This window comes from Ischnura elegans, chromosome 1 (assembly GCF_921293095.1).
Source record: "Ischnura elegans chromosome 1, ioIscEleg1.1, whole genome shotgun sequence".
Classification (NCBI taxonomy): domain Eukaryota; kingdom Metazoa; phylum Arthropoda; class Insecta; order Odonata; family Coenagrionidae; genus Ischnura; species Ischnura elegans.
The window spans coordinates 59117153-59189241 of NC_060246.1; the positions used below are offsets into that span (position 1 = coordinate 59117153).

A 72089-nucleotide genomic window follows, 5' to 3' on the forward strand; every position below is an offset into this window, starting at 1 on the left:
TAAGTCTTACATATTCTTATAGGATTCTATAAGTCTTATAGAAATTCTTATAGGATTCTATAATTCTTACAGATTTCTTATAGGATTCTATAAGTCTTATAGAAATTCTTATAGGATTCTATAAGTCTTACAAAAATTCTTATAAGAAATCTGCATTTCTTATACCATTCTACAATAATGCTGCGTGGGTCGCATACCTTTTAGGTTTTCATCCAGCAGTAGGCATGGGCGGTACTTGAAAAAGTACCGGTATTTTTGTGATGAGCATTAAAAAGCAATAATAGTACTCTCCTGGTAGTACCGGCGAAAAAATACCGGTATACCGGTACTTTCATAATTGATAAAATATGTCTATAAGTTGAGATTTAACACTTGTATTGCCCTAATTATCCGGTATTTCGGCAAATTAGCGTAACATACAGCAAGAATACCCTTTAAAAAATCATTAACTGGATTTTTTTACGAAAATTTATCGGAAAAATACATGGAGGATAGATTCTCCAATAGTGAAAACGGTGATAGTGATGAAGTTTTTAAAGGCAATGATTTTGGTGAATACCATAAAATTTTGGCGTTTTCCTGGCATATTTGAAGTGTAAAGTTCTCTCGGGAACTCTATCAGATGACTTGTTTTCCTAAAGCCAACGGTTTTTTTCGGACTCGAGGCCAACATTAGAACGTCTTCTGCCGAGAACTTATAATGAAAAGTCTTCTTATTCACAGAGCTTTCAGTCTGAGATTACCTAGAAAAGGCCCCTCTGATGTTAAGACATTTAATTTTATGATTTTACACAACAAGAATCGGTGTTAGTTATGGCTAAAATACTGCGATCGAATAAAATTTGACGTGTAGGTCGCTGTTCCATTTATTTCAAATAAAGAAATGCATGTGTGGAGTTCGATATAACTTTGACTTTTCTTGCCTTATTTGAGTAAATAAATATCTTCTACATCAATAATGATAACACTTGTCTCGAACTCACAGTTTTCTAAAAGTACCATTAAACGACGATAAAACAAGAAATAAGCTAAGGAAGGAGGACACATCTTAATAATTAAGGAGCAAAATTAATTTGGTATTCTTTTGGTGGTGCACTTGATTGGTTGTATGTAAAATAACGAGAAACGGATGAACATTTTTAATACATTAAAAAAGTTGATGACTATTGTAAACAAGCTTAGCGTATATCATGATAGTATCACTATTTTTCAGTCTCTTCCTACGTCGATTAACTGTATCAGCGCTTATACCATCAGTTTAAATTAAAATATACAGATGGTCAGGGGCGCCGACTTATAAAAAATATTGGGGGGGCCCATATCGGAGGTCTTGCCCCGGGAAGAGGTGTGTCGCAGCACCGAAACACTACCATGATTCACACCACTTGATTCAGTTAACCTGCTTAACCTTATAATTATTTGTTTCAACACACATTGTTGAATTTATTTTAAAAGGCAACTATCGTCAAATATGAGAAATAAAAATAACAAATATATTTATGTGATTTCACAAAGCATAACATAACTTAATTATTTTCTTGAATTATTGAGGGGGCTCCGCCCCCCCCAAACGAATCTTTGAGGGGGCTCGGGCCCCCTCAGGCCCCATGGAGTCGGCGCCACTGCAGATGGTATTTTTTTTAGTGAGCTTAAATACAAGTTGTGCACTTATTGTATAAGTCTGCATCTACATTTTCTTGTCCCTTCTTATGATTTCTTGAGAAATATCCTTGACATTAATTAAATAAACACTTCTTGCTCAAAGTCATTGTGAATTGGTGTTTATTTCTTGGTAATGGCCGTCTTCGCTTGATATATTATCAACACTCAATTATTTAAGTAGCTGGGTAGGTAGTTCATTAATAACACATAAGATGGCAGCACCCTCGAAGTACCGGTATTTCTAGTACCGATACTCCGGTAGTACCGCTAAAAAAATACTGGCCGGCACTACCGAAGTAGAAAAAAAATAGTACTCGGTACTACCGAATACCGGTATTTTTTGCCCATGCCTATCCAGCAGGCATGTCACCATAACTTATGTTGGCAATTGATAATTATTTAAGGAATTCTACATGAGATAATTTTTGGAAATTATGTATAACTCTTTTTTTAAGTAATGTTCTGCTAATTTCATGGTTTTTTTCAGCATGGTATTTGACATAAATGGTTCCAAGAAGCGGAGGCTTCTTTAATGCTATTTGTTAGGTATAGCTGAGGGCACATGAAAAATTGTAGACTTATAAGATCTCTCTGTTTCGAGTCTACAGATTACTTGACCGATGGAAGTTCCATATGGGCCATGAATAACCACGATGTGTACTACGATTGCATACGTTGCAGGATACTGTTCACATGGTTCCCTAGCAACCTAACAACCAAAACTTGTTTGGTTGTTAGGTTGCTAGGGATTGCTTTTATATGTTAATCATTCACTATGCCTTTGTGATAGCAGTTTAATAAAATAAGTCGTGTGCTTCTAACCAAAATAAGGCATTGACCTCATTTGGTAAGTATTAAAAAACTGGCACTCCTAAAATTATGTTACCTTAAACAGATAGTTTCGTTGAATTTTAAACTTTTCATCATTAATTTAGATAGACCTGTATATTTTTCAGATTGTGGCATATCTAACATAAGAGGAAGTTTTAATGAAAACAGTGTTTTAATGGACAAAGTGAGTGATTAAGTCGTCTCTGAAGAGAATGAGAATGAATTTGTATGAGTATGCCAACATCTGCACAGTTATTATTTTATGGAAAATACATCAACTATTATTCTCAATCAGTGTTTCTGTGATTCTTATTAATTTCCCTAAATCTTGCACTTATTGTTAGCCATATTCTACGTATCCTTTTCTCCAAAATGGCATCAAATTCCATTTTGCTTTGCCTATTTCTTTCATTATCTATCCAAATCTGCATGTAGAGGTCTCATTCTCTCTGGTATCTTAAATAAACATTGCTCATATGCATTTGCGATTTATCAAATTTTACTCTTCCTTCCCATATAATTTCTTGAAGTACCTATCTCCAGTGGAACTTGAATTTTATTTCATTTGCTTCTTCAATTTTCCAGGTTAAATGATATTCCATATTGCAATTCCTGAATCTTTCATTGCATAGTGATTGCCAAAGTCATATTCAATTATCAGTCCATCATTCTAGGCTATCATTGGTTTCATTGATTTTAGTTTCTTTTAGCATGTGGGGACATTAACCCTATACAGAACCCATGCCCTGAAAGACCTCTATGGTATCTCGCCTTGTCTGGCCAGCCAGGTGAACTTTACAGAGCTTCAATGTCCTTTTTGATGTACACTGATGATAGACATCTACATTTGGTTCATGGGAAATCATTAGGTTTGCTGTATAAGATATAGGCGTCTACATTTGGATTGAATTAGGTATAATGCTAACTTTGTACTCTCAGTAGGGATGTAAATCTTATGTAGCTTTTTATAGAAGTTTGCGCAAGTGTTTTAAGCATGTTGATATGTTATTTATAATAAATATTTCCATCAGAAAATTTGTTATAAATAACATTTTGTAACTGATAGTTAGAAGACATTTTCTTATAAGAAAAATTCTTATAAGAAATTTTCTTATAAGAAATATGTCCAATTTCTGATAAGAAAAATTCTTATAAGAAATATGCCCAATTTCTGATAAGAAATTTTCTTATAGTAAAATTCTTATAAGAAATTTTCTTATAAGAAATATGCCCAATTTCTGATAAGAAATTTTCTTATAGAAAAATTCTTATAAGAAATTTTCTTATAAGAAATATGTCCAATTTCTGATAAGAAATTTTCTTATAAGAAATTTCCAATAGGGTAACGAAGGAATACTTCACAAATAAAGGCTTCATTGGAAAAATAAAAGGCATTTAAGGTAATATTTCTTTAGGTTTTTAATCAAAAAGAGCTGATTACTATTCAGAAACCACACATTTCTTTAAATATTTTTGGTTCAGAGCACTTAGTAAAATTCATTGAGAGGACTCAATGTGAACAACCTTAACTCCAAATTTGTACTACAAAACAAAAAACACTAGTGCAATAATAACAATTAGGATAGGAACCCACAAAATAATGTGGGGACATAAACTGGCAGGCCAAGTTGTAGATACTACAATCCTGCACAACCATACCAAGAGATTGCCATTTGCAGGCAACATGCCCAAAGGCTAAAATCATGATAAATCTCTCCATATGAAAGAATATTAAGATTAATACACCTTAGTGAACAAATTATCATATCAAACATCATGGGCAAATACTGAAAATATTCATAAAATCACAAATATTAATAAAATTACTCACACATACTTTAAAATTGTATAATACAATTAAAACAATAAGACTGGTGAAATCTTCAGAGCAACTGAAAATTGTCTCTTCCATGCAAACACAGCCATATATATCTGTCTCGCAGAGTTAACAGTGACTAAGGCCTTTGCTCATACAGGTATCACATTGCATCTTTTTCACCGTTTTTTGCTTATTCTTTAAACTAAACACTCACTGAGGTAGGCACCACACTTTCAAATGCACTTAAAATATCAGCAACTGATAAATATAATGTCACTCAGGCATCTCCAAAGACCACATTTTTGAAGTGCCATATTCTGTTCAGTATCGCAATGCAATGTCCGGTCGAACACTGAGAGGCATTTTATTTGAATATTCTGAAATTAAAAAAGTAAGTCCCGAATTAGTAAATTCATAGATTCATCCAAATTTGTAGGAAAGAGAATAATGACAAAAAAATAGAAAGGAATTGGTCATCTAGATATTCCATAGCAAACTAAAATATTTAGTAGTATGTGTGAATGTTTCACTGCAATTAAAGTCTAGTGCTGAAAGCTTAGCCAATTAAGACATTAAAAAAGGTGCTGTGGATGAAATATAGGGTGTGAAAAGTAATAATTCCCATGAGGGAATTCCCATAATGCAATATATTTAAATTGAATCTCTATGCTGCAAAATCTCTTATAAGAATAAAAAAAAACTTACGCCTCAACAGGTCATTCAATTCCGTTTCATTGTGACAATATTTAAAGTCTTTCGTCCGCAATTCTTGGAATATTTCCACAATGCTGGGCTTCAAATTATAGAAAAGAATAGGTTGTTTCCTGTTTTCAAAATCCTCTATCAATGACTTAATACCCTGGAATAAAAAAATTAATTGGTGAGAATAAAATACAAACAAAAGTAAGTTATCAAAAAATTATACACGAAGAAACCCATTCACAAGATTGGATTCACAAGAAATTCCCAGAAATTCATAGTGAAAAAGGAACCAAATTCATACAGGATATTCTTATGAATGTCAGGCAAGAACTAGATTGAAGAACGGAACGATATATCTATCAAATGCTTGAGTACACCTTTTCTTAAGGCATTTGAATATTTATACAATAAGATTGAACTATGTTCCTAATTCACTACATACATTTGATACATCAAGGAAGTTAACAGATACAGATAAAATCCCAGGGAATAGAAAAATTTTCAGTTTCAATATCAACAGAAAATATAAATTTGAACAACTTTACTCCTTGTGGAAGTGATATCCATATGCTACATTCAGTTTATTGATTCATTAAAACTTAAGAATACACTATTTACACACATATGTTCAATAATTACCTTTGCAGCAGTAAAATCAACACCCTGAATATGACGACTATCCACCACTACAGGGATAGAGCTCGACCCCATCTTAACTCCAGCCTTTGTAACCAAATTACGGACATATTCCACTGATGGAAATACTAAACTTCGATCTGGTGTGACAAGTAGGTATTCAAATCCAGATGAGCTCTAAAATAGAATAATTGACATAAAGCAGGTGCTGCATGAAAAATTGAAGTCTCGTAAATTTTCTCAAATTCATCCTAAAATATATCAGACATACTACTTACCAATGACTTTTCCACCTTCACTGTTGGCCTGGCTGAGCCATATAATAAAAATAGAACATTCAGTCCAATCCCAATAACTATTCCCAATTCCAATCTTATGAAGAGGCATGAAAAAAATGTAGCCACTGCTGGGATCAAGTCAATCTCTGTAATTAAAATGAGCAAATTATTAGTGAAATCCCACGTGATTGAGGTGGGGCTTCATTAAACTTATCCGAAACATATAAAAATACTTAGATGCATAATTTACCCAAATTGAGTAAAACCATATACATGTATCATGTATTAATATGTTTAAACAGTTGTTAGAAAAATAGATAATTCAATAACATAGGACAGCAAACCATGAACGCCTAATGCATTATAAAGTCTTATATTTCATTAATTCAAATTCAAAAGTTTTCAAATACATATGTCCTATGAAGGTATGAGTTTCTATTATGTGCTTGGTAATATGCTCCGACAGATCATGGATAGAAGCAAAATGGTACTTACTCTTGGTTTTCCATATGGGCTTGACTACATGGAATTCCACCATGAAGACCACAGCAGCTATAATTACAGCTGCTAAAGAGGCTTTCGGGATGTATGCAAAGTAAGGGGTGAATAGATGCAGAGCAAGGATCACAATAATTCCTGTCAATAAAAGCATATATGCAATGAAACAAAGGGCACATTATCAAAATTCAATCACTATGTACATAGCTTAATTTCATTGAATGTCATGTAGGAATATAAAATAATGAAAATGTACCCCAAATCCTCAAAAAAAAATTTTTCTTTGATTGGTAAAATGGGATAACCGAAATAGCATAATTTTTTCTGGGCCTTTTAAGTTTAACTGACAGGTGCTATGTATTCTCTCTGGCCAAGATTGCACACAGTAACACAGAATACAGTGGATTAAGTGTGGGGCTTCTGATCAGAGGATCCCAGGTTCAAACCTTTAGGCACCTCAAACTGAAATACATATGTACAAGGAGGCCCAGGTAAAGGAATAGGTTGTGAAATGTCCCCTACCCTGAATATATGAAATGTCTGAAGCCAGTGGCTTTTTCGCGGTTGACCCCTCTCCTATCCAAAAGTAACCTTAAGTTTGAATCACTGAGTGAAGGAATAGGAGTTATATAAACCTACCAGTATAGACTCCACCAAATGGAGTGGCAACACCACTGGAGTGGTTAACAGCTCCCCGAGAGAGGGCTCCTGATATTGGGATGGCAGAGACAAATGACGAAAGAACGTTTGAAGCCCCAATGGCCAACATTTCTTGAGTTGCATCCAAGCGAGACTGCCCATCAGAGAATGCCTTGGCTAACGCCACGTTTTCCAGGATTGCCAACAATGGAACCACCAATATCGCAGAGCCAAGAGATGAAACCATGTCCAGAAAATTGTATGTTTCATTTTTTATCTGGGCAGAAAATGGAGGAGGCTGGAAGGGTGGCAGTCCTGGCTTTACGAATCCTGAAATGCGTCAGTCAAACTCTTGTTAGGCACATACAACTTTATATCTTTCAACACTCTGCTTCACAGGCTCAAATTAAATATACTAATTACCATCCAACATTCACAAGTATTCCAGCATAAAAAATCTCAATTCTCCATTTATGTTAAAATCTTTTTGATTAAAAGCAGTTCCCAAAGCATTAATTATGTAACAAAATGACAGAAAAAGGTTTGTGTGCTCCACAGATTTTTATTTATCCACCCAAGTTTCAACAAGCTATTAAAATTTACAATAAAACTGAAAACTATTTAGAAAGTCATAAAATAATTAACTCAGTAACACTGCACGTACCTGTCAGAGCAAAGGGTCTTGTTCCATGCAATTCAAATTCATATGCAGCCACAGCTGAAACAACCACCACAATTATGTTCCTGGATGTGGATACCAACCATAGTATTTGGCTGGTAATACGCTGAAACGATGTCCTCTCTTTTGAGTCAGTTGGACCAATTGGAATGTCCTTCACTTTCTGAAATTACAGAGAAAATATTTCCAAAAAATTAGAAGGAAAAATATCATTAATTTCAATGGCGATAATTAATTGCATAGCATTTAATCTATTGGTTCCTAGAAATTTGGTAATTCAAATGAGTGTGGTTCATAATATGCAAATTTAGAAATTTTAATTCTTGATTCAGCAACCATAATTCAATTAAGATCAGAGATAAGTTTTTAAACAAATGCTTCACTTTTCAAAGACAAAAATTGTAACTGATAAATGTTAATGGAGGTAATGAGCTATAACAAGAATTCTGAGGGTTCAAGGCGAACCCTCTTAAGGGTACAACGCACTGGGGCCAGGAACCAAGCCCGAGGCTTATACGCCCGGACACCCGGGGAGGGGCTGGATGGGAAGGAAAAAGGATAGAGGCGCCGTCGCGATCGGAGCCCGCCGATGCCTCCGGGAAAACGATAGGAATGGAAGGGAGGGGAATAGGGATAAAACACCCCAGCGCTATAGAAGCGAAGGGGGCCCTACCTAGCGAAACCAAGCATATGCAATTATTCTTCTACCAATTCTAGTAGATTTTCCTATGAGGAAGAAAAATCTATCGATCGAATCGGTAGATAATGAGTTAATGAGCTATAACAATCAAATGGATAGAAATTGCAATGCAGTTACATTAGAAAGAATACCTTAGATAAACTGAAACTTACCCTAAGTAAGAGCAATATGGCCATGCAAGTTACTCCAAGCAATGTGTCCCACAATTTCGTTTCTGATATGTGTTCAAATAATTTTTCCCAGACATCAAGAAACTTAGATCCAGAAATATCAAGGCCTAGGATGTCCTTCATTTGAGTAGTTGCTATAATAATTGCAGCTGCAGATGTGAACCCAACAGAAACTGGTCCCGAAATAAAATCAATCAAGAAACCTGTAAACATAAAAATGTATTAGATTTGCTGGTATTTAAAATTCAAATGCCATAATAATTATTGCCATCTACTAACAGATCATTCATTTAAGTTTTTACTGAGTAGGTATAGTAGTTTTAAATTGAATATTTTAAAAGTATTCTGGCTGTCTTCCTTCATGTACATCCCTCTTAAATTCAATCATGATACCCAAATAAAAATGTGATGTTATCCTGAGAAGTTGAAGACAGAGGGTCACTAGCAATAAGAGGTGGATGAGTGTATAGAATGCAAAAAAAATCCACATGCAAGCAAAAAGATCACATTAGGCCCATTTGAAATGATACAAGAAATTGTTAATAATGAATCAAAAGATAGAAAATATCCAAAAAAATATGGCTCATTATTTATGTGGTACACAAGAGGTTCATAAAAAGCTACATTATTAAGTCAGATTCTGTGGTGCTCACCTAACTGTAAGATCCCCATGAGAAGTTCCACACAACCACTCAGGAAGGTGAGCAGAACTGCAAACTCTGGACTGAGGCCAATCAAATTCTCTCTAGTGAGAATCGATGCAATGGCTGTGGGCCCTATTGCACTCACTCGGACACTCCCGAAAACAGCATACACAAAACAGCCCATGAATGCTGAGTACAGCCCATACTATAAAAAAGGATATTCTTTGGTCAGTCAACATCAATGATCGATCTAGTCATAAAGTAATTTCAGGACTCTGGCTACTAAAATTTACTGTGATTGGTGCTGCAAGGCTTAGCCTCGACAAATTACCTATAAATTTAATTTTTGCTGAAATTAACATTGAGGGACACAAAGACATAAATAGATGACCCTCTCTCAGAGGATTCATTGGAAGCAAACCAGAGGGAGCATCAGCATTACAACTGTGCTGCTTAGTTTTTTTTTTCATTAGGTATGTCTTGCTAGAGGACGTATCTAATGAAAAAAGTGAATTCATGTTGTTCTGGTTGCAGTTCAATATTTTTAAGGCTCCTGGAGGGTATGCAGCAAGGCTTACGGTGAAAACCCAAAAAAATTAACATAAATACATAAAATTAAATACAGTGAGTAAATTTTCAACCCTGTTAAAATTGAAAACTGACACAAAAAATTCCAAAAGCAGAGACGAGGTGATAGGTGTCATGGATCTGATTGAGTGGCTACTACGAAAAGTTTTGTAAACAGGTTGCGTATTTTGATGGAAAAATTTTATTTCCATTACATTTTATACTCATGGAACAGAGAGAGGATTATAATATAATATATTTATAATTATCGGTATTCGCAATTTTTTTTCAAATTCCGTAATGAAGCTGAATTTGTGTGTTTCAATACATGGGCGTACACAGCGAGGGGTAGGGGAGGGCAGCTGCCCCCCCCCCCCTAGAAGCAAAAATCAGAAAAGTCTTTAAGCAAAATCAGTACTGAATTGAAACGAAGGCATTCAACAAATTTTCTTTAAACCCACGAAAAATGATATGTATAAGTATAAGAAATGTAACTAAAATAAAACTATTTTTTCAATAAAATAATCTCATAAACTAATGTCACAACTTGGTTTGACCCCCCCTTTAGACCATGGCTTGCCCTAGTTATGATCCTGGGTACGCCCTTGTTTCAGTACGCTGGTCACAGAATTCGTTTACTGCGAAGCCACCTTGAGCTCTCTCGCGTATGGGTATTCAAAGGCAAGTGATTATAGGTCGTCGCTCACCTGGGGCGGAAGTCCCGCGACGTTTGAGTAAGCGATGGCTTGTGGGATGGCGGTGAGTCCAACGGTGATGCCGGCCACGAGGTCGGAGACGGCCGCACTGGGCGTGTAAGTGGGTAGCCACGAGAGAATCGGGATGCGGCGAAGCAGCATCTTCTTGGTGCAGCCACGCCGCACCCGAGACGCCACCCAGCGCGCCGCGCCGCCGCACCCGCTGCCACCATCTCCACCCTCCCCGTCCTTAGCGCCCCCTTCGGGCATCGCCACAACCACGGCATCTGTAGGCGGAAAATAAAAAAAAAACAACTGGTTAAGCGATGCTTAAAATAATTCCGAATATTTCGCGTGTGACTCTACATCAACAAAATGAAAAACAAATTTCTCAACACGTGATTTCTTGAGTAGTTACTTATTGTTCCTGTTCCCTGTACTTTTGCCAAATTTTTTAATAAATAGTAGGTATTATCTTCACGTTATGAGGACAATAGAAAATGTATTTTATGTGAATGATGTCGTTCTATAAACATTAACTATACATTTATAAATAATAATATTTATAGATAAATAACTGCTGAGAATAGAAAAAGAGATAACACATTTTAAATTGAAATACGCACCATTCGTTTTACTTCAGCTTGCTACTCGCGATTTAGCATCGTGAAAAAGCTTATTTATAATTCAATATCATCGGAACAGTTTGAACCGGTAAATATTTTTAAATGTATTTTTGAAAGTTTAAGCAGGAACTTTTTTAGATCTAGACTACCACTGAGCATTTACCTCCAGAAGGTCATAATTACATCAATACAAGGGGCAGAGTGGAAGGATGCCACAGAAAATTCTAGAAGTGCTTTGTTTTCGAGCATTGGAGTAGTAGCGAGGCGGGAAGGGACACAGTTCAGAAGAGACGTTTTCTAATGAAGCAAATCAACACAAAACAGCTTTAGCCGCTGCGTACAGGTACTTAATCCCATCGTATTTCTCCACTCGTAGCCAGACAGTCCGCGATCGCAACTTTTCCTGTCCTCCGGCCGTACCACGAGGGAGATGCAGAATAGATGAGAGAAAAATTCACTTTCCCTTTCACAACTTACTCTTTGAACTTGTTGTGAAGAGGTGACAATATAACCCCAAGGTGAAGTTGGATTAGCCAATGTTTATGGGGATGGATACTTTCTACATTCCCAAAATTCTATGGGATTGTGGTAGTTTTCCAAAAAACATATCCATTTTCACAGTAATGCGAGTTAAACTGGAAAATAGATTCTAAAACCTTTTGCTTTAAAGTTATATTCTAAAAACAAGTGCTGACTAGAGAAAAAAAATTAAGCGCAAAAAAGATTGCTAATAGGTGTGCACATCCACAAGAATCCGGTACAGAGCCGCAGGAGACTCCGAGGTTACCTGCTAGGACTTGATTGATTGAGCAATTAGCAATAGATATCTTTCAGAGCGAAGCGGAGAACATTATCTTCGAACTCCTCCATGATTTTAGGTCCGACAGACACGAAAAAATATGAGAAATATTTTACCGAATGTATATGAATATGAATTCGTTTTTCTTCGAATAACGGTGGACTTTCATAAAAGCTGGGTGGGACTGGGTGGGATAGGTTGTCAAATATCCTCAACGCGGGCATTGTTTTCTTATGCAAACGGCTGGTGCCCTAACATCCCTCGCCATACGCCGATTGATGCGGCTCGCGCGGTGGTACGTAGATGTAGTTGAAAATCAATATTAAAATTTTTGCAAATCTGTAAAAAAGCACCAGGATGCACAATAGCATGGAAGGCAATCATTATTTTTGAAGTCCTAATACTTTTATCCTTGCTCCCACATTTGCGTTCATCAAAATGAATACCAACTTGTTCGGCTTTCATTTTCCCGAGATTGCGTAGTTTTGCCCTAGCTTAAGAGACAAGTTGCCCGATTGAAATATTTTTTACTAAAAGTAATAACTTTTATATTATAATAGTTCAATAGTGCGCAAAAGTCCTCATTTAACAATGCCACATATATTCCACAAATTTCAATTCAATCTAATTATGAGTAAAAACGGAAGTGCTTTAAACTTACAATCGAAATTTTTTTAAATAATCGCATCGGGATATTTTATACTTTGAAACTATAAAGAAATCAGGATTTACTGCAATTAACTAGCCCAATTGCGAAGGCAAGAGGAGGCTGGACAAAGAAAAGTAATATCTAGCTGCTAACTTCGGCAAACATCATCATATATGTTTTGAAAACGTACAGCGGAGCTTTGAAATGCATCTATGCTAACAAAACAAAAAACCGGTGCACAAACGGAGAAAATGACATCATCTTCAGGGTATGTGCCATGAAGTAGGTCGTGAAAGAGGACTCAAAATTTCCATAATATGTGAAATGATTTATATTCGAAATATGAAAATGAATTGACTGCATTTAAATTCATCCAAACTTGAGTTAAATGTCACTAAAATGCGTTCAGCACTTCTGGAACAGCCATTCTTTTCTTGACCTTTTCAATTATCCATCTTTCAAGAGCGGAATTTTTAATCGAGTCATCACTTGAGGAATTATTATTCCATCACTCCAGAAAGTAAACATACAGTCCTGCGCACCACAACGAAGGAAAATGTGGAAATAACCATCCATCCAGCCAGCGTCCTTGGAATCCATTTGTGCACGCCAAAGCTTCGAAGAATCCCCATAACGTACCTCACAGCAGGGGAATACTTTCTTTCGCCTCGTCATCTCCGAGCATCCTCGCGAGGGATGCTTCGACAAATCAGCAGGATGGATAAACTGCGATCCATCCGTATGCATAATTCATTGATTGATATAAATCAGGTTTTGCTCGCTTGATTTACGCAGAGCATATCCCAAAGTGGTGAATCGAACTGAGAGGCGCGCGCCGGGTGGCACTCAAGGCCAGGCAATTAAGAGAGCCCGTGGGGCAATCGGTGACATCCTCATGACTACGAAATTTAAAATTTGAAAAAAGTATTTATACGGGAATATTACGACTAAAGCTTGGATATGGCAAAGCTTTATAAGTCAATTTAGACACAAATTTAAAAAAATAAAACGTCGAAAAAGGTGGCATCAAACATAATAGAGTCAGCTTCAACATTATGAAACATACTTTACCATCATCTCCTCCAGGGGCGCAGCTAGGAATTAAGGCTGGGGGGTGGTTTAGGTGCAACTAATACCGGGGTGTAATACCGGGGTGTGTATGGAATACCCACCAGGATAAGCGATAAGTGTGAGATTAATAAATTGCGGAATTTTAAGATAAATTGATCAAAATGGTGAGTTTTACGGCTTTCTGAGGGATATTTTATTAATCCTTACACTATTCTATTATTAATATCAATCCACTTAAGTAAAATGGATTAAACTTAAAAATTTCTCTAAGCCCTGGGGGGGGGGGGGGGGGGTTATCCCCCAACACCCTCGCTGCGCCACTGACCTCCTCCATCCTTCTCAACCCATCCTTCTCCTATTCCCTCATCCTCTCTGCAAATTTTGTTTACATACATATGTTGTTAACTATTTATCCCTCTTATCCCCATAATATTGCAGTAAACTGAAACCAATGTCACAATTTCACTTATATGCTATAATCATTTTTCAAGCAAGCCAGGAATACTTTATTTTCGTCCATCCAAGCTTGGTAGTCAATGTGAGGTACTCTACCTCCTAATAAAGCACAGTGCCTTCGGTATATCTCATAGCTAATGGCTTCGTTATATCCCCGGCTAACATACCTTAAAAGTGACTAATGCAATAATTTCATTGTATATTACGTGAAAATGACAAAAATAAAAAAAGTGAGAAAGGGTCTTCTATAATTTTCCCTCGTAGGTAAAAACTTAGAAAATAGCAACTGAAAACTGAGTGAAAAATGCTTTCCCGCGCAAGGTTAACTCCAATAGTTAATACTGAGGACGTCCAACGCAAAAAAATGTATTCATAATTATAGTTTACATTGCTGGCAACCTAACCACTGTCGACGACACAGAACGAAGAGCTGGTGACACAATTATTGCATAAGACACTGAGTTTGAAACATTCAAGCAGCCGAGATATCACGAATGGAATTCAACCGGTTACACAACGCGCATAGCACGTGTTTTACCCCGGGGTTTGCGTTAACTTGTTTAATGAAAATTCATACCGAACATTATCTTCGAGTAGCATTGTGACCATTTAAAACGTGCTAAAATTTTGTAATGAACGTTTATGGCCCTTGAATTATTATTGAATTATTGAATTCCATTATTATTTAAGACCTTAACCTAACCCTTCAGTCATTGTTTTCCAACTGCATATAATGGCATCAATTTATATTCTTATATTTATAAAAATGTTCAATTTATTCTCTGGCATACTTCTAATGGGGTAAATCAAGTTAAGTACATGAAAAAGGAGGAAATTTCGTCGGAATAGCTCTTAGATTGATAATGTTGCAGCGGAATTTTCACTCAAATTTAGTTCAGAGTATATTTTGCTAATAACAAATACAGAATCAAGGATTTCAATCAGAGAAAAGACTAGAATAAAAAATGAGATCAAGCAAAAATTAAATATGAGAACCTTGCCTTCACGATACGCAAAATTATATGAAAAAATGATATTTGAATTATACAGTTTATGAAATTTAATAACAGCTGAAAGTATATACGAGCTATAATAGGATGAACAGTGCGTGATGATAAAGACATAATTATTTATATTCAATACAGGAAGTGACAAGCCTGGAAAATTATGGTTGGGAAGGGGAGTGGTGAGGAAATGATCATAACGCGGTCACGCCGACCTTGATAACGCAATGACAGTGTGACGACGCTTGGGGGAGCAACGGTAAGAGGATCAAAAGCACGCTTTGCGGAAGGACAGGGCGCGTGTACCACAGACGATCACCACTTCCCAAGAAAAAGAGAGAGAAATGCAACGCACCGGGAGAAGTGAGGATTTTTTGTCACAAAATCCACAAGATGACTATCATAGCGCGCGCTAATCACTGCCTTCGCGCTCCGCTGTTTTCCCGGTGACATAATACTTCATGATACATCAAATGGGTTCCCAGAGCTTCGCGTCGGTGCTGAAGCAAGAAATGATGGCTCTAACGGTCACTTACCGCCCCAAAAACTCAAACGGAGTAACGAGTGTCGTCGTATTCTCGTTAGCACCAATTAAAATTCTAAACGGCCTCTCGTACGTTACTTATTTTACATCAACTGCAGCAAAATTCCATGTTTCTTCTCATATTCTAATGCTTCATAGTGCAATATAGAATGAATGTGAAGACCACTTTAAACGCCGCACAACGCACAAAATTCTAATGAAATTGTGCGAAAAATCCACAGAGAAAAAATCATTCGCCTTGATCGGGATGACCGGGGCGAATGATATTTTTATTTGGATTTTTCGCACAATTTTTGGATTGCGGGTGACTCCCGTAAAGTTATCACCGTGGCTAGTCCCGGTATACTTAAATTCCAAATAAATAATTATTATTTATAATATTTAATATATAGGTTTTTTAAATAGAGATTATCAAGGTGTATGTATGTCATCATCATAGAAAGTTTTCGGAGCCTGAATACCGTCACTTTCAGCGCAACAAGAACATGAGGTGTAATAATTCGCTCACAGTAAGGTTTTGGAATATGAGCCTTGATATATACTAAATTGCGTAGCCACTTCGGATTGGCAAGCGATGGCCTCCCCGTGGGATTCGTAGAACTTCAAATAGAGTGTATTGGCCTCACTCGAATAAATTGGGTCATTGTATTCTCTCTCACACAGGGAAATGCTCGATCGACAATCATCGAAGCCACAACCATAATTGATAACTCCAAGTTGGCGAACGAACGTGGGGATTATTCGTACATTACTCACGGCCTAAATTGGATTTCCCATCAAGCTTCACCAGACAGACTTTCCCTTGCGAATAACTCGTGTCGTGGTTACGGGAGAATGATGGAAATCACTTCATCAATTACAGCTCAATCTCATGCAAACTAAGGAACAAATTAGCGAAACCTGCTCACGATTTGGCATTACCGGGGTTCCGAGGTGAGGTGATTTGCGCAAGGACTTCAACACGGCTGCGCGTTCATGTCCTGGATCGTGTTCATCGTGCTTACTATGCATGCATCCATATATATGGGCCAACCACCAACGGAGATTTCAACGCTCAAAATATGATAGAAAATGGTATTTGAGTGTGATTGCATGCACTGCGTGAGCTTTTACGTTGTAGCGTCCACGCAAAATTGTAATTTCTAAAAAAAATATTCAAAATTAGGTATAAAAATTTTATCATTAGGGATAGCAAGAGAATCGTCACCAATTACTGAGTCGAAAAAGTGGTATGTGGAAAAAGTCAGCGGAACTCTTCAATCGGAAGGGGTGGAGGATACATACAAGGCTTTTTTTTCAAACGAGAAATCGTGTATTTTCATTTAGTTTCGACATTTGTTCTATAATAACTGGAGTCAGAAGGCGATGCCAGTAATAAATTCGAAATTTCCCGGTGGAACACTGCAAATTCATATTTAATTACCCATCGCGTAAGAGAGGCGTTGATATAAATCCTTTTATTTAAAAACTGAACTCAAAGTTATCAATGAAATACAATTTAAGGCACCTAAAGTTTTACGATAAAAATACCTTATTTAAACTTATTCTTTATTGTATTTTCCTAGGAGGAGATTTTGTAGACAACATTGCCTATATTCAATAACTATTATTAATTACTATAACATTTATTTGAAAAATGCTAAGACATTGCAAGCTACCTTGAATCACAGAAATTAGATAACGAAACACGTTCCAGAGAAACATATTTATTCTGGATTTTTCCGGAAACCGATCATCCTCCTCTCTCTCGAAGGAACCCCTTTTCACAAGGTCGATGCTAAACCTCCTTGATAACGGACAGTGTGACCATGGTAATATAATTTTCCTCATTTGGATCTTTAAATAACAGAAAAAGGTGAATTCACCTCAATTTAAAAAAAATTGCTCCACTTATTGTGCCATTTCACCTGTTCTTAGAGTCGTTAAATTAAATTGACTTAAGAACTGCCGTTTAAATTTGCGTACGAAGACAGATGATTTTGGCACACACAAAACCTATGAGAATCAATAAGTTCAGGTTAAGAGCAGATTTTTCCAACTGAAATTGAAAATGACGCTTAGATTTATATTTCAAAACCTAGGGGAATAAGATTGTCAACTATATGACGTAACTTTGACAGATGTGGACTGCTTTAATGAAAGCTCGACGTTCGTATTATTTCCTACGTTGATGTTCTAGAGTCATCAACATTTTTATCGAACCTGCGAGAGAACAAATTTGAGATGATTTAGAATCAAAATATACAGCCTTGATGAAGTAGAAGGTATCCATAATTGAAAAATTTGCTTGAAAATTTATTAATTTGTATTAAAATTCGTCTTGCAAACCTACGTTGAATCTGTTACTCCAAATGCATTGTGAGCTAATTAACTGTGGATAAGTGCATGAAATTAGTGCTTCAGAAAGTGCTGCTTAAAATTAAAATCTTACAGACTTTGCTGTTATTAGATGATTTTTATTTAAAAAGTATAATTATTAATTGTCACTTTTTTGCGATGGCTTCCGCTGTGCGCGGTGGTATTTCCCTTTTCAATGCGCCTAACTGACTTTAATGCGCCCTTCGAAGCGCCCACCGATTTACTACTACAGTCTGATAATTGGGATTCCCACATCATTTTTAGGGATGCAAAACTACAGCGCATCGCCAGTGCATTCAATCCAATCAGTAGCCAGGAAAAAGGGTATCATAGAGATTTTCTCTCCCTCTTTGGAATAGCAACCGAAAAACCTCCGGCGAATTCGGCACTACGGAAAACATTGCCACCAGAAACTTTCAACTGCGTAGACTTTCTCTCGACCCAGTAATGCAGGCGACAATTCATAGCGGAATCATTTCTCGACGAAAGCGGTGTCATCCCATAAATCGCGTGACTTGAATCTCTTCATATTGAGAAACTCAACGAAGGAAAGGAAGAGCTATTTTTGATACGCACGGGAACGAACCCAAATTCCAACATTCAACTCCTAAGCCAAGTAGCCTCTACTACCCCCTAGTATTTACAAATATTATATCGTCACGTTTTTCCAGCAAAGAACTATGCAGCTCCCAAGAGGCTTTAAATACTAAATTCATCCATATCTTTACAATTCTAGGATGAGTACATTGCTACAATCAATATATCCCAATCCAAAGAAATGCTTGAGTGACCGAAATACCATTACATTTGGTTTCTGGGTGCTGTTAATTTGAAAATATTTGGAATAAAGAATAAAATGATACAATTGGTTGCAATCACTCAAAAAATCAGACCAAAAAGCATATGTTATTCATATTCAAAAAAGCTTAAGGTAAGCAGGCACAATTCTTGGTATGTACTTGCATTCTTCTACATTAAAACGAGAATATTCTCGTGTTACAAACAGGGAACCTGGATTGTCGGTATTTCACTGGGAAGATGGCTAAGGGTTCATTCGTTCAACTGAAGTCACCAGAGAAGGTAGTTCTATCTCAAAGAAGAACAATGAAAAGGAGTAACGGCAAATATCTGACTTCCTGACCCCGGCAATCCCAAATCGGGTACAGGTTCATGTAATTTCATTCCTCACCCGATGTGCGGTTCGTTGCACTCGATGGAGCGTCAACACTTTGGATTCCATTGGATATCCTCCAACGTAGCACCAGGATGCTATATCAGACCTCCGCCAGGCAACTCAGCATTAACTGTTTCCTAGAAACGACGCCTAGATATCCCGAGTCGTCGCGGATACACGAATCTTAATCCATCGCTTTAGAAGACACTCCTGCGAATGTGCAATCAAAGCTAGCGCGAAATTTAAGAGTGAATACGACGAATAGCGGATGCAATGAAGTTTAAACGCAATTGAAGCAATACAACCAACAATAGCCCAATAAATGGAAGAGTAACGGTAAAAATAAGCAGAAAATTATCACTTACGTTCTGATATACTTTATCTGCCGTCACAAAATGAGAGTCATATTCAAGAGATGAAAATATTTTTAAGAAAAGCTGCAAAAAGTATCAATTATGGTTTATTTTTACTACTTAAGTTCATATCCGATTGTGTTCCTTAAGTCAATAAACTTCCTTAATTCAGTGTCTATTCCTTTTCAGTTCCCACCTTAAACTCTGCAATCACCTTTGTTTGCACTCATATTATCACATCATACATGAATAATTAACTGTACTTTATATCAAATAATAATAACAGTAATGAATTCAGCCGATTCGGGCGATACATAGTGGATGTGAAACAAATTAAAATAAAACACAATTGAACTTTTTCCCAAGTATATTAATGCGTAATGCGCGTTCCTGTTCACAGTACCAAATTACGGCTCCGTGCGCCGAAACGCATCGTGACTATTAAATGAACTGCAGAAAAGTGCAATTGAATATTAACTTATTAGCAATGACATTTAATTAGGACCAAGAAACAAGAGGTTGACGGTGGCTATGGTAACAATCCGTTACACATGCAAGAGTGGTAGCCTTCCACTCCACCCCCAAGTGAGCGAGTTGTCCCGCCGGGCGGCCAGAGCGAGGAATGCCGAGGTCGCGAGCGGCGCGCCGGTCCGTCCGAATCAAAACAAGCGCCACCTGCCACAGGGAGTAGCGTCCGAGTAGTCCCACACCCTCGCCTCCTTCGCTTCACGACCACTTGCCCACTTGACACGCAAGGATACGCCAAAGGACGAAGCGGTCCCCCTTCGGGACAGCCCGCCACGCCCATACATCACTTCCTATTTCGACCACCCACGGCTCGCGGTCATTCAAGGGTTCACTGCGAGGAAAAAGCCCGGAAAGAATTCTACCCAAACGCATTTGGACACATACCTATCTTACCGATGATGTGCTCCAATTCGAAAGATTCAAATTTCAAATTTGAAGGCGACTATATCTTTTTTGCAGGATATAAATGCTTTATCCCAACGCTATTATTTGTCAGCTTTCTTATCTTGAATCTAAAGATGTATTCAGCACGATGATGACTTGAAAGCCATCAAAATGCATAAGTAGCGATTGTGGACTTATGATACGATGAAACAAGTTTTCAACAACGATCCTCAAAAAATATTGATACACCAAAACACGTCTGTAAATTATCGATTGAACACTGTCGGCATTTTTACAACCTTTTTATTCTATCATGGATACAAACTTCCAAAAATTACGCCCAGGAATGCTAATTTCAATTTGGATTTAAATCTTAACAACATTAACATGTGTACAAAAATTGTTCTCCGCCCATTTGTATATTAGTGTTCCGACTATATGGTTTCAAATTGAATTTTTATTTTTCTGTAATTGGGTTTCAAGTACTCAGAGAGGGGGATTAGAGGGAAATACCCGCAGCTAGCGTAGTACACCTATTAGGATATATTTATATAAAAAGACTCATTATTGAGAGTAACTTACCGGATAAAGTAGATGCACATACGAACCATTATCTGTATTCATTCTCGATTGCGCCGTTTTACGATTCGCAATTCTCCTTTTATCGTTCTTCCGCTTTTGTATGTTATTTCTGGTATCCTTCCATTGAAAATTGATTTTACCTATTACTTTACGTGGTCGTTTATGTACACCTTCCACCTCGTTAAAATCGTATTAAAATATTTCCCTCTCTTCTACCATCAACTCAACTAGTTCCTCTAACCAAGCATTGATTCGAAAATCATTACCCACAGTTTTATTTCCACCCAAACCCAACTTATACCTTCATCAGCTCTCAGCCACAATGAATTCACCCCTCACAATGCCATCTACTGGTGGTTCAGGAAGCAAAAGGAAAGAGAAACCGGAACGCAATGGAGACGGTAATAAAATTTGTCCGACTGTCGACGGGAAAATATATGTTCCCTTGCTCAACACTGGACGTGGTACATGCCGGGAAGGACGAAAAAAAAACCTCTTCCCTGTTTTATTTGGGCACTGAATGCGTTTTAATCGCTTTATTTTTAGCGCCACCACTCCATCAGACTCCGCGCGAGGAGATCGTGAATATTTCTCCTGGCGCCGAGGAATGCGACCTACCCTGACCTTGCACTTCCGGTGTTCGACGGGGCTCCCGCTGACCTACGCTCAAATCTCGAGATAGATAGGAGGGCAGCAGAGTGTTGGGGGGAGGGAGGTTCGGTGAGGGCGCCGCGGACGACAGCTGCGAAGCGCCCTGCGTCCTTCGGAAGGCGCCGCACTTCGAGGAATCGGAGGCGTTCGACAATCTCGCGGCGACGACGCTGAGGGCACCAACGCTCTCGATGTGTCCTTGCCGTCTTCTAAGTGGGTCGCCGGCCGCTGTGAGCGGACTGCCGGACGTAAAGGTTTGAGTTAGGGCTTCGGGGTGGGTAAAGCTGTCGAACACGGTGGCCACTACGCCCTTGTAGTAATGTTGAGGCCCATGTGTACGAAACAATAAAGAACATTTTTCTTAAGGATTGCTTTACCTACATAATATTGCAGTCCCAGAAATGGAATAATGCACCCTTTCATGGGCAAGATTAAACTTTCTCCCGGCGAATGCTTGACTCCATAGAGGCGTTGGGTGAGTTTGGTTTTCACTTGAATATCCTGCCACCGTAAAATCGACGGAGAACAGTGGCGCAGCGAGGGGGGGGGGGGGTTTGGGGGTTAAAACCCTCCCCAGAGCTCAGATTAATTTTTAAGTTTAATCCATTTTACTTAATTGGATTTATATTACCAATAGAATAGTGTAAGAATTAATAAAATATCCCTCAGAAATCCGTAAAACTCACCATTTTGCACCGTGTATCTTAAAATTCCGCAATTTATTAATCTTGCACCTACCGCTTATCCTGGTGGGTATTCCACACCCCTACACACCCCGGTAATAGTTGCACCTAGACCGCCCCCCCCCCCCCAGCCTTAAATCCTAGCTGCGCCCCTGACGGAGAATGACACTTTGCATTCGCTAGTAGCATATTGGTCATTTCCATGGAGAATCTTAACCCGAGACACAGAAACCTGAGAACTGTTTACGTCACCCCTTCATAGATACTTATCCTAAGTCAGTTCTATTAGTTACGTTTCGTTTCCCTTTCGTATGCCCCCCTTGATCTGCCCCAAGGGATAATTTCTTGGTCATTCTCGATGACTTCTTCAACTTTTCTAAACACTATATTCCTTACTTAATCTCTATCACTTATCGCAGTGTTGATATTCTTACTGAAAATGTTCTTTAAAACAGACGTTATGATGACGAGTTTGATGTCGCAATACAGGTCTTTTACGAATAACTAAATACAAATAAAAGCTGTCACTAAAAACGTTCAATTGTATTAATAAGCATGCCAAATCTCGTTTGGAACTACTACATTCATCTACAAAAATCCCGACTACATTCCATATGAATTGTCGAAGTTAAGTTTTAATCTAAATTCCTTAAAGTGGTCATCCTTTGCTCGGTATTGGTTGAAAATCACGTTTGTTTAATTCGACCGGGCAGGAAATGATACTTTGAATTCACAACTCCTGGTACTAAGATAAACTTTTAAAGAACGCGGCGAATATTTGAACATACGCTTCGAATTCGTTCTCTGAAATCAGTGGCGGATACAGATGGGGGCGCAGGGGGCGCCTTGCGGGGCAGCCTTCACTGCCGAGCATTGTAGAACCACAATTTCAACTTTTTTATCGCAATATATTGTCTTTTATACGTGTATGATGAGTTTAAATAAAGCTTTCTTCAACTTCGCAACGTGGATTGATTAATTTTTTATTTCGATAAAGGTAAAGGAAGCTCAAGATATCCTTTGCGCCCCCCTTTCAGTTTTTTCTGTATCCGCTACTGTCTGAAATTGGCCGCTTTAGTGACACTTTTTTTTCCTAAGTAGCGGTATGAAAGTAAGTGAAGAGTTTCATCAAATATCAGGTATGCATACCGGATAGTTGGATATTTAGACAACACCTAAGGACCGAAGTGGGACGCAAAGCTTAGCGAGGAGTGTCTAGGGACCTTGACTATGCTGGTGACAGGGCGCTAAAATAAAAAAAATAACTAGAAGACCAAGTCACATCTCTTACCTTCCGTCCGAAGGCACGTTTGACGGTCAAATGTCGGGAATTTGTCAGTCGCGGCAGGGTGTGGGATGCGGAGGTCAGAGTGTTAAAAACAAAATAAAAAGAAGCACGGAGGAATTCGTACAGGAAGGACCAAGCGGCCTCGAGCGAAATTTGATGGCGTTGCTAATTGCTCGGTAATTGAGTATTCGGGTGTAAGAGGTCGTTACCAATGACTCGATGCTCTTGGTCAGGGTCGAATATCTAGACGTACTAGGATGGTAATTCCAGGAAAAGGTACTTTGAGCACACAAGTGCCATTTATCCAAATGCTTCGTGGCAGGTTCCGAATAATTATGTATGGAAAGTAACACGGTTTCTATTGATGAAAATAATAGCAACGAAAAAATAGTATGTAAACTTACCACGGACAAGTCATCACTAAGCTTTCGGCGGGGCTCCCCTTAAGTGCCAAAATTCCAAAGGAAAACAAAATCATTCCCTGACGTGAGCTTAAACCGTGATCTCCACAATTCTCCATCATTTTTAACAATATTTTATATAAATAGAGCCAAATAAAGCATATATTTATTTGCATCGAAGCAAAAAGTGGGAAAACGATCGAGGACAAAACATAAAAGCTACCAAGAAGCAGAGGAAACTCATGGTCAAGGAGTCATTCCCCTTTGACGTAACCAAACAATACTATAGCTATGCGGCAATAATTAATATAATATGAACGCACGAATATGAATTTCCAACGAATTTCACTACCCTAATGGCAATAAAAGAATGCAACCAGTCACTCCTCCCAATGCATGCTGGCCAATACCCCACGGGCAACTTTCAAAACCAGTCCCCTTTATTAGTCAAAATCACCGAGGCAAGCCGTAACTACTGGAGCTCAAAGATTCGCGTGTCTACCAGAGTTGTTCACCGAGTTAATTCGCAGGTATGGTTTTTGGTGAGGGTTAAAATCGGTTTTTAATAACACACGACAGAGCGTAATGAGAAAGGAAACACGTTTCTTAGGCCAAAGGAATCAAATGCAATCCCACGATTTCAAATATACACAAAAAATCCTTCACGGGGTCTGAATGCTTTAAAATCATCCACGGATAGTACAAACAGTCCCCACATGGTCAATACATAGTATATACCTACGAGCGCTACGAATAATAATAACAAAATAAATGAATAATAATAATTAAAAAAACCAAAGGGTTTTACTTCGATTTCTCCCTTAACGACAGGATCAACATGACCTAAATTTCAGCCATATATCTTTGATATCAAAATCTAAATTGAGCAATGCCTTAAATCATAATGATTGTAGACCGGTATCCCAAGATAGTTATAAATCTATTTACTATGTGAACTTGTCTCATGCAGTTGATCTCGAGTTTGTAAATTTAGCTTTCCTTCTCCATTTTATTTGAACTAATGACTTAGTAATGATTAAAGACTCCATAGTTTATTTTTTTAACCATATCAATGTCAAAGTACGCCAAATACGAAACATAATGTCAATACACCGGATAGTGTTTTAAAGTTTTACCAGGTCAAAATACCTGATAGCATGCTATATTTTATTTCCGGTCTCGCAAAAACCGCTAATGTTAGGTAATTGTTCGATTTTGAGATTCAATGCGCAATCAATACCACGAATACCACCGATAAGTAAAGCATTTAACTAAATGACGCACTCTGAGAACTAATTCCATTCGAGGTCTCGAAAGCGTTTACCATTGAGAACCTTCGGTAATTTCTATGCAATGCCTTCCTCAGGAATGCAGTCCGTTATCCTTGGCTCGCAACAGCCGGTTCCTAATTACCTGTATGCATTACAACATTGAGTTCGTCCTAATGCAACAGCTTCGTCAAGAAAGCTATTTTCATCAAGCAAAGAACTTTCGCATATCATCACTTAATAGCTATCATGTAAGCATGTATAGAGAAAAGAAAAATTTTGATATAGTATGAGAAATATAAGACGTAAAAAATTCAGCATCACGTTTTATCTTCATGAAAGGTCTGGAAAGTAACTGCAACCGTGGAAAAATTCGAAGTTGCGCCACTAACGGGAAGGCATATGACTAATCGCTATCTCCCGCGTGGAGTATGTGGCCCCGCTTCGATAGGCGTATCTGCATAATACCGCTGGAAATTGCAAGCAAACCCTTTAAGGTCTTCACACAAGGTCGCAACGATAGACTGTCGTATTAAATACGACCTAGAAATCTTAAATTAGGGCTGAAGGAATAAATAGTGTCTAGGTTTGCGGAGCAAGTAAGCAAAAATATCTTGCGCGGAAAAATGTTTCCCGAAAAGGAGCCACTCGCAACGAAAATAAAATGAAATAAAAGGGCCTTGAGTGAAACGTGTACCGATTGGTAAAATGTCATGAAGCAATGCATACCATCCCAATGGCGCATGTTATCTTGATTACTCGCGGGGTCACATATGGAGCTTTCCCTCCGAGAAAATATTTGCGCCACTGAAAGTCCCCCATTAAATATCCGTTACAATCGATAGCATAGCGAGGTTTGGAATGAAGGGTAGATTTCCTAAATGACCTGCGCTCAATGTAAACAAAACAACCCCATATTGTTAGGGCTAAAAGCACGACCCCTCATGACGCGGTCAGATTGCAAATGGATTTGTAGTAGGATAAGATAGAGCACTTCAGTTTGACGCAATGGGGTGAAATGGCATTCGTTGAAACACGTGTCTCTTCGTAAACTAGTCAGAATGAATAATTTACTACATGGACCCTACATATTTAGCATGAGGCCAGAGCTGATGACCGATGTCGGAAATGTCCAAGTAAATGGATTCATCGTGCATTTAGAGATGTTACGATATAAAGGTTGTTAAAATGGACGGAAAATTATGAAGCAGTCTAAGCGACAATCGGTGATCTCTTTTATAATAAAAACAAGCAGGTTAACGTAAAGTGGAAGCAACATAACTCGTAATTATTGACGCCAAAAACGACCTTTTTGATCTAACTTTAGCAAAGTGATAAGTGTGCAGATGACCGCAGATGTGCAGTAAAATGCAGATGACCGCAGATGAGAGATCCGATAACAAGTTGTGCGATTAGGATCACACGCCCATTTGGCCAAGAATTTTTTTGAGCCTATCTGGTATGGAAAAATCCTTCTCATCTAGCCCTAACCCTGATTCACACCAAGGTATGAGACCGCGCGGGTAAACTGTCGACGCATACTTTATCAACCTCGTAGAGTATCACTATGGCCCCATCACATCAGGCACGAGGGAAAACAAAAAAGGTCCGGAGTAAACAAAAGCGGATCTAAGGAGCGCCAATCTAATTGGTCGAGTGGGCTCGTGGGATATCTGAATTCGCGGGGGAAACAACATGATCGCACGTCGAACCGAAAGTATTCGCGATCTGCGGGAAGCCATATGTATCGGATGCAGACGGCAGCCATCAACCTCAACCTTCAGCACTCACCTTGTACAGTTCCCTCCGCAGCTCCAGCGGTGGTAGTCCCCTTGGCCCCGTCGGGGTCCGAACTCAGGTCCGTCTTCCTACCCTCGTCCACTTCCTCCCCGCCAATGTAAGACACGAGCGTCACTTCACTGGAGCCCACCTCGGACTTCATCCTCGGACAACTTCGTCTTCCTTCTCTCGGAGAACCCTCTCTCAACTTCCCGTCTCCCCTTAGTCCCTCGCCGAAGCCGACTGCTTCTTGCTAGCGGCTCCAACTCCTCACCAACTCTTCTTCCACCTCCTCCCTTGCAGCACTGGAGGGGGTTCTCAGTAGCACTCGGCCAATGTCATTCCAGGGTGTCCAATGGAAAGGGGGAGGGCCTTGTCTTCAGGCCGAAGGATACAAGTCGATCGAAGTTAACGATGGTAGGGGGAGTGAGTGACTTCAAAGCGTTTTTAGCCTGGAAGACAAATGGGAGAGAAAGGGGGATATTTGAATGAAGAATTTGCAGAGAGATGAAACACACTCTCTCTCTCTCTCTCTCTCTTTCGCTTATTTAGGGGATTTCGTCCAAGTACGTCCGACCGTCTAGAAAGATGGGTACGGAATGGACAGCCGAGCGATACAGCTGGGAACTCCATGGTGGAGGGAGCTGGAGGGTTGGAGGGGGTCGCGGTGGAGGGGGTGGGGCGGGAAAGAGAATGTGGTGGGAGGGGTGGGAGCCGGGATAGTGGAGGAGGTGGAGGTGAAGAGAAACAAGGAAAGGGGGTGGGGTTTGTTGGTGAAATCCTGGCCGGAGGTGAGCTCGTCGGTGCCAGCGACTTTGCCGCCGCGGCCCTGCCTTTCTGCGAATCGGAGAAATTTTTTGGATGCGGTCAAACGGACGCACATGGAAACCCTCTCCATAGAATACATACACCTTTTCCTTACCGCCCACCGGTTCGGGTGCGGAGGGGTTATTATGACGCGCGAGTACAGTGCAGTGAAGGGGGGAAGTACCGCTCGGGAACGTGACTTTTTATTCCACTCGGGGGCAATTGGAGTGCGGGATGAATGTGAAACGCAGGTGGAAATGGTACTGCCCCGAGCTCGTTACGCAAAAGTTTTTCCATAAAGATACTGGAGTTGGAGGCGAATATTTAACTTGCCAAACGAATGAAAGGCAGCGGACCTTACAATGAATTGAAGAGGAATGCGCTTGAAGGAAGGTGAGGCTTCCAGAATGTTTCTTATGGGTTCAGATCGAATCCTCTTCTATTTTTATGCTGTCTTTCTCCCTTTACACGAAAATTTACTATGTCTGTGCTAAAAGATTTGATTCGAAGCATTAAACCACATGGTATTGTCAAAATTGAGATATCCATTAAAATAAGTTGAAACATTTATACTGTCAAGGTATATATACAATGTTTTCAGTCTCTTCTAATGGTATGTTTTTTTCTACTAATTATATTCCTTTCGGATTTATTAGAAACCTACCTTAATCGGTTGAATACTTAAATACAACAAACTCCTCAACAAACCCCGAAAGTCTTAAAGTGCACTTTCTTCAGCAGAATCTCAAAGTTATAGAGAGAATATCAGTATCGCAATAATAATAATAATTTCAGATTCCTGAAGGATTCAGTTTCATTTGGTGCTAATTGACACATTCATTGTTGCCTAGATAAGTTGGTTACTGTCAATCAAAAAGTCGATATGCAAAAAATTGCTCTTAACTAATTACTTAAAACAATGAAATGAATACAAATGTACAGATTGAACTGTATTCCTAAAAATATAACGCCGACTGTTTGATATTTATCTGCATTTTACAAAATTTATCAAAAATAATATTTATACTGTACCAGATATGCTATACTATGTTAAAAAAATTGCTTTTGAGTTTTTAAACTGCAGTAAAAACCGTATACAACCCCACTAAACTGCAGTTTCGTACATACCGCGGGTTTCACCAATCCCCCCAGAATCATGACGTTATGATATTGATTTACTACTTTTGGATAACTTTTTGGCAAACTTCGTCCTATCAAATGCTTTGCTAATGGGAAATATCAGATTATTTCAGCAAATCCCGTAAAAAAAATAGCGGACGATATCCTAAACGACAAAATAACATTTTAGAATCGTGTCATGCAAACAAATTCCCGCTTAAAAATAACTTAAGGTGTTTTTCTTTGTTTCCTAAAGCTTTACGTACTAACGCGAGTACAAAATCCGTCCCCCGAAACCTGCGTTATAACTGGATTTAATTGTATTTTATTGACATCCTCATCCGACCCCATATTTCATCAACAAATCCAGAGGCATTAAAGATGGCCAAGGAAAATGATTGGCTTTTTTTCTCACAAGCTGATTTCGGAATATCATTCGAATAAAATTTTTTTTTGTGTCTCAAACGGTATACCAGCAGAGTTTTTGAAAACGCTGCAAGAAGCGTCGGGATTCTAAAACTCTCTCGCAGTCACTTTCAACCATGATTTGTTTTTTTATATATTTTTCATATACGTCATCTCCTTCTCGCTTTAACCTTAAATATATTCCAAGCAGAACCATTCATTTGTATGGAACAACTTTTGCCACAAAATGAAAAATAGCTCCCACATAAAGGATAGGTTGCAATTGCGAGGAGGTAGGTGCTACCAGCACCGCCGCAAGCCTTGAAGGCATGAAATCACACATTCCTCATAAATGGATTTATTATGGGTGCAATTCTAATGTCACCGAACATGTGCATTAGATCCATAATATTCAATGAAAACTTCTTCCTAGCCAGTAAGTCCTTGCCTCGTTGTCTATACAAAGGGCGCATATGAGGTTTATCGGCTTAACCTCCATTATCACCAATGTGAACTGAAAATTACGTGCCGGAATGCGGACATTGGGATCGTAATGATTTCAGCGGCAGTTCGTTTTGCTGGCATGGACTAGAAACAGCGTCGAGAGGAGTTAAAGAGATCTACATTTCCGCACATCATAAGGTAAATGAGTAGGAGTAATATTCGAGGTCAAGCAGACATTATAATTGTCAAGCATGGAATATTTTTCAGCGTTAGAAGGAGATGCCTTCAATCGAATCGAAACATGCGAATTGAGGTTTGATGCGGTACCCAATTCCTTTACTTATATTTGTATCGATAGCCCTAAAAATGAGGAACAGCTAAACAAATTTCGTAATGCAGACCTGAAAATCAATTAAGCTTGCACTCCGCATGGAAAAATAGGTGTTTTACTTTTGTAACATTGACAGAGAAGCTTTAATGAGTTCAGATCGTATCCTCTTCTATTTTTATGCTGTTAATTTTTACACAAAAATTTATTATATCTGTGGTAAAAAAATTGATTTGAAGCATAAAGCTTCATGGTATTTTCAAAATTAAATTATCCATTCAAATTAGGTGAAAGCATTTAAACTGTCAAAGTATATTTACAATGTTTTCAGTACTTCTAAAGGCATGTTTTTCCACTAGTTATTTCCCTTTTGGATTTATTTGAAGATGTAAATTATTACTGCACAGCTCATAAATCGTTTAAGGATAATTTTAGATCTAGGACGGATATAATACAATGAAGGGCAGCAAGTAGAAAGTGTAGATACACTACAGCTAGCGGCATTATTCTACCCTCCAATAGTGGCTTGTATCAACTCGATAAGGTGTGTTGTTTCCTTGTCAGTGACATTATAATTCCATTAAAACTTAGTGAGAGTGCTTTTCTATAAAATATAATAATTTTTATGGATACCAAAAATGATGCACACTTATTTCTTCCTGTTCAAATATGAAGCTGTAGTCCGATATTTCGGGAGAGTGAGATAAATTTGTAAGGGAGTTAAAAGGGTAAGTATTATATTTTTGCGGAATCTGCTATTTGCAAGATATTTTGAAGTTGGTACGTAATAATCAATTTGAATTTTTTTGCAAAAAGAACGATTTGATTTTCACTTGCAGTGCATCCATTTATATAAATTTTCACGTGTAGTATCTGTGTGATAGTACCGCAAAAAGCTTGTATTTATTATTCTTCACGAGATTCATTATTTCCAACAATTAAGTTAAAACCATCTTTTTTAAGTAGATATCATTAAAATCCAATTAAGAATCATTAATGACGATAAGTCGTATAAAATAGAAGTTGAAGAGAAAATTATTTCATGCGAGAATCTTGAAATTTTCATCGTATATTGTCAGCATTATTCCATATCTCTCAGTTAACAATTGTACTGTGTGTATTCGCCGAGGTAAAGTCTGTTGTCAAACGTTGACAAAGTTCAAATCTTTAAACCCTGAAATTTTCAAGATGATAGCGTCAATTATGAACAAGCATTACGTCACGAAAAATAAAAAAAATGCGACAGATTTAGATGCGTTCTCTTTAGCGACGAGAACAACTGGAAGCAAGAAGAAAACAAGTAGTTACCTTGTTCTGTAGAGCAAAACGGGCAAACATTGGCCAATTTAATTCAAGGCAATTTCTTGCCACCTCATTTGAGGGACATTAAGCGTATCATAGATGGAAGAACATCGTTCAGTCGCACCGGAAAGTGGCGATGAGGAAAGAACAACATTTGCTGTCATTATGACGTCATAATGAGGGATTTTCATTGCAGTGCCTGACAATTTAGTACGTCTCATTCATGCACCTCCGGATTAGATGGAAGGCTTTCACTCCCGGAAGTTGCGACTATAGCACGCGGGAAAAGTGAAATATTCCAAACATTTCCCTTCTTAGGCGAGGTAAATATTAATTTTAGCTTTCTGAATACGATGGGTTTTCCCATTCTTATAAGGCAGAGTATTTTTTTCTGAGTCTTTACAGGGAGTGTTGCCTCTGGTTTTGAGGAATTCTCTGAGCAGTAGGACAATCGCAATAAATAAAAGTGTGCGAATGTTGAATCTATTCCATGGGAAAATAAAAAGCTTTAAGAGCTGAAATGTTATACTTAAATCCGTTAAAGTAATTTATTAACGTAATAAATTTCGCGATGAAATAATATGATTCATTAACTTAAAGAAATTAAGGAACGTTTACATAAGGAAGACTTCAACGCCTGGTTTATGAGGAGGGCCTTCAAATATGTGGGATACTTTGAACGGATTTTCTTACAAAGACAAATCAATGTACTTGATATTTGGCTCCGCATGATGAAGCAAAGAGTAAGGAATTTTTTCGTAATATATCACTAAAAAATCCCTATCGATCCATTTATGCACACTTAGCTACAACGCACATGGAGCATGAGAAAACAGCATCAAACCGATTTCCATACCCCATCAAGAACCCTTGCGGTATAAAGCCCTGTTCAAAACTGAACTATAGGCATTACTTTACGTATAGAAAGACCAAGCAATGACATTCCTTCAATCACAGCACTCACAGCGCTTCAATCATGGAATAGATTTTCGAAAACTTACGATAGTTTTCATGGTTATCAATGGATGAAACTGCATGTCTCCTTTGCTGCTGGCTAATGTTAAGAGAAAGAAAATTTTGAGCTATTTCAAGCAATGACAATCCATAGGCGATTTACGCCGTTTTAAGCTGTTCTGAATCAACAGACGCTTTTTTGAGTTTTTAACTTCGTATTTTCGCCAATTTATGCCGAGCAAAGTGGTAATGAACACGAGTTGAAGCTGAAATAGCGCTATTCAAATTTTATATATATATACGATGCATGAAATAAACACAGATAAAATACTTAAGGAGCAATAACTACCAATAATGAAAGTTACTCTGAAAAAGCTACTCACACATTAACCTCATCGGTGCTGGCTTAATGTACACTGTACGTTGATTTCTGTCGTTATTTTTTCTCATTACACTTAATTATTCAACCATTTGTTTAAAAATCCAATGTAAAAGGTCTCATGTACTGTTTTTGGGTTTATTGCAAATAAATAAATAAATATTTGACTTTTTTCACCGATTCGGTAAGTGAATTATCTTTATTGCAACTACTTCAGGGCGTCCTGACCGATGACAGCATCGCACAGAAGTATGATTAACAGAAATCGCTAATGCTGTTTGTTGATATCTAATTAACCAGAAATACGTAGATGTGTCCTTGGACTGCGGAGGTTAAAGCAGGGCCCATTATTGCGCATGGAAATTTGGCAAGAAATACCCAACGGATGAATTTCACCCGCCCACGAACGAGTAAACTTTTGTGCAGCGCGGGGGCGGTTTGATTTGGGAAACACGTAGGAGAAATATACCTTACCTCCCACCCCCCCCCCCACAAACTCTCCGATTCCCCCAAATGAATTTCCCCATCGTCTCAAGGACCTTTAGTGAATGCACCGCAAGCGAGCACAAATAAACAAACACTCTTTTCTCTCGTGCAAGACGAAATCCCGAAGGGGGAGAACCGGGAGTCCTCTCCGCACGATCGACCCCGGGTTTCCCAAGCGACGACCACCACCCCCACCACCACGGGCCGCTGGGAAAATCGCGCGGGAAGGGTGGGCGGAGTTGTAATTGGCCGACCACTCCGGCCAGTGGAGGATCGTCGTGTAAGAGGCGTGCTCTCTACACGCGTGGAAAAAGAGGAACTCGTTTACCCACTCCTGCGCCCGATGACGTCTGAAAAGCTCTGGCGTCATCGTTATCGCGTCATAAAATGGATCCAACGGCACGCGAAGAAGAACACTCGCGGTTGTGACGCAGGCAACTTTCTTAAATTCTCGGAAGGGACCTCGACCCCTTGGGAGTGGTCTCTATTGCTCAAGCCGATGGCATATGTGCCACCTTTACCACCTGATTGTGTACTGATTGCATCTCCAAGCTGTTCGAACCCAAACAAAAACCTCATCCCGAACCAACAGGTGGGCATAGACCTTTCTACAGTGGGTTTCGTGGTGCCCAGGGTGGCGCTGTTTGGACATGAAAATACAAAAAATAGTGAAAAATGTACACTTTAGTAGAAAAGTCTACATAAGTCAGAGAAAAGGCGATATTTTCCAAGTTACATAATTCACGGTATTTGAATTGATATATATTTTATGTATAGTAGAAAAGCCTACATAAGACAGAAAAAAGGCGATATTTGTCAAGTTATATAACTCACGGTATTTGAATTGATATATATTTTCTTGATTCCCCACGGAAAGCCAAATTACAGAAACAAAGCGGGAAAAATTTATTTAACAAAGTTAATTTTATTATCATTGTAACTCTTCATAATTGTTCATGAAATAATTTATAGGCTCACAAGCACTTTTCAAACCTCAGCCATTAAACCTAAACATCGCTAGATACTTGTAATTTACAGTACTTACCTAGGTGGTTGCTACTTTCATGCGCGTGCGTATTATGGTACTTAAAGCAAATTGAGGTATTTTTGCTCATAAAATAAGTTTTCTGCCAGTGGAAAAGGGTTAGTAAAATTGTTAATACTCCAACTAACGTGTTATTTGCCTGCAGTCTATAAATCTACCTGCATTTTCTAAGCGTTTTATTTTACTTTCACCGCTGTCTCATATCCTCCAGCTTTTTTTTAGCGATAGCCTATTGGATTTAGATCACTTCCTGACGTAGCGTTCGTTGCCTGCCTCTTACATGTCTCGGAAATGTTTGAATTCTATAGAGATTCCACTTCTGAGGCTATATCACAGTGCGTTATCTGAGACCTTGTCCTTCGAACAGTATGGCATTCGTACCCAGAGCGGGATAAGAAACCGGGGTAATGAGACTTTGGGTGTAAGTTAAGGTAGACAACAAAAGCTTACTCAGCCAACTTTAGACTATTTTTCAATGGCTGGCTCCGTGTCAATTTTGACGATTTCTTTAAAAATACTCATCGCCAGTTGAACACTCATGAAGAACATTAGGCGTCTCATAGACGAAAGATTATCGACATTCCCCTTGAATTTTCTACCCAATTCTTTCAAGTTTTGCTTTTGGTTCGTATTTATTTATTTTTCGTCTTTGATTTACTCTAGTTTTCTCTTCATTCCCCTGCCCATGTAATTGCGGGAATAGTTATACCGATTTCAATATCATATCCGTCCCCCTTGGTTCTAAGTAAAATCCAAAATTAGCTTAAAATATGTATAGATGGACACAAAATAATGTAGGTAAACTACGCCACAAGTTTATTGAAGTAAGAGAATTACTTGAGAGAGAAAGAGAGTTAATATTTAATGAAAAGTTTAGTTTATAACTATGGTACACGACATAACATCTACAAATGCACGCCACTAGTGAAAATTTTGAGGTAGACTGAATTCTTAGATACGCCATGATTACACGAAAATAAGAATTCTATTGTTACGTAAATAGTTACAAGGCTCAATAATCTGACCAAGAGTATAGGGAATTAGTATTAGAAACGAGAATGAAACAACAATGATACCCCCTTGTTCAAAGGAAATTTTTCATCACAGCAAAAAAATCAGCAAAGCATACCAACCAGCATCATTCAAGAGTAAATTTTCCATCTGACTGAGCAAGACGCACTGGTTTTGAAAGAAAGTTAACAATAAAGAGGGAAGGGATTGAGAATGATTTAACCAGCACTGAGCTATCAAATGTTAAGATATCTACTTAAACGACATAACAACATTGGATTTAACATTTTATGATGTCACAACAAGTCATTTATCTCTTGTGCGTCATTCAAAATTAGAAGAGCATAAAAATACAGCAAGCTACTTCTTGCGCTTTAAAAGTGAAGGTTAACATTTTGTTTGCTCTTATAATTGTGCCCAGCACCTTTAATGGTAGTGTAATTGTTCGTCATAGTGGTAGTGTATCTGCCCGCATGCTTTCTTCACCTTCATTCTCCATTAGATAAACTTGAGTCGACAGGCTGGGGTGATTTTGTGTTCCCCTCAAGTTGAAATGTTCGTAACTGGTCAATGTCAAGCAATACAAAATTGGGAAAATAAAATATTTCAACATTATAAACGGGTGGATATATTTTCACAGAACCCCTAACGAAAATACACTCGAAATCTCGTGAAGCTGAAATCGAGAGGATGAGAAAGCAGTTCTGAAGTACACAAATAAAAGATAGAAGTGACATAATTACAATAGAAATATACCCTACTTCAACAATGCAAACTATTTAAACTCTCTAAAAAGGGTCTACTTTATAATTTACTTTTATACTCTGCTTTAATTTTTTTATTTATAAAGCAGATTTTGGAGGGTTGAATCAGTACTTGTTGACCTCATTCACTGAATTCAAAGACGCTACTCTCAACCAAGGCGCAAATGATGCATGAAACAAGTTTGTAAAAAATAATGCAATAGGTCTAAGCATGTAGAATGTTGAGTATTCAATCCTTATACTACGATGGTAATACTTATTACGCGGACTGTAGCGCCATTTTTAGTTTAATAAGTATAATTGACATCAAGCTTAGCGTTTCACTGCTAACAACTTGATAATTTACCCAAAGAAGAGCATTATTTTCACATTAACCACGATTTTCTCAATAAAGACAAATCAATTATATTTGTTTTCGTCAAAAATGATACACATTTGAGTAAAAATCAACATTTTCCCACGTCGCGTATGTTGATTTTTAAAAGTAGTTTCCAGAAATTTGGCATGTAACGCCTATTTTTTCAGCGTCATTCGATGAAGTATATTCAATACGTTTTCAAATCTTCATGAATATGAAACATGCTTCATCTCCTAGACCAGCCTCATTTAAAGGGTGCATGACCTAAATATAACTAATTTAAAAAACAAGCTATCAGCTTGAATTTTTTAGTACACATTGCCATTACTATGAATTCGATCTCAAAATAAAGGGAAATACTAAAATCATGCCGCTTGAGTTTATTGGGGGCACAAAATAAACAAATAGATATGAACAAAGTACCATCTGTATATTCACCTGTATAATAAAAATGAACATTTTTACCTCAGTTAAAAAATGCCGAGGTAGACTTTCCAAATATAGGACACGGGTAAAAGTTCAAATTTATCCTCTCCATATTTTCAGAATTTTTCGAAATGATAACTTAAAATTTTCACCAGCAATTTGCAAGGAAAATAGTTTAATTAGCGGGAGTGATGCGTCCCCTTAAAACGTAGTGTAGAAAGGATTCTCAGGCTTCCCACCGTGGGAGACATGCAGCCAATTACTCGGTGGGAGACAACTACCCATCGGGATCGGGGATCGGGTTGGTGTGGTGGTTAGAGTGTTGGCTTCCCACCCGGCGAGCTCGGGTTCAAATCCCGGCAGTGGCAGAGAATTTTCAGAGACTGCCCGATCACTGCTTGAGTGTTGTGTGGAGGACATTTCAAGCGCAACACTCCATCCGTCGGATGGGACGTTAAGCCGTGGTCCCCTTGGCGCCTTTCACTAAGAGCAGGCTAATGCCGACGCCGGGTTTATCTCCCCCCTTTCTTCCATCCCTCATGACGCAAATGACCTCACCTGTCGGTCGCCTCCTCCAAATACAATACCATAAAATTACCCGATGATACTTTCTGTGCTTTATCTGCCGAGGAAATCAAAGATCTAGATCCAAGAAAACGTAGTGTTTTTTCCTAGCGCATTAGAAACTAGACCTTTTTCTGAGGAGGCTGAGAAAATATCAATCAGAAAAATGCACCATCATGACCGGCAGAGGAGGAAACTGCAGCATACTCGCAAGTGTCTGCTATGAGCGGTACTGAGGGAAAAATCTACGTCATTCCTATGAATTTGATCTCAAAATCAAGGATATGATAAAACCACTCCGTTTGCGAGATTTTGGAATGTGAACAAAGATTGGTGGCCGAAAATGTGAAAGACGCCATTAAAGAAAGAGCTGGGGGATGCGTGAAATGCGGGTCGATTTGTGGGAGGGGATGTTTGCGCAGAAGCAAGAATGCCTTCGGCACGGCCGGCCGTGGAATACCTTCTCGGAAAACAGAAATAGCCGTTCATAAATTTTTAAATAGCTGATGCAATAAACGATAAACAATGTGCAGGAGTCCAAGAGAATAAATCAGTTCCAGAAACATCGTTTTTGCAAAGTTTTCAGGCGTAAGTCAATCCTTATGACGTTAAGCTGAAGGTCATTTTTAGGGTGTTTGGCATGATAACTATAATGGTTAGTCAAACAATGGTAATTTTTTTCGTAGATACAAATATGAAAGAGGTTTTGAGTGCCATTTCATTGTGCTCGTTTACGAAAGCTTTAAATTGATATCAACGTTGACTGATTTTTTATATGTACTTGAAAGGCACGGTGAATGATGTGGCTCCACACAGAATCGCCTCAACTAATCTAAATACAAACTACTGACCTTCGACAAACAACCCTCGCAGGTCAATAGTTTTGGTCAGTACTGGTACAAAACTTTACAATAAGCCTATATTTAATCCATACATCCAGATAAACTGGTTCATGACGGCTTACTGAGGAGGACCATAAAGCAAAATGGAAATTTTGTAGGTATGAGATGGTTTCAGTAAAGGAGCTGCGCAAAGTACAATGCCCATTCTTAGGTCCTCAAATGTACGTCAATTAAGTGCACTGAAATCAATGCAATTAATTTACGCCCTTTTTAACGATTTGAAGGATATACCACATTATCACGATATTCCAAACAACAAAATAATGAAATGATGAGAAAATAAATATGAGACAATGAGAGAATATAAAATGAGACAAAAAAATGAGAAAAAAAACTCAGCGGTAGTTAAAATATCGTAACACTTCATAGGACCGACCTAAAATAAAAAAAACACTTAAAAGAACTAATCAAATACAACATACACAAAGCAAAGAGAGCGCAAAAGTAATTCTTTGACAAGTCAGATGCTATCTAAAAGTAATGAAACTAGTTGCAATACCTGTAATCTTAAAGTTAGGAAATACTATGTATAAGTATTTTTTATTTCCATCATCTTCCACAGCATCGGATTTGGATTTTTATTCATCCCTCCTCGTCCATATGCTCTGTAATTTAGATGCCAAAATCCTTTCTCTCTGTGAATCCAAACCGTTACGCTGGAGCCAATCGCTCTTCCAGTTACATGCCTTTGAGGCACCTTTAAATTTTCGCCGGCAAACGAGTCGGCCGTGGCCTGCTTTCTCGCGAAATGAAGTTGACCCCTGAAGGAAGTTGCAACCGCGGGAACTGAACTCTTGTCCACTGGCGCCCAGGGCATCTTAACTGAAAGGATCGACTTCGAACTGTTTGCGCTGTCTCTCAGAAGTGTTGTCGCAGAAGATTTACTAAATCACTCCCGTTATTTATCATCAAGTTATTTTTACAACTCAACCATTAACGAAACTATTTGAAAAACAGCGCGAAAAAGAGGCAGAACCTTAAAAAATTATTATCCTTCCTAAAGTTAATAATAACTAAATATTTTCAAGAAATATTGGTACATGTAAAACATCTGATGATATCCACAATTTTAGTATACATTTATTCTAACTATTATAAGTCGTCTTACCATGAGTTTTCCATTTAATTTTAATTAAAAATGATTACTGGTATAGATAAAATTATCTTACTTAGCCCATGAAATAACAGATGCCTTGGATTTGATTTGGATTGGACAAGTCAGGAGCAATCAACCGAAACATCGCCAATATTTTGACCAATCAACGTTTCTCAGAAATGCACGTAAATATCTATTTCAATCCATCAACGTAAACAGTAGCACAAAAGAAAGTTTTCAGACAGATATATATACATACTATCATAATGAGGAATCCACATGGGGCGAGAGTAGATAAGCATGTGTAAAGACTTGAATAACAGAGGCCAACTTATCTCCGCCAGTGCCTTTGCATATTCCCTTGGATTCCTGATGGAACCTTTGCAACTAATCTTCTCCCTCGTCGAGAGGTCAACCGCATCGATATACTTGCTGTTTCAAGGGAAGAAAGGTAAAGGGGGAAGATGGGAGAGGCTAAAAAAGAAGGCTAAACCTTGGCAGGACCCGGAAAAAAACGCGGGTGTCATCTTCAAGGGTATACAAATATTTCATTCAACGGGTTTCCTCATTTTACGTCATCTTACCTCACCACTATTGGGTCTAATTGATTTCCTCAACTTCACCATCTTTACCCGTCCTTGGTGCTCATTTATATTTGTTGTCTGGGATCCATGTTTTATTGCAATAAAACCGGAGGCGATTCGGAGAATGAATAACTCCACGAAAGGAGCCACATAAAAATGCACGAAAAAGATTAGGATCGCGAGTGAAGCCCACAGATACAGCAATTATGAGTATTTCTTAAATCACCAATTTCTAATGATATATCAGTATCACTCATGGTAGTAAAATTCATTTTTACACATTATTTAATGGTACTTCTCTATTAATAAATGATAATACCTATATCTCCTGACACGTGTAATAATCTGCAGCTTGTCTATCTTCGCACAAGATATGTATACAGAGAAAACTCATGATAAAAATTACAATATCGTAACCTAATGAAATAAACGTAATATCCTGTTAACCTACTTATAGCTACACCCTTATTCATTCAGGCAAATTTAGTGTGTTGGGAATAAGTGATAAAATTCATTATTATATTAATATGGGCATATTAATATAATAGTGAACCTGACAAAGTTTTACTCCTTTATTTTCAATATGGAGAGGTTTCACAAAGTCAAGCCTGAAGTTGTTAGTCAGATGTAGTGTGACTCATTTGATAAGAAATATCATTCTACAACGTTTTTACACAAAAACATAATCTGAAAATAGTAAACTATAACGAATTCACTTGGAATGAAATATCTTTTAAAATAACAGAAAGTAGGAAAAAATAGTAAAAATATAATCACAAATAAGGCTTATATTTTATTGATGCACGAGTACTGGATTTACCGGTGGATGCTCGAGTTTTTCGGCAAAAAATGAAGTGAATACCATGGGAAAATTTACAATGAAAAATAATAACTAAGCTAGCTGCCTGATGAAAATTAGTTATTGATAGCCAATTAAGCTATGTCAATATGTGTCAATGTGGTGTGAACGCCCCCGATCTTGGCCGGTTATCTCTGGTGAATAGAGTTAAATAGCATTACATAATGTCTCCTCGGTTTCATTCCGTTATTTCATTTTGATCGTTTCAAAGAAGTCATTGACACTAGAATTGATACAAGAATTCACTTCAAGGTGGCTGCTATGGCCTCTATGGGTTTTAGCATTTGACATTTAATCATGGCAAGAGTCTACGATCAAATCAACCTAGAATAAAGATGAAACGTAATGGCATTTTACCATAAACTGATAATTTCAAAGAAAGTTTCTTCAAATTATAAAATGTACGTTTAGTTATCGAGTTAGCATACTAGGAATTGTCGTCTGAAGATACAGAGACAATTTTTACAGTACAATGTTCCATTTTATCTGATTGAACAAAAAAGCCTACTTCAGTCCACCTACATGAAATCAACGCCCATACCTGAGGCCAAATATCGTCCTGCTCCCATCAAATTAACTATCCTTAGCGGGCGAAATTTTTATGAGCCTATAAACAACTGATAGACCAAAAAAAAAGAAGCCAGTTATTATAAATCCATAATGTTGGGTTTCAATATTTGCGCAGCCGGATTTACAGTGGACCAAGTTCGTTTTGAGCGCTTGTAAGCATGTTCCCACCCGGAGGTCACACGAGAGCGTACATGGAAAATACGAGATCGGCGCCAAGGTAATGTCATTGCACGGCGCGGTGTCAAGGAAAGTGAAAGTGACGGAGATTGAAAGGTGGCTGGGCGATGCAAATCAATTTTTTCCCCCAATCGACGGAACAAACTCCCGAGGGATATTCCCCAGGGTGAAATACGGAGGGCGTCGACTTTTCGATGGTGCCTAACAAACTGGACTTGATAATCGAAAATCTACGTAACCCGGTTCAGAATGAAAACAAACTAGTGATAGCCATTCTGCTTCTCAGATATACTAAATCATTCATGAAAATTTCGCAATATGCAATTAAAGTGTACATTGTATAGACTTAAAGCCCATATCGCCTTAAACTCGTTTCACATGGCTCATTAGTTGAGCTAATAAATGCCAATAATTCTTTTTATCAGAGGAAATAATTCATCTCAACTTGCGAGTCGAGAGTTGAAGATGAAAAATACTCAGCCGATATTCAACAGCTTAGACCTTGGTACATCTTGGTAATTCAAATATTATCCATTATTGATCAAATTCAAATGTTGATTTAGTTCAAGGTCATTAGATATAACTTCCGTTTGAAAGATACAGAAAGTTATAAATAAATAAATAACAGTTTAAGATAAAATATAAAATGAGGAAAAAGATTAACTAATGAACGTATTGCAGCACGGAGTAGGTTTTTGAGGAGAAATATTTGAGGGAAAGACTATTTTGAACCCATGACAAGTCAGTTATAAACGGATGACATATTACAGAGGAAGAAATGCGAATTCTACGATAATAAGTGATGGCTAATTGTAAGAATATAATTTGGATGCAGAACGTAGGCATTGCTATCGGTAAATTATAGTGTTATCTCCTTGTCATCATTCTAATCGATGGCCAAAATATATGCTAAGTAGCAATAGAAAGGCTAACTTGGGGTCCAAAAGCTTTTCTTTACCTTTACTAAAATGTAAATATGCCCTGACATTACCCGAAACCTTAATGACAGTACCTCATTAGCGTACATCCTCGATCTTCCACTATTACGACGTGGAATCTGGTTCACATAGGGAGGGAGACTAATTAGATCAATCAAAAGGTTTTTTTAACCATTGTGTAACTCAATTGGAAGTTTCCATCAAAGGTTACATCGGAAAAACATCAGCGTAATGGTAATTTTTCTTTACAAATAGAACGATTTTGAATTGAATTTACGTGATGATCAATGACGACCAAGGCCAAGACATAAGTATAAAGCATGCAAAATGGGAAAACCTTAACGGTTGGGGAATATTGATGAATGGGTGCATGCTGGTGACCTTCTGTACACTCCGCAATTACTATTTAGCGTTAGGAAAAGTTCTTATTGACGCATGAAAATATTGTGAGATTCAGTAGGTAGCATTTGCATACTTAAAGGAAAAAAGGATAATTATTCTCCACTTACATACCTATCATGGAGTTTTCTTTGCCGATTTTACAAATTAATGGAATAAAACTCGAAAAAAATGGAAGTAATAGTTGACAAAATAGATAACACGAGCAGCTTAATTCATTAAAATTTGAGAAAACAATGAATGGAGATAATTTTAAACATATACAGCTAAAAACTTATTACAGTTCCCGTCTTCGAGGGAAGACGGCAAGAATTCAAACCTACGAATAATTATTTTTTTTATATTTTAATAAAAAACTATTCCATTGGAAGCATAGGTCACTCATTGTTTAAAAAAAAGTTATAGTAAGGACCTTTCGTCGGCGAACATCATAAAATCACGGTATTTATGCTACTGCTATATCACATTTCAATCCCATCACACGAACACAAAAAGGAAGTATAAATATCAGAAAGAAATTATCAATGGATTTTTAAGATAAAGCATTACAGCGAGTTCACGAGACAAATACTTATGACTTAGCCTACATAATGGTCCTTTCGAAAATGAATCATTTTTTTCGGTAATGCCAATAGTAAGAAAATGCATCCGCCGAAAAAAATAGGAATTAGCTCCAAAAAACTCAAATGTCATCACTTTCCGCGCGAATGACCTAATTAATAGAGGAATATTCAATGCTTTTTGTATACGTTATTTCAAACGTGATGGTTTACAATAGAATCAAGAGCTTGCACGAGGAGGAAGTGTAAGAAGAATCCAGGCCGCTGACCTACTCCGAAATAAGAATCAGCACTTGAAGTCCTCTGCAAATTGAGCGAGGCTCATGCACTCAGCGAGAAAACATATATCCGTGTAAGCAAAAGAGAAGTCATCTAATGGTTCCTATTTCTAGTTGGGACTCAAATAAGAAGAGTAACTACTCATTACGCGGCTCTACAAATATTTTGAGTTATTTCTTCACAAGCTTTTCAGGCAATCGTTTTCTATAATTGTTTTCGGGCTTGATGAAACGCAGAGGAACACGAAATAAATTTCCATTTTTTATAGCATCAAAACCCTATTTATCATTCTATTTTTAACAATAATTAATCAGGGGAGAGCTTTAAAATTTAACTCTGATTCAGTGATTACATGCTATAGTCACGTTGAAGAAATATACAAGAGGACAGTATTAACTTCGTTGAAACAACGCATTAGCGTATTATAAGCAAATTTTAGATCTAAATAACGAAAATTTAATCTCTTCGTAAATAATTCTTCAATTGTGAAGATGCCAAAATTAATTACAAACGCAGTCTGGTATTTGACAGAAAGTTGACCTTTCATAGAATACAAGCGTGACCTAAAAATGGTGAGGAAATTGGTGGAACACGAATAACAGCTTTCTGCTTTACCTAATATTGAAATTCAAGCACAGATTATGAAAAAAATTATTTCGAACTATATCGGTCGCGGCACTGAAATATACAACTGTTATACGCATGTCTTGAACAACTTCTGCTGCCTTCGCCTAGATGTCAAATGTTAAAACATTATGCCAATGGTTAGCGTGTCATTAACCATAATTAATAATGCTTAGCATAACGGTTGCAATATAACGAAAAGCTACCATAGTTCAACTTTTAAAATTATACCGACCGTAGGGGCAAAATGTGAATGCTAAACACTGAGGCCCCGCGATCGTATTGACTCTCTATGATACTAGGTCAGTCATTTGAAAGAAAATAGTGTTACTACCTCATTTATACTTCAATTATATTATTATTATTTTTCTACACCCTTAAATGGCTCTCAGTAGGAATGGAAGGAATTAATAACCACGCATAAAAAGATACCCATTACACGGTTAATGTAAAAAGCGTGGGGGATTGAAAGTAGTTGATAGCTACCAAATGAAATTTCGGGTCAACCGTTAAATGCACCATTTTCAGGCTGCCATTGAATATTCAAGATAATACGGCTGTCAATTACTGTACCTTGACCTCTGAGGAAGGAAAAGAATCAATCACACGCTTGTTTCGATCGCATTATGACACTCGACGCAGCACTTACGAGGTTATACTGCAACGTAATTGAGCTCCAGTATATATATATATGCATGCATTTCTCTGGCTCAGCGGAATATGGGAAACCACGGCGGTGACGCAACGACATCGGACGCGAGGCGAAGGTAGGTCTGTAGACTGGACTGCCCGCTAAGGAAGAGTCGGACAGGAAAACGGGGAATAGCGTCCTCACAACGCGTACGTCACGGGCGACAAGACACAACGTCACGCATCCCGTGCATGCGACCAGGCTGAGCCAGTCTTTCCATATGGGAAAAGCGAGAAACGGCTCTACTGTTAAGGAAATCGCGACAGTATCCAAGGAGGTGATGGCGTAGGGGAATGAGATATGACGGCAGCGATTATTTGGGATTATTAGGAAAGAAAATGCACAAGGAAAAGGAAGGCATAATTAATTACCGTCACGATTTTGAGAATTGGAAACTGTACAGTTAGTTTCATGCTATATCTTCATGTTAAGGAACTCATTAAGTATTTCGCTCCCGCTCAAAACTGCTTCAACGATATAAAACAATAAAAACATTTTAAAATTTTGCTTGTGAATACATAATTGATTCCTAAAGAAAATAACATAGTCAAGAATTTTATCATTTGAAAATAAAAAATAAAAATTAATAAATCATTTAAAGAAATTTCTCACGATAATATTATAAGAAGTAAAATGGCTTTGCGTCTTAACAAGTCGCGAATGAATTTGAGCACTTTATATGGCCTGATGAAGGAATTTCAGAGTTATACATCATATCTCGTCGTAAATAAACAATTCAGTACACAAGATAGGGCCCAAGAAAATTCCAGAATATTATATCAAAAGTTACAGCCCAAGCATTACGTATTTAAGTCAAATAGCAAAATGGATTTTTAAAATTTAGAATCAATTAGAGAAAAATCATTGTAATCATATGGATTAAACAAGAAATTATGGATTATGGGTTTTGTCCAAATTAACGAATTGTGGGTAGAGGAAAGGCAAGTGTGGAATTTAGAAGTGGATCAAGCCTGAGAATGACTGTGCAACAAATCTATCGCAAAAATAGTAACTAGAATTCAGTGCGGATCTTTTTTCTACCATTCGTAGCGTCCATTTCGCGGGAAAATAAAAAAAGTATTGAGAAGCAATGAGGAAAAATAGCACTAAGAATGGTCACAAGAGAAATCCGAGGGAGCATGCAATGAGGTCAGCACTTTGAGAAAGAAAAATTTAAGATTAGATAAAAGAATCACGGCAGAACACAAAAAATTACAAATCTAGTTATTCGAATCCACGATGCAATATTGTAAAAGATGTAATTTACTGCACTTTTTTCTTACAAAAAAATAAGTGATTCCAATGCCAATTCTTTTTCAGAGTGAGTGCTATAAGGATCAAGTACAACGATTGTTTAACTGATTGCGCTGATCGAATATAAAAGAGAAAAAGAGCTTATCAATTTATAACTACCGGATCAAAGAACGCCTGGGAATGGTTCAAAAACATATCAGCATAGCAAACAATAACAGCATGTCACACCGAAAGGTAAGAAGATTCTATATGGGCTGTTAGAGGAAAGGAAGAAAAAAAACGAATTTTCTGTAGGAAATAGCTGTTATTATTGATAAGCTATGAACCATCAGTATCGACCAAGAATTCTTCCAGTTTCCGATCACGAAATGGGGAAACAAACTGAAGAAGATAATCTATACATGCTAAATATACAACAAACAGCACAGGAATATAACCAAAGGATATTCACGAAATTTATTTCGATTTCGCAAGAAATGTAAAACAAAGTCGGAATGTCACGCTTTATATTCTGTGGCATTAATTCGGCTGAGTATAAGCGTCACTCCAAGTTTAGCATTGATTAATAATAGCTCTTAGATATTCCTTCTTGATCTTTCAAAAAAAGAAAAAGTTTGAAATGACGCCAACCGTGAGAATAAAGGGACTACAAGTTATCGAAGTTTCCAAGGGAGTTTTTTTATGATAAATTTTTCGCGCTCCTTAAAATGAAAATCAATAATCAAACTGCTTCCTCTCGAACGCGCGATTTTAGATCCTTCGATTTTCGCGCGATTATGAAGACTGCCCTCGGGAACAATATTACGAGATAAAAGTTATGACATGCATAGCCTTGGTAGAATTACACGTTAACTCCCAAAAGATTGTATATCTGCGGGTAAATATCTGCAATTATCATCAATCATGGTGTGCTCATAATTCGTGGCGAGGTATCAGGAATTTTTTGAAGAGCAACTTGAAAACCTTGAAATTAAGGCCCAACACGGTAGCCTAAAACCTAACAAAAAATGTGGAATATTTTTTTACGCCAAGCAGCATGCAAATTTGGGTGTAGCTGTAGTTATTTTTTCACATTACATCGCGATAAATATTTCAAAGGGTTACAATACTCTAAAAATAACGGGTGCACATTGAAAGGAGAAAACGGGAATGAAAAAGTAATTTTCAACTGAGAAGCTTTGAAAAGTATCGTCTATAAGTCGTTAAATTTGCATGCATAAATAGATAAAGAAAAAACATTTTCAAGTAATATTACAGGTTTGCCTAAGGGTTTAAAAGTTAGAGGTTTATATGTTAGTCCATACAAATGTGGGTGATGCGGGTTACAAAGTGTCCTTTTCCTTGGGAAGGAACGAGGAAATCGAAATCGAGTTTCGATCCAAACTCGAATTTTCAAACTCAATTATGACATTTCGTTTGATGTCGGTTACGCTTTTTCTATAAAAAGAACCGTCGATTTTTCCGATAAATCAATATTTTGGTTCAAATTCATTTGGCTTCATTCATTTTGGTTTCGATTTCATTTCGATTAAAAATCGAATGCTCGAAAAGACGATTTTCACCTACATTTTTCCATCACTACTTGGGGACATAACATTCAGTCCCTGAATTGTCGCTGAAATCAATCGATTTTGGAGAATAAATTTCAAGATCAAAATGGCTTATATCCACAGAATGTAGAATTGTATGCCGCAAGGTGTGAAAAACATTAGAATATAAACTTCTAGAAATGGCAAAAAAACATTTGGGATTGGTTGAGTGTGAGGTGGGAGAAGGCAGACACACCACATGTTCGTGGCGGTTGAGGCGTGTTGTTGTTATGATTTGTGTGGAGCGCGACTCGAATCTTTTGAGGGGGGGGAGGGAAAGGTGGTAAGAGGAAGGGTAGAGGGAATAGGGATGGGGATTATAATGCGCCGCTGGGGCGACGGCCTTTTTCCTTGATAGCCATACGATTGCGTCAGCCGATGAAACGTATCGGAGGCGCGATCGAGTCTGCGTTTAATTTGCAAGGTGAATAGGTAGAGGGGGAGTTGAGGGTTAGGAAGGATGGGGGCGCTAGGCGCAGATTTTCAATTCTTTTAATTGAATCGATGTAGTAGGCGCAAGATGATTTTTTAAAATCAAACTCGGTGAAAGAAATTGGCTCGCAATTCTCATGCTTTTAGTTTAAATGCGAGCATTAGCCACAAAAAACGCGATATTGGGTGTCAACCAACATTCCTCAAACGTTAAAAATGTGGTCCGAGAATTCGTAAGTCACCTATTTTGACTCCATCATCTTCTTGCTTAGAATGGAGGACTCTGGGTGAAATCAGAGGTATCTGAGTAGTACGGGATAAGAGTATTTTTTTAAGCCGACAGAGCCGTTGATGGTGAAAAATAATAATTTGGCTGCTGAATAAGTTATTTTACAGAAAGCACTCCCGTATGTTACAGACTGAAAAATGATGATTGGTATTAATGAGCATTAACGACATTTTAAATTTATTGATAATGGACTAATAGTTCACGAATGTAATTAATGGCAGCTGAAATCAATCGATTTTTGAGAATAAATAACAAGATCAAAATGGCTAATATCCACAGAATGCAGAATTGTATGTCGCAAGGTATGAAAAACATTAGAAAATAAACAAGCTATAATTACTAAAACTAAAGAAGTTCTATATTTTTACATAACTATAGTTTTAACCTCCACGAAAGTCAATACTTTAGTCTTTAAGAAAACACATCGGCAAGTCATTAGATGGAACTCTTCACAAAGCCAAGTAATCGATTGCTCTAAATTAGAATCAGCCTCTCAAAATGTCCTTCACTTCCTTGAAAGCGCACTACATCACTGACATTGAACTTCCTTGCCTCTCTGCAATCTATGGAGTCTTTCAATTTTATTTGTTATTGTTCTAACGATTGGTATCTAAGTTACTTAATTGGTCAAACAATAGCACATTAGCACTTTCTAAACCTCTCACAACGACGTCAGTTCATTACCCAAGGAAAGAGGAGCAGAGAACTAACGATACGAAGAGCGATAAATCATTCCTACCCTGCGACGCATTTATCTGTCATACCGACCACTGTCTCTCACATTTTTATTACAGATGTCACGGGATGCAACGTTAAGCGACTTGAGGAAATTCTTAAAAAAATTGCCGGATGCATCTTTTTTTGAGGTCGTTTTAATTTTTGACGGCATCGTTATTCCATTGAGCGAACAGCGACTTGGCGACAGATTTATACGCATGAAACAAGAACGTGTCCAATTATAAAGCGATCTATCAACTAGAAGAAAGGGGTAGGTATGCGCACGCATGAAAAATGAACGTGTCAAATTATACGGCGATGTATAAACTGGAAGTCAAAGATGGTGTGCGAAATATATAGGGACCTGTTAAAACTAGTCTTAAATAAAAAAAGATTGGAGCAAAACAATAAGAACGGCAGTGAGGGTAGGCGTCGTCCTTGGCTCCACAATTAAAGCGTTCACTTCCTGGAAGGGGGATGGAGAAAAAAAGAAAGAAGTCTTCAAAGAAGGAGAGCAAATCGCGGTGCGTAAGTCGGAACCGACCGCCCTTGCCACCGAGTGCACGCGACGGTCGCCGAGTCGAAGCCTGGACGACGCCGAGCGTTCCAGATAACGGCCGGCTGGAAGAGGGCGCGGCACGAGCGCAGAAAAAGGAGGCGAAGGGGTATTTGCAAAAGGCTGCAGCCACTGCTGAAGATTTTTCCCGGGAGAAAGGGGATAATCCAGACGAGACAAACTGACCGTGCCATATTCCCGATTATCCGCAGACGAGCGCGCTGAGGGTTTGCTCAGAAAGGCCAATGGTTGAGAGTTCGAATCATGTTGACGATCGCGTTTATTCTAAACGTGATGCATTGATTAAGACAGTAAATCGACTGCAGATTTAAAAGTAAATACAAATTATCGTACTTAAACAATTTTTTCAATGCTATAAACCAAATATGAAGTACTCAGAATGTGAAATTAAACATTTATATATTTTCATAAATAATATATCACATTTCTTGTTTGAAGCTCTTGCGGGTCATTGTAGCCATTGTTGATGTATTTGTCAGGTGCGACCCGCGTATTTAATCGGTTTATTACCCGACATTTAGTAACCGTAGCTGGTCCCTTTTTCCTAGGTAATCAGAAGACAATTCCCTAAGAAAAAGCGACCAGCAACGGCCACAAAACGTCGGACAACAAACCGAAGCAGGGTGCACACGAAAAAATATCACCAAAAACATCTCATAGTCAACTGCACTTTCATTTTCATTCAACTAACATTATTCGCACATTACTTATTTGCTAATTAATTGTAATGTAGCACGGTGATGTGCCTAAGTTTCATTTATATTACGATTTATGAATCTGAGTTGAACTTTATCACAGACACTATAAAAAAAATCCATTCCATCAGTTATTCAATTTTTTCCTGACCCGGAATAGCAGTCGCATAAGTGCCTATAAAAAGTTCATCAATTAAAAATGTGATTTCCCAAAATCATAATTTGTAGAGCACAATTTTTAAGTGCCTACAGTAGGAGCATTACGTGAAGGGAATGTTTTGGAATTTGAACGAAAGTAAAATTATTTAGTTTCACGGTGAATACTAGGTAATTTTTTCCGATAGTTTTCGCTATTCACGGTGTGAGCTACCTTACTTACTCTCTACTAAACAAAACTGTTCTTTATTATAAACAAGAGGGCACTGAATAGTATGGACTGAATCATTTCATTAATTATGCTAATGAGATCATTAAATATAATTGTGAACACACTAAAAATAAGTTGTTGAGATCAATATAGTAAACGTCGCCTTCCATTGATAAAGAAGGCCTCAAAAAATAAATAAATAAAATAACACCAGCCTGATCCAAAGTCCACACCAGGGAATTAACCCATAATGAAAAAGGTCCGTGGTTCGATTACCGGTGTGATTCGTTTATTTAATTCATCAATATTTCATTGCCGTTAACGCAATAGCTTTGAATTTATCAAATGTTGTTTACGGATAAGACACATACCATAAACACCAATTTTATAAAAATGTCCAATTTCACAAAGCTTCCTTCATTTTCATTTGCCAGTGAAATACGACATAAGGTAAGATATGAAATTATGGTAACGACAGAGGTCATTCGGAATAGCAAACAAAGGGTCTTGGATTAAAAGTCTGAGGTATATTCATAAAAATATGCCGTTATCACTCCTACGGGCTTCGGGTACGAGCTGGTGTTTTATAACTGAGCGTAGTTTCCTATCAAGGAGCATCATCGAGAGATGCGACTATTTAAAAATGTAGCGGTGGGATAAAATATCTGAGTATACAATTACTGCGTACTTTTCTGCGCAGTAAAGAATGGACGCCCCTCGGAGAGTCTTTCACAACCATGCCACAATATAATGATAAGTACAAAAAATATTGCTGCGAGCCTGGAATATTATCAAATTGAGAAATTTTTTCCGTCTCAGCAATTGCTAAATATATTACACCAAATACGGCCATAACTTATTACAAGTAAACGGGACATCATTTTATTAATGTGGACGTTCATTTTGAAAATTTATTAAGGATAAATATTTTATCTGCTGCTCTGTCGACAAATTCCAGCACGGTACATCAGGAGAAGGAGCTCTAAATTTGGTCTTATAAGAAGCCACAACGATTAAAATTCAGTTCAAATACATTAGGAGACTTGCGTGCGGGAAAACCCTATTTCCTTTTTCCTCCATTAAACATGACAAGGCGTACTGATGAGATTGTTTTTCAGAAGAAATATGGGAAATGGGAAAATTCGTGAAAAATGGAAACCGCAGAAACAGGTTTCAGAAAAAGATTTGATGACATTTTCCGTGTGGGCGGCATGATAACTATACATTCTACACAATGGACAAGAAACCTCTGTGATAATATGTTGCATAATCACAGAAAATGAAGTAAGTAAATATCACCATAGGATTTTGATTTAAAGAAGGAATTTTCGACCCTATTGTCATTTGAAACAAAATCACAACTGGACCATCTTAAATTCATACTTGAAAGGTTAGTATTTTTTATTTTTAAATGAATTGCGGATTATGGGGAAAATGAGAATTATTTATCCCCACACAGAGAGAAATTTTAGTTAGAATTTTTACTAAAACTTTAAACAATATTTTTTAAGTTTTAGAATATATTTTAGGGCATATTATTTGAACCACCCCCTCATAAATATTTTAGTGACCTCAAATAAAACTGAGCTGCTCACCGCTTAATTAAAAATCCAACTGCGGTGCAAATCTGGAAATCTCCAATTCCGATTCCGTAGCCGTCTGCAAGGAAGGTTGGCTCGTTGAATCTGGAAGTCTGTTGTCGTGCCGGAGCGGTGCCACTCCGTCTACTGCTCTCAGCCGGACTGCGGAAGTCCTATTTAGAAAACCAGTCTCCTCTCGTCGCTTTGAGATTGAGACTGCTTACTTTATAGGTTCTTGCAAACAAAGTTTTCTTCAGCCGGTGAGCTCGATGCGAGACGAAGTCCGCTCCACACTCGAACCACTCCCCGACACACAGAGCACGGCACACCTCCCAAGAGCGACGGACAGCACCTCAGCGGCCAGCCACCGATCAGCCGGCCTTTTATATAAAAGGCCTCCAACGCCGCCCTCTCCGCCCTCCGCCCCCGCTAGCGGCCGCCACCGCCTGCCTCCTCCCGCCTCTCCAACGGCCCCCAGGCGCAGCAGCGTTCTTCTCCACCAGGTAGGTATTTCCTCAGTGCTTTGCCCCCTCTATGTACCCCTTCCCGTGTCCGCTTCATAGAATGAACGTGCTCTCCTCATTGGAGAAGATGAGGTGCAGAGGTGGCCAACTTTCCGCCGGGATGGTTTCGACGCCTCGCCGAAGATGTGCCATTGGCTCGGGGGAGCCGCCCAATCCTGGCGGCGGAAATCCAAAGCGGAGGTTGAGATGGGATGAAACTTCCGAGAACTGGAGGGATCTGTTTGGAACTTGTTCGCGATTTCCCTGGAAAGTGATTTTCGATTTGGAGACTTCGTCATGTGCTTGTTGGGGAGAGTGTGGAGCCATAATCAGCAAACCGTTCGTTCTCATCTGCTGTGGACCACGGGGAAGAAGGCCATTAAATGCATCTGGTATGCTTTAATTCTTCCGGGATACAGGAACTGGTAATTACCTGTAATTCGAATAAGTACGAACGAATTATACGCAGATGTGGCATTAGGTTACGAGCAAACTGGGAAATTGCAAGGAAATTCACTTCAGTAAGAGAGTAATAAAAACTCCAAACAATTTTATTAACCCCATCGGTTACGGCACTTACTGTGCTGTGATTATGTGTAATTCCATCCGTTTCGGCTTTCCAATTTGATTTTAATTCTCAGAAGTAAATACCGATTATAAGAGGATTATAAATAAGAGGAAATAGTTTTCTTTCTCATGAAAAAATTACCCTCACTGGTGAATTTTCCTGTATAAATTTCATGCATGTACGCTAGCAATTTCATTACAAGGAAAATAGGCCCAAAAATGCTGATATTTTTTCTTTGATTTGTTATCTTACGATTGAAATCTCTTCACGAAGTGAAAGTAATCATACAAAGTTATTTTTTATGAAAACACAAATATACAATTTCAAATTAGTGGGAAAGCGCTTAGAATGTGAAACGAGGTAATTAGTCTATGAAATGTAAAAACCTTGAGTTAAAGTAAGGCTCCACTTTGCTCCCCTGATTATCACTTTTTCGAAAAAAATATCAAAATATAGAATTCGAGAGGGTATTGTAATGAAATGCTAATCTTACGCTTTCAAAAAATTTCAAAAAGTATGATCAATATTCCATTGTCTACGCTAATTTCTCTTTATTTTTGCAATAAATACCGATATTAAAGGCGACTGATTCTTTTGACCGTTTTTAATGGCTTCATCGGTGATAGTAGTTCTTAGAGCAGATCTACACGCAGCGAAAGGGCTGAGAGGAAGAAAGACCCTCCAAGGGCAGCAAAGAACCTGAGGAAGTCCTTAAATATATAAAAGTCCCCCCTCGATCAACATGCTTTTCAAAAGTTTCAACGGACATCATTCATCATCCCCCAGGATACATCTCACCTTCTGCGCAGAAACGTTTTTTTGCGATAGCCAAAACTGGTCTCACTGAAATGGCTTACGTTTTCAGCTACGCCGTTGCATCAGCTACTAGGGAAAACATTCTTCGATGAGGACATATAGGAGGCATAATATGTACTCGTACATAATTTACGGATTTAAGGAGTAGTCCCATACGATTTTATTACGAAATCAAACGAGAGCTCACCATACATAAAGGTACTTAGATATTAAGTAAGCAAACACGCATGAATGAAATAATTAATCATTTTGACAGCACGTAACCCATCATTTATGGTATTATTCGCAAGGTAAGCTGGACACAGCTCTTCACTCAGTATAGTTAAATCTTTTATTTTCTAACACGCAACTATCGCATCAAATGTATGAATACTTTGCTTAACCCTTGCTTAATACTAAAGTATACATTGTTCCAAAATATATTAACAGTTGTTACAATATTATTTTACCACAAAGTAAGAGCCTACTTAGCAATTTATTGAACTGAAATGAAAACTACAATTCCTTCTTTTTTTAGGTCATCAATGAAAAATTTAGGATAGTTGGCAAATAAATAATTAACTTTTATGGAAGCAGATGAGATGAACTAAAATGGCAATGAACAATGTCTATGAATAAGAAAAAATAACATACGTATGAAAAGAAAAGTGGAGAGGAGAATTGAGTGAGGAGCCGCGTAAAACCAAATCCAGAATAAATGAAAGTCGATGATGATGCCAAGAAAAGGATTTCACTCCGAACTCCAATGGTTAAAATCAACATTCTAACAGCTAAAGTGTTGTAAACTGTCCCTTAACGTATGCATCAAACCATCCTTCTTGATAATACAGTTTGTAAGTGGGAGTGCCATGGTTATATATACGGACGTTACAACGCAAGAAAAAAATTTCACTTCTCTGGAATACACACTGCGTTAAATAAGGGTCATTTCTGCAAAAAAACATATGTTAACCTAAAATGGAAACAGTAACAATAAAAATAAAACAACAGAGCCCCGGTTTAAAAATGGCACTTGCTCAATTCGGTAATTTCCTCAGGTGGAATAAACAACAATCGGTAGCTCAGAATACCAATCTGTCTCACTTTGCCTTAGAAAAGAAGGAATTCATCTCACGTTTTGTCCAAACCTCAGTCGGGGAGGATTGGGATTTTCCCCTCTAAAGGCGCTCCAATTGGTCCGCGGTTTGAGAAATCTCTTCTTCCGACTGCGACGCCGAGCCACACCGTGGCGCTGTCCCCTTCCCAAAGCGGACTCTCCCACTTTTCAATGGCAAGGAAAAAGGTTGCGATTCCGAGGATGTTGCCGGAAAAAGAAACGTACCTCCGACAGTAAACACCAAGGTCGGCGCGAATAGTGAAAGTTATGCTCAAAGGATGGGGGCCCTGCGACGGAAAGATATTATTGCCCGATATATTGATGGATGCATCACTCACCCTCCCATCCACTAAACTCTGGAGATCAGACGCTATACATAAGGACAGTTTGGAATACACAAGGAAAGGCTAAATAACAGACGGAAATCATGATAATCATGCCCTGAAGATCGAAGAGCTAGTTCGAAGAGCGGATTTGGAGAGATAGCGGCCATCTGAACCGTCGGCAACCATGGACGTAGACATCTGTCAACCGGCTTAAATACCGAGAAGCATTTCTGCACATAAATTGGCGGGAAAGCATCCAAATCTTCATCATTATTAACAGTGTTGATATCAAGATAAAAATCTAACTTGCTTGAAAAGCAGGAAATCGGTATCTTTGGAAAAATCGTAGGATTATTCTTCCTCGTAGGGTATTTTTTAATTTCATTAGGGACATCAAATGTGGTTTCGCTAGTGGTAGTATTGCCTTTGTGAAGGCATGTTCGAGATTTATTTATTTTAGTAATTTTTCACGTACAACCGTGACGCCAATTTTGGGATGAAATTTTTTTTAACAATAACATGAATTAGACACAATAAAATAACAATATAAAAACTAACAAAGAGTGTGGGAAAGTAAAACATTTAATTGGCAGGCAGATGGGATAGAGCTTGTGCGGTGAACTTCCTGCATGACTGGTAAAAAGGATCGATGGAAGTAGGGAGCGAACTCAGAAGGGAGGAGAGGCGATATAAAGGTGACCACTTGGTCAGGGAGACTCTGGGTATAGGCAGATGGAGTAGGGAGAGCGAGCGGGTGGAAGAGTCGGTATTCTAAAATTCAACAGAGAGAGGATTTCAGGGCAGTCAGAGGTCGAGTTTAAGATATTGAGTGGAAAGTTGAAGTCCGTTTTAAGTCTGAGGTTTTGCAGATAAGGCAAGGAAAGAGAAGACAATACAGCATCAGAGGACATGTTGCGTAAAGGAGGGACTCTATGTCTAACTATTTTGGCATAATGGATGGGAGACTATATCATGCCACACCATTCAATCCCTATCCCTTCCGTGTAAGCGTCGCGTCGTCGGGCTCTCATCGCGGAGGCATCTCCTTTCACTTCTCCTTCCTCTCCTCCCTCCTTCTGAGGTAATGAGGCGAATGAGTCGTTACATAGTTCCAGTCCTCACGATTGTATCCTCAAGGGGGGCACCCTGGGCTTCCAGCCAATCAGGAAGATGTTGATGAATAGGAGAGAGCTCATGAGAATTTCGCTGTGTATGGGTATGAAGAAAATGCTAACATAAGAGGATGTCTAACATAAGAGGAGAGTGTAGCCCTTTACGACACTGAAATGCACACTTTTAAGAAAGAGGATCATAAAAGATAATACGACCAAAGTTATGCGATTTTGTAAACTTTCGCGAACAAGAAAAGTGAGGATCAAGTTTAAGGGAGGTTGTTACTTGCTTAAGCGGTTTGAGCAGTTTAACTATTTGGGCAGCAAATTAGAGGAAAATGGACGCGGCAATAATTACATTGAGTACGAAGATAATTATGATAGCAGAGAAAGTGCTCGTGAATAGGATACATAGCAGTTAAAAATATAGCTTAAATTGTAGCGGTTTAAGGTGCGGAAACGTGGAAAGAGAGCGAGAAAAGAATGATGGCGTTTGATATGATAAGTGGGCATGGAGTAAAATGGACGGCAGGAGAAATGAAGGGAGAGCACAAGAAACGATGAGGTGCTAGACTTGCTCAGCGAATAGAGTACAATTCTACAAGAGACACGGAGAAGAAATAAGGTTTGGATGGAGCGAATACAAAGCGGAGGGAACAAACTGAAAACCGTGTTAGAGGGAAGAATTTCAAGCTAGCGGAGAAAGGAAGGAAGATGATAGGATATCGATTCGGCATTATTGTGAATTGAAGAGGGAAGTTGAATGAGGAAAGGGGCAGGCCGGAACGTTTCGAAAAGACATCCTCAATGTAAATCTTTATTCACCAGCGGAATACCTCAAATTGCTAACATTTTTGTAAGTAATGTAAGAATCAATTATTTGTTTTTATTAAAAGGATAAATGGATTCCAAAGTGTGCCAACAAGGAAACGCGTTACAACATTAGAATCAAGGAACCAGGCTCTACATACATACATGGCTGGGTAGGCAAATACTTTTTAGCTTGTAATCAGACTTTTTAACCGTCGAATAAAAAAAATATCCGTTCAGCGGTTAAAATGGTGGATACATCTCGTGGTTATTTCTCTTTTAGCAATAGAAGGTTGCTCATGGTGGTAGTAGTAACCAAAAGCTGAGCCCAAAATTGAATCCCTTGCAAGCATCAATTTAGAAATTGGAAAAAGCTGGCTAAAAATACCTGTGAATAGATTTCATTAAAATATTCCTCCGTCGAGGCGATAAAATTTAATGGTAACGACATTGCCAATAAGATATAATAATACGAGAACGAAAGCTATCGTCGTAGTCAGGAATTCAGGTACTGGTTTTCGCCATTTCAATTTTAGTTTCATGTTCTGAAGCTGCAAATCCATCTTATTTTATTTACCATGGGGTCTTTTCTGGATTCAAGAACTGCATAGGCACGCAAGTATAAGAAGGGTGCGACTCAGAGACACGAGAAATGTGGGTGGAACCAAGGCAATAGGCGTGAAGTCAACTGTGAAGTATGTATCGTCAGTTGGAGGAAAGAAGGCGGGTGGGAGATCGTAAAACGGAGATATTTAATAATTGACTGTGACGGGTACACGTAACTTTTTGTAGAGGAGAGACAAGGTTAGAAATGAGCAGGAAAGGGAAATTATGGAAAATCAATAGACCATAAATAAAATATTGAGAAATAATTGAAACAAGAGGATCAACTGACACGCGGAGGGAAGTATCGCAAGCACGGATTCAATGAACAGATTCAAAATAGACTTCTAAAAATCCGAACTATTGGGAAGTAATTACTGGCTGAAGTATGGAAACCGTAAATTAGAAGCAGATGTGAATTTTCAAAAAGGTGCACAATGTCATATCTTAGGAATGGTAAAACTATGAACCTTAGCGGAAAATATAGCATAGAGAAGTTAATTTATGTGACAAAAAGCGTATAAAGCTTAAATATATCTCGGCTAAAAAACATTTGTGAATTTAAAGAAATTTTTAGAGTAGAGAAAATATGGATAAACTAGGTATTATCAAGTCGCGTTGATGCAAGTTTAATAAGGCAACAGAACACAGTATGCCAAGAGATTATCTCTCATAGTTATGTTTTTATAATCAAACTTAAAGAGGAAATCATTTGTTTTAATCAGTCTAAGGTACTAAGCGTAGATTATCTTGTTTACAGTGGATTCGATTGTCAAACGCGCCTCTAAACCACTTCATTCTGGTATTCTTCAGGGCAATGACAAGTCGAGAACGAGGAAAAGAGGATACTTTTGTCAAGGCGGACGTTTCCCGACATTGTTTATTAATCCCCAATGCCATAGAAATTCTCAACTTCGTTCCATGTCAGAAAAGAATATAGTTTCCAATCTGATCGTAAACCTAAAAAAGTTACCTGATATCTAGCAACGCACCAACAGAGCCTTCAAGTATAAGTATCAGATTCCTCTTAGGACGACGCTGAAAGGTAACAAAAAGTCTTCTCATGTACATGTTACCTTACACCTGCATCCCGGAACAGTATCATGGGCGCACAAACTCGGCCCACATTTCCATATCATGATCACATTTACGACTCGATACATGAGTTAACACCAAGCAAAAATCATTTCAATGATAGGCAAGTAAATGTTTTTGCTATACGTCAGCAAAACAATTGTTGAAGTCGGTGTTGAATATATCCGATTACTATGTTAAAATACGATTACTTTCTTCATGTTTTTACTAGCAAACCATTTTTCCATGAAAATTGCCTTAAAATTTTCATTTAGTAATTAAAGTAAACTAGATTTTAGGCAATAGCTATGTCAAAAATGGCTCCTTTTTCGTGTGCAAGTATGACGGAGGTATAAGATTAGCACCATGTCCTTGAATATTACCTAAAATTCACCAAGAAATCACTCTAAAGATCCACAAATAGGATGAACATTAGTATCCGTGTGCTGGGAAAAGTCTTCTGTCAGAAAACTAATATATGGCTTTTAACAGAGTACCGGGATCCATCACCTGCATCCCGGGAGTTCCGGGATGCAGGTGATGGAGCCTCTCACGATTGAAAAGTAAGGAAAAAGGGAAATAACTCTTAAATACTACATTAAAAAAACGGCGGACCAAAAGCGACGTGTTATCCGATGTTCTTCATGAATTTCGACAAATTTCAGTCACTTATCTCACCCAGTTACCTTAAAATAGGGATAGAGAATTAAGGGAAAGAATGTTTTTATGATTTCTGAGTTAGATGTGGTATACAGCTAACTGCTGGAGCTAATGAAAAATACGAATACAATGAGTATCATTTTATACCCCATTTCATTTTACCATTGCTAGTAATAAAAAAACCGTACTAAACCGAAACGATTAAAATACCTCACCTTACAAGAGCGTCATTAAAGCGGGCTTCCAGAAGCTACGAGCGAACACTTTACATCCAAGTGTCTTTATCCCTCAGGTCCCTTTCCCTTGTACAAGGAAAAGATGTCCTCCCTTTTTAATATCTGCATTTCAGGTGAAATTAATTACTTATTATTTTCAGCAATAACGGTGCAGTTGCAGGTGCAGTGCACAGAAGAAAGTTAATTCATTTCTTCAGGTAAATTCTTGAAGATAAAGTCAACTTTTTCCGGAGATATATTGCGGAACAACATATCGAATGATAAACAAAGATGGGGATCGGGTTGGTGTGGTGGCTAGAGTGTTGGCTTCTCACCCGGCGGGCTCGGGTTCAAATCCCGGCGGTGGAAGAGAATTTTCAGAGACTACCCGATCCCTGCTTGAATCTTGTGTGGAGAACATTTCAAGCGCAACACTCCGTCCGTCGGATGGGACGTAAAACCGTGGTCCCCTTGGCGCCTTTCGTTAAGAGCATGCTAATGCCGACGCCAGATTTCTCTCCACCCTTCCTTACCTACCCCTTCCCTCATGGCGCAAATGACCTCAGCTGTCGGTCGCCTCCCCCAAATACCATACCACCATACCATAAACAAAGATATCGCTGCCCACTAATTTTATTTAGCAGCTCATTACACGTGTTTCGATTGCCTTACAATCATCATCAGGCACTAACAAATTCCTATTTCAGGCTGATATATATAATATATATCTTAAAAAGTAGTGGAGGGAAAGATCAGAAGGTAGAAGGTGGGGTGGGGGGGGGAAGAAGGGGGAGGAAGGTGTGGGGGTCAGTGTAGGAGGAGGCTCAGAGACAAAGTTGAGAAGATTACATCATACAGACAACCAAAATTCCGAGACTTGCGTCATGTCACAAGGTAATAAAAGGTTTTGTGGAAGGAAGTGGATTTAAATTGCAGTTTGGGAATTACATGTAAGTTGGGGGATTGAATAAAATACTCAATTTTGCTCAATAAATCAAATTTTTTCCTTTTTTCACAGTTTCTTAAAGTTTATTTAGTTTTTCTCTAGGGAATGGCTAGGGTAAGGGAATTTTTGAAGTATTTCTCGAAGATAAACGACACGCCAAGTCAAATTAATCATTTAATCCAGCGCTTGAATCGTGGCACAGCAACAGGTCGGATTTCGCCAATGTAACTTTTTCGGACACCGCCGAACAGTCTTCCTCTATAGTGGTGAGAGTAGAGTTAAAAAGCATGGTGACGCGTATTCTACCAGAAAGGAAATAAAGCTTTATGATATTTTCGCAAGCGCCTATCACCTCAGGTGTCTTAACTCATAAAGAATGGTTTGATAGGTCAGTGGAGATTTCAATGGCTGAGTCTTGTGGGTTTCAAATCAAATTAATCATCACTTAATCCAGCGGCTGAATCGTGGCACAGCAACAAGTCGGATTTCGCAAAAGTAACTCTTCCGGACACCGCCGCACGCTCTTCCTAGCTGTAGAGTCGTCACGAGGACAGAACAGCCATCGGGGCGCAAAGGGGTCGCAATGGGACAGTAGAAACGGATGGCACATGCGCGGGGCCAGATGCTCACGTGTCTCTGACCTCACCCACGCCTTCCGAGCGCCCGACACCATCAGGAAAGAAAGGGTGCGGAGGTTTAGACCAATGGAAACAACAGCTCGCAATCAGGAAAACGGTTATTCCCTGGGAAACAATTAAAATATCTCTCCTGGCTGTATTGCACACGGATAAGATGGAATTTCCAACCAGCGAGAGTAGAGTTAAAAATCGTTGTGATGCGTTCTCTACTCGCACTGTCACAATCGAAAGGAAATAAAACTTTATGATATTTCTCTCAAGCGTTGATCACCTCAGGTGTTTCAGCTCAAAGATTGGTTTGATAGGCTAGCGGAGATTTCAATGGGTGAGTTCCCAATGCCGAACGCGTGAAATTATACTTGTATTACTAATTCTAAATGATTTCTCACCGAAATACGACAAATCAAATTTGAGCCGCTTTGGTAGGGATAGTGGCAACCAGTATAGGTAGCGGTGATACAGTGCTATGACATCCTGTGGTGACTTTCCTACAAATTCATTTTTTTGTGTTTCGGAAAACGTAAAAATATATGTATCTGAGGGAAGAGGAACGAGAGATGCCATAGGACTACTGAGGATGGTTGGTGAGAGATATATGGAAAGAGGAAAAGGAATAAGGCTGTGTTTTATAGACATGGAAAAGGCTTTCGATAGGGTAGATTGGAATAAAATGATGGAAATTGATGAAGATGAAGAAAGTAGACTGGAAGGAAAGAAGACTAATAAAAGAATTGTATTTGGGACGAAAGGCAGCAGTGAAAGTGAATGAAAATATGACTGAATGGGTGGAGCTAGGTAGAGGGGTTAGGCAAGGATGTTGTTTGTCATCGACTCTGTTCAATATGTATGTTGAAGACATGATAAGTGTAACATTGGATGAAAGAGAAGAGGGAATAAGTATTAGTGGATTAAAAATAAGATGCATTAGATTTGCTGATGATATGGTGGTTTTAGCCGAGGACACAGAGTCATTACAGATATTGGTAACAGGTTTGGAGGAAGGAATGGAAACATATGGAATGAAAATAAACGTTAAGAAGACTAAAGTGATAAAAGTGAGAAATGTAGATGGTATGAGGGTGAAGACAAAAGAAGGTGAAATACAGAGTATGAGAACCTACAGCTACTTGGGGACTTTGATAACTGAAGACTGGATAAATATAGGAGAAATAAAAAGGATAGGAATGGCAAAAGAAGTTTTCAAGCAAAAGAAAAGAGCCTTGTATAACAAGGCACTGGAATTAAAATTGAAGAGGACATTGGTGAAATGCTAGTGTGGAGTGTATTTATGTATGGATGTGAGACTTGGACGATGGGGAAGAGAGACAGGGACAGGATTGGGGCGTTTGAGATGTGGGTTTGGAGGAAGATGGAGGGAACACGGTGGACGGATCGAGTTAGAAATGAGCAAGTGTTAAATAGGATAGATGAGAAAAGAACGTTGATGGACAAAATAAATCAAAGGAAGGGAAACTGGCTGGGACATTTGATGAGAGGGAATGGAATTTTGAAAGTAACTTTGGAGGGAATGGTGGAAGGGATCAGAAGAAGGGGAAGGAGAAGGCTACGACCACATAAATCTTATTATTTTACTGCGTTTATCGACAATGTAAAAATTGGAAGATATGGAGACCTCAAGTAGATGGCCGGAGACAGGAGGGAATGGAGACAGCATTGGTTGGGGGGCCCTGCCGATGAGCAGAACACCACAAGATGAAGATAATAATATAATATGTCTGAAAAATATATCAATTTAGATATGCACTCAAAATCCGCGTTAATTTCTTCGGGAGACGAAACTTCTGAAACATACAAAAACTTCACTCACTACACGTTTCACAAAAAGGTGAATTCAAGCTAATTTTCAGCAGAGCCCATTTCGGATGAATTGCAGCGGGTAATATTCTTGACAAGCAGTATAATCTATTGAGAAGGTACTTAGAGATTTGGCATGAAAAATTTGGAAAAAGAGAACTCACACGAAATAACGGGAGGAAGTTTTTGAAGAAGAAGAGAAACGATTTTTGGATGGTGAGAAAAATTTCCACAGCCATACACTGGGAGGATATCACAAATAGTCAATGGTTTCGGTTTCATTGAAATATATTATAGCAAAAAAAACAAGAGATAATTTGAAATTTACCTTAAAACTAAGTGTCTAATCAGAGGAAAAAGGCATGATCTAAATAGAAAGGAGAAAGGAAAAAGGTTTCCATTCCAAATTGTGAACAGATCCTGCGTAATAGCCCGAACCACTGTACTCCTTTCTGTAAAGGTAGAAAAATTTATCTGGACTGCATTTCAAATAAAGGAGAATGTTCATCGCGCCCTTTATATTTGTACAAATCAAAAAGAATGAGTGATTAAAATTTGAACATTTGATTGTGTGCTTGATATGCCTCAGAGGTGCTTTCGTTAAATCTAAACAGTCCTTCACCAAAACATTTTTTTCCATTTTTACATTTGGTTACTATTTTCTGTTTTATAGACATGCCTTACTAAACTGAGATAATTGTAATAAACACAGAAAAAGTGGCGTACGAGAGCGCGTAAATATATAAATATTTCATAAAAACTTTTAATTTTTCAACGGTGCTACGAACTTAAAACGGATCAAAACCGCGAGGTCAATTGCATGAGAATTTTAAATGTTAAAGAAGCTAAACATTTTTTTCTTTGACGACTAATCACGCCATTTACAGTCACACTTTGAGGGAGACCAATGTGTTTACATTAAAACTGAAACGTTTCGCGATACGGCCACGAAGAAAAACAAGCATGATCAAGTCGCTGGAATTTTGAGAAAAACGACGACGGCGAAGACTAATGGTTTTCTTTGAACTCAAACACTAGGAGCCTATTAGAAGTAAATTATTAATATTCAGTTCTTTATTGAAAATTGCTTCATCGGCTGGAATTTTATTAATTTTAAGCGTAGCTCATAATGGTTTTGGAATGTACTGCACTCGCAGAATGTGGCTTAATGGTTTTTTCCACAAGTAATAGTTACGCAACAACGCCACGCAACAATGAAAAGAAAATTATTTAGAAATTTTGCCTCGTTTCCGGCAGGAAAGTACCACTCTAAATGTATAACGTTTTAATTTGCGGAGAACTTTCGTATTAATCATTGAACTTGAGAAATATCAGCTTGTGACATGCCACTAGTGTCGCGACTCGAAACAAACCAATTTCAGCTTGACTCACCCAAATATTTGTAAACAGGTAAGTCGTATGTTTCACATAAAAGAAATAAGAAATACTTTTCCATTGTTACTCAATTTCTTAAGGTTTTGTATCGTCGTAGTCGGATCGGCAGTATAAACATTTTTTTTTAATTCAGATAAAAAAATTAATAACATTAAAACAAAATACATAATTTCACTGACAGTCACATAAATTAAAAGGTATGAAATGCTTGAAAATCAAAGTACATGAGATGGCTGCCTGTGATATTGTATATAATGATTCTGAATTTATAACTAATAATATATTGGTTTTTATAACATTGTAGAATTTCCATTTCCACTCAATCCCTAAATATGAATTATCCCTGTATCCATACTCCCTTTTTTTTAAATCTTAAGTTATATACTATATTTTTAGACATGTTACATTTATAATCCTTATACTTGGCTCAGAATACGCTTTTTACAGACTGTATTAGCAATGGAAAGTGGTATAAAGTGTTTGACTGCATCAAATGATCACGTAAACCGTGACAAACGAGTGACACTGACAGAAAGACATAAGGTATAGTAAATTCCAGTGATAGATAACTCAATGATTTTTTGATACTGATGTTTGAAACTATAAAAGTTTCGACGAAAAAAGGGTTAATGAAGTAAAGGCATAAAATTATTAAAATTATTTTTCTCGAATTTATTAGACATTTTAGTCATTTTTCAAAGTAAAGGTTAGCTAACAAAAATAAATTGGACATCGAACATATCAAAGCGCATTTAGAAGATTTGTTTGAATACCATCACCAATTCGACATGAAGAGCGGAAGTTGCCCTGATGTTAGTTTTTTTAGTTTGCATCAGAATTGCAACACACGAAAGACATTCTTTTTGGCTCCATTTGCGGAAACCTTCAAAATCCAAGGCGGTCAACATTCAATTACCACGTCCTTTTGCTTCTGGGTGGGCGTTACATGGAGCGAAGGTGGATAATATGACATCAAGGCTAGTTTATCGGAGAATTAGCAGCATAAAATGAAGCAGTGCCGAAAAAATACTTGTAAGACACCAGAAGATAGAGGTGGGCTGTCACACGCAACCCGTTAGGGAGGGAAATCGAGGCAAGTTTTAATGAGACTTTATCGCGACGATCGTGATCTCTTGCGTCTCATATTAAAGAGAATTTTACCGATAAAATTCATAGCGGGAAATAAAAATTGAATTGAGTGCATAACATAGTCAAAGAATGTTTTTTTTGTAGTTTACAAGCTAATGAAATAATTACACCTCGATGAAAATGGCGGACAACAAAGTTCGGGTTACTGTGCAGCATTATCTAAAAGTATGAACGGAAAATGCAAGAAAAACTGGGCGATTGATAAATGATTAGAGAAGATGACGCATTTCATATCATTTCACTGTTTTAAACGACAACGGTTAATTTCGATAATCCAACTTTATCTCACGATTAGAATATCAAAAATGAAAAATAATTATGGTGTCAGTAGGGCTTTCTAGGGAGCATGAAAATAAGTGTCCATACCACTCAATCAACGGGAAACCTCACAATATCCTCTGCCACCGGCAGGCTTTGAACCTGGTCCCGGGAGTTGTAGAGCCACTTACTAGTCATCACACCAACCCGAGCCCTAGGTGCTCATTTTACAGCATACATCTGGGGCTATATGTTTCCCTCTCACGCCGTAGTAAAAATAGTGACGTATTTTTTCAAGAGCTCCTCCTCTCTCACCTTTCTTACTAGGCTTGTGTCTGTTTCCTTCAGTACATTTTCCTCAGTCCACATGGCATGGATGAGGTTGGATATTTCCACAGTTATGTAGCATTTACGATTCACTGAATTAGGTACGCCTTTGACTCAAGTGCTAACAAATGATTTTACTAGATAATAGCACAAAAATATGCTGGTAGGTTGTACTGAATGCACTTTTCAATCAGCTTCTTCGAGATAAGCACTGCGTCAGTTCAGGATTGCCCATTTTCTAATCCTTATTGCTCTTCATCTAATATTGTTACGGAATTAATTTCCTTCGCAATTATTATCGCCGTTAGTTGGAGAGCTGGACCTAGTGGGAAAATAAACCTTCACCTCCTGTTCCTTTTTTCAGATTAGTGAAGCACAATGATAGTATCCATTAATTTGGTGATGTGCGAGTTTTGATAATTTCATTTTGTTGACTCTTCCGTTTCCTTCGTAAATAATTCATTTGGTATTCCGTCTTGACCAGCTGATTTCCCATTGTTAAAGCTTTCAATACTTCTTCTGCCTCTAACAGTTGTAAGTAATTAACTGTTGCCACTGTGCTGGTGACGTTCATATTTAAGGTGCTCACATTACATGAATTTGAGCTTTTATTGAGCAGTGTGAGTAGTGCAGTTATCAATGACACCCATACTTCTTCTTTCATGTGGTTTACTTTGCATGCGATCACTTAATTCCATTCTTTGTTTCCCCATCAACAGCCAGATTTGTTTCTTTAGTCCGTAGAAATCGCTTTTCATTCTTCTCAAAAATGTTTTCCGCAGTCGATTCTTCAGTCTCTCAGCTGAAGACGTTTTCTAATTTGTGATTATTTTATAATTTGAAAGAGAATCTTGTGGTCTGAGAGTTTTATAGGTCACGTAGGCATGTCTTCTTTCTTTGAATTTATCTTTTATTTCTTTGCGAAACCAGGGTTTTGCCACACACAAGTCTTTTTCTTATTTGGTTTTGTTTTGTGACTCTGCAGCTTAAAGAGCTGGATTCTCTACGTTTTCTTTTACCTTTCCTAAGTCCATAACTACGTCATTATCACATTGAATTTCATTACCTCCAATTTTCTCCCTCGTTGCGTCAAGTAAAGTTCTATAGCTGACATAGGTACAATAATGATAGTGAGTGCATTCCTGATAGAAATTATGCAATCTATGACTTATTTATGGCCTCTATTACCTTGGAATGTGTATTTGTTTTGGTCTTTATGGCAGAGAAGTTGTTGTTAATTTTTAATTCATCGCGAGAGTACGATCGATATTCCATTATTATCATTAAAAACTTCTCAATATTACCTATTTTCGATTCGCCATTGCAAGCATTTAAATCTCCCATCAATATAAATAGCTCATCAGGGGTAATGGTATCAAAATATCTTGTTGTTAGTTACAAAAAGGCTTCTTTGTAAGCTTTTGGTTTATAATTTTTACTTCCATAAGCGTTTAGTTTTTTTTATGATTGGCTATCATTCTATTGGAAAAGATTCTTTCAGATATGTACCGGCATTTTTCTATGTATTCCATATGAATTTTATGAACGATAACTGTAACTCCTGCTTCGGCTCTCTCTGATTTTTCAACCGTACTGTAGACGAAAACGTTTCTCCATAATTAGAGATACGTGAAAATCGCACTTTCAGTAACAGTATATCGCATTTTGTAGTGTCTATTTTTTTGTCATAATGAGGTAGATGGCGATGAAATGTTGTGAAGTACAGTTATATGGCAAAATACAGAATATTTTAAATAATTAAGTTGTAGAACAATAATAAATTAAGGAATAAGACATACAGTGGCGGAGATGTAGCTTGCCCGCACCCAATTGTAGTTCGCGGCCACGTAGAGTCCCAGCCAACTAGCAGCTGGCCAGTAGCTCACATGCTTTAAGCGGTGAGTGTCGGAGGAGCATGTAAACTGCGCTTGGCACAAAATGTACGAATTTTGCCGTCGAAAAGGCATATTTGCGTAAAAATATCATAAAAGTCCAGTCATCGCATCTATTTCGCATTTATTTGCGCAGATCACATCTATATCGCATTTGCAATTTTCACGCATCTCAGTCCATATTCCATCTGACCTCAAAATTTCTTCTTTTTCCTGTAGTTTACATCCTGAATTATAATGGCATAGGATTTCAGTGATTAATTCCTATCTTTTGCCATTAAGTGACTATATATTCCATGTTCATCACATAAGTTTGTCGTTCTTCCTCCAAAATTTTGTCCTTTTCATTGCGGGGGCCGTTTTTCTTAAATCCGTCCTTATCCGAACCTTTGTACGGATGCTCTGAGTAACATAATTCAACGCCTTTAAGTAGGTCACAAGCCTGACTCATTTCCATGGGCACCTTTAGTCTCGTCTCACCTCATCTTGGACCTATCGGGACACGGACATCCTACAAGTAGTTGAAAATACCAAATCTATAGTTCCTTCATTCACTGTGTTGCGCAAACTTCCCCGTACAAATAAGCACATACCCTTGAAGAGGCCTTTTTTTATACCTATGTGTCAATATGAGGAAAAATTCTTTAATATTCCAATGGCTTTTACTGGCTGTAAGCAATATGAGAAAGTCATGATGGGGAAGGTCGCAGTCTTAAGCTAAGAGATAAACAAAACTTTTTAAGTAACCACTTAAAAATCTTCTTTCGATGTTACTGTAAACTTAATTCATGATCAAATCTAATGTAACCGACATTTTATTGAATTTTTATACAAACACGAAAACAATAATTATAACACGCCAATTCATGGACTTACCATTACACCGCATAGCCTCCTACCTACTTGGCAGGAGGCGAAGAAAAATTGAGTGATTACGTCCTCACTCTACCTTCAAACCACTTTGTCACTCCACTTGATAAATCTAATCTTAGCTAACCTTAAGCCACTCTCTATTGGAGCGGTTTCTGTCCCAAGGTATTTCACTTTGAAAATTATACATTACTCTTTCAAATCGCCGATCACGGGATCAGCTGGTGAGTTGATACAGCTTCAATGGATTTTATTGATCTTCCTGTTCATGTAAATGAGTATGCGTCTTAAAGAACTTAATAAAATCGGCAGTAGGGTAAAGACAGTATCAACAGTGATTGGAATCGAAGGGTGAACTCCTATAATAATTAGACAGTATGTCAATACTTTATTACATCACTCTTTCTAAGCAAGGGAGCCAGCAAATTTTTATGATTGTGCCCCTTAATCTCAATGATTCTTTTGCCAAATAAAACGGTAAATAAGATGAGGCAAGTCTCGACAGAAGTTGCAAGTTGGCAAGGAAAATTCAAGATTTATTTATTCCACTTGCATAATTATCCGAAAGAATTTTCCAGGAGAAACTGAATAAATCTTGAGGAAGTATTCAGGAGCATTGAAGAACAAAATTTAACGCAGATTTCGCTACAAGTCAAGCATTTAAACGTCAAGTTACATCACTTTCCCTTGGATCTAATATCCGAATTATTTTCCCATTAAAGTAAATCGTAAATGCTACATAACTGAGGAAATTATCCAGCCTCATCCATGCCATGTGGACTGAGGAAAATGTACTGAAGGAAACAGACACAAGCCTAGTAAGAAAGGTGAGAGAGAAGGAGCTCTTGAAAAAAATACGTAACTATTTTTACTACGGCGTGAGAGGGAAACATATAGCCCCAGATGTATGCTGTAAAATGAGCACCTAGGGCTCGGGTTGGTGATGACTAGTAAGTGGCTCTACAACTCCCGGGACCAGGTTCAAAGCCTGCCGGTGGCAGAGAATTTTGTAAGGTTTCCCGATCCTTGGTTGAGTGCTATGGACGCTTATTTTCATGTTCCCTTGAAAGCCCTACCGACACCATAATTATTTTTTATTTTCGATATTGTAATCGTGAGATAAAGTTGGATTATCGAAATTAACCTTTGTCGTTTAAAACAATGAAATGATATGGAATGTACCATTGCATCAAAAGAAATTTACAATACCTACGATATGCATGAATTTTGGGAACGTATATGGGAGTTTATTAGGGAGGGAAGCAACAATTTCAGAGAATTAAAGATTTTTAAATGAATATCTAAAAATAATATTTAAACATATTCGCATGGAAACATAGACTCTGAATAAAAATATTTTATTTATATTCCTAACTCCCCCTCCCCATACACCTCTCCCCTTACCCCTCTTCTCCCTCTTCCAACCCTCTCCTTTCCTCACCATTCATACTTCAGCTGACGAAGAAGACTGAAGTGCTTCGACAATGAAATCCATAAAAATCACTGAACATCAAAACTCAACTTTGAATAATCGTTGCACGGTGAAAAAAGTCCATGGAAGGACATATAATAAAAATTTGGGCAGTCTACACAGAGATCTGAAGTTAACGTAGAAAAAGCATCCCAAAATACGTTTTTCAGCATAGACGACAGATCATTTATTCTCAATTTTTCCTCCTCCTTGGTACAACATCAATAATTTTGACCTCCATTGCGCTATTCCGCACTGTTTCACAATTACGCAAACAGTAAGCGACCTTAGGTCACCCTCCGGCATGGCGAACTCTGGCAACTTCCTCCTCGCGAAGTATAAATGCGGTAGTGGCGTTATAAGGATGTCATTCTGGAGCTATGGGGAAAATAGCTGGCAAGAGGACTACGGGGAAAAGAGAGAATTTCGAAAATACTTTAAAATGTTTCCCAAGGTCATTTAAAATTCTATTCGCCACAATACTCAATTGGTGAGACATTTTCCACCAGACTGAAAGAACGATTGTATGGAATACGAAGATTATACCAACATATTTTGTATGATCAGATTAATGTATCAATAGATTTAGTGTTTCAGCTAAAACCTCGGCAGAAGAGGTGAGAAAAGAGATCATACCATTTTAGAGGCATTGGTCAGAAATATTTTTACATTCAGGCTAAAAAAGCAGCGTTTTTTTACGGGCCGCCTGCGAAGAAAACGACTCACTGTTTCAACCCGAAGGTTTAATTTAATACCCGAAGGTCAACGCGAAGATTAAGCTCATCACTGACTTAGATAAGGCGTTTGAGTAACGCACATTAAAAGTGGATCAAGTTCCCTTTAATCTTTCCATAAA

The 72089-nt window shown here is 38.1% G+C and overlaps 1 protein-coding gene across 1 annotated transcript; it reads right to left on the bottom strand.

Annotated features, from left to right (window-relative positions):
- Nucleotides 1–3894: 3894 nt before the first annotated feature.
- LOC124161295 (sodium-independent sulfate anion transporter-like) lies at nucleotides 3895–53029 on the bottom strand. Its single transcript, XM_046537602.1, has 12 exons — nucleotides 52705–53029; nucleotides 27131–27570; nucleotides 10533–10807; nucleotides 9268–9463; nucleotides 8597–8817; nucleotides 7730–7907; nucleotides 7066–7395; nucleotides 6424–6564; nucleotides 5929–6074; nucleotides 5654–5827; nucleotides 5018–5171; nucleotides 3895–4689 (listed from the first exon to the last, which is right to left on the bottom strand). Exons 2-12 carry the CDS (start codon nucleotides 27279–27281, stop codon nucleotides 4634–4636), a joined length of 2022 nt encoding a protein of 673 aa, XP_046393558.1. The 5' UTR covers nucleotides 27282–27570; nucleotides 52705–53029; the 3' UTR covers nucleotides 3895–4633.
- Between the last annotated feature and the right edge of the window lie 19060 nt (nucleotides 53030–72089).

What these genes read in the sequence shown, in the direction of transcription:
- LOC124161295 (XM_046537602.1), bottom strand. Translation starts at nt 27,281, where the DNA reads ATGAAGTCCGAGGTGGGCTCCAGTGAAGTGACGCTCGTGTCTTACATT. An exon ending in CCATATTGCTCTTACTTAGG is followed by an intron (nt 7,908 to 8,596) that starts GTAAGTTTCAGT and finishes CTGTAATTTCAG; the next exon opens with AAAGTGAAGGACATTCCAAT. An exon ending in AAGACCCTTTGCTCTGACAG is followed by an intron (nt 7,396 to 7,729) that starts GTACGTGCAGTG and finishes GACGCATTTCAG; the next exon opens with GATTCGTAAAGCCAGGACTG.